This window comes from Chelonia mydas, chromosome 3 (assembly GCF_015237465.2).
Source record: "Chelonia mydas isolate rCheMyd1 chromosome 3, rCheMyd1.pri.v2, whole genome shotgun sequence".
NCBI lineage: Eukaryota > Metazoa > Chordata > Testudines > Cheloniidae > Chelonia > Chelonia mydas.
Window position 1 is genome coordinate 36,172,325 of NC_057851.1, and position 72,089 is coordinate 36,244,413.

At 41.3% G+C, this 72,089-nt stretch overlaps 1 long non-coding RNA gene across 1 annotated transcript; it reads right to left on the reverse strand.

The window, feature by feature from the left end:
• Positions 1-10,017: 10,017 nt before the first annotated feature.
• Positions 10,018-38,526, reverse strand: LOC122465323. Its single transcript, XR_006290072.1, has 3 exons — positions 38,369-38,526; positions 38,098-38,236; positions 10,018-10,607 (listed from the first exon to the last, which is right to left on the reverse strand). It is a non-coding gene; the product is annotated as an uncharacterized LOC122465323 (long non-coding RNA).
• Positions 38,527-72,089: the final 33,563 nt, after the last annotated feature.

Sequence of the window (72,089 nt, forward strand, 5' to 3'; positions counted from 1 at the left end):
TTGTCTAAAGGTCAGATGCAAAGTGAGAAGAACATTAGGAGAAATAAAGGAAACACTAATAAAATGATACATTAGGAAGAAAATTAGGCATAAAATGTGTAAGATAGACAGTCAGTTCAACAGTGCAGATAACTGCACCTCTGGACAAAATACCAGTGTCCAGATTATGCCAATATGAATGCCTGGATGCAGTCTCTTCGGTGGGCAGATTCCTCTATGCCTGCACTACCTCTCTTACCCCTTTTCAAGGTTGTGCATCATTCTGTGTGTTTTTGACCTCCAACAAGGAGGGAGCAGGAATAAGTGGACTGAGAGAGGGAGTATGTAGCCCTACATTGGGTGGGGCTCTCCCCACCAGCCCTGGAAAGAGCCTGGAAATGTAATAGAGCTTGTTGTTCTATCAGCTTCCATGGAACAATAGATGATTAGGGTTGGAAGAGAACTCAACAGGTCATCCAGTCCAACCCCCTGATCAAAGCAGGACCAACACCAACTAAATCATCCCAGCCAGGGCTTTGTCAAGCTGGGCCTTAGAAACTTCTAAGGATGGAGATTCCACTACCTCCCTAGGTAACCCATTCCAGTGCTTCACCATCCTCCTAGTGAAATAGTTTTTCCTAATATCCAACCTAGATCCCCCTCACTGCAACTTGAGACCATTGCTCCTTGTTCTGTCATCTGCCACCGCTGAGAACAGCCAAGCTTCATCCTCTTTGGAACCCCCCTTCAGGTAGTTGAAGGTTGCTATCAAATCCCCCCTCACTCTTTTCTGCAAACTAAATAAGCCCAGTTCCCTCAGCCTCTCCTCATAAGTCATGTGCCCCAGCCCCTTAATCATTTTTATTGCCCTCCACTGGACTCTCTCCAATTTGTCCACATCCTTTCTGTAGTGGGGGCCCCAAAACTGGATGCAGATATGGCCTCACCAATGCTGAACAGAGAGGTATAATCACTTCCCTCAATCTGCTGGCAATGCTCTTACTAATGCAGCCCAATATGCCATTAACCTTCTTGGCAACAAGGGCAATCATATCCAGCTTCTCAACCACTGTAATCCCCAGGTCCTTTTCTACAGAATTGCCACTTAGCCAGTCAGTCCCCAGCCTGTAGCAGGACATGGGATTCTTCCGTCCTAAGTGCAGGACTCTGCACTTGTCCTTGTTGAACCTTATCAGATTTCTTTTGGCCCAATCCTCCAATTTCTCTAGGTCACTATGGATGCTATCCCTACCCTCCAGAGCATCTACCTCTCCCACCAGCTTAGTGTCATCTGCAAAATTGCTAAGGGTGGAATCCATCCCATTGTCCAGATCATTAATGAAGATGATCAAAACTGGCCCCAGCACCGACCCCTGGGGCACTCCGTTTGATACCGGCTGCCAACTAGACATTGGGCCATTGATCACTACCCACTGAGCCCGATGATCTAGCCAGCTTTCTATCCACCTTATAGTCCATTCATCCAATCCACACTTCTTTAACTTGCTGGCAAGAATACTGTGGGAGACCATATCAAAAGTTTTGCTAAAGTCAAGGTATATCACATCCACTACTTTCGCCATATCCACAGAGCCAGTTATCTCATCATAGAAGGCAATGAGGTTGGTCAGGCATGACTAGCCCTTGGTGAATCCATGTTGACTTTTCCTGGTCACCTTCCTCTCCTCTAAGTGCTTCAAAATGGATTCCTTGAGGACCTGCTCCATGATTTTTCCAGAGACTAAGGTGAGGCTGGATGGTCTGTAGTTCTCCGGATTCTCCTTCTTCCCTTTTTTAAAGATGGGCACTATATTTGCCTTTTCCCAATCACCCAGGACCTCCCCCAATTGCCACGAGTTTTTAAAGATAATGGCCAATGGCTCTGCAATCACATCAGCCAACTCACTCAGAACCCTCGGATGCATTGCTTCTGGCCCCATTGACTTCTGCACGTCCGGCTTTTCTAAATAGTCCTTAACCTGTTCTTTCACCACTGAAGGCTGCTCATCTCCTCCCCATACTGTGCTGCCTAATACAGCAATCGGAGAACTGACCTTGTCTGTGAAGACCAAGGCAAAAAAAAAAAAAAAAAAAAAACACCGAGTACTTCAGCTTTTTCCACATCATCTGTCAGTAGGTTGACTCCCCCATTAACTAAGGGTCCCACACTTTACCTGACCTTCTTCTTGTTGCCAACATACCTGTAGAAACCCTTCTTTTTACCCTTCGCATCCCTTGCTAGCTGCAACTCCATTTGTGCTTTGGCCTTCCTGATTACACCCCTGCATGCTCGAGCAATAGTTTTATACTCCTCCTTAGCCACCTGTCTAAGTTTCCACTTCTTGTAAGCTTCCTTTTTGTGTTTAAGCTCACCAAAGATTTCTCTGTTAAGCCAAGCTGGTCGCCTGCCATATTTACTATTCTTTCTCCACATTGGGATGGTTTGCTCCTGCACCCTCAATAAAGCTTCTGTAAAATACAGCCAGCTCTCCTGGACTCCTTTTCCCCTCAGATTAGCCTCCCTCATATCAGTTCCCTGTGGGAGTCAAAGTCTGTTTTTCTGAAGTCCAGGGTCCGTCTTCTGGTGCTCTCCTTTCTTCCATTTGTCACGATCCTGAACTAGACCATCTCATGTAGTGCCCTCTCATAAATGGGAGCCTCCAAGGGGAGCTGTGGCTAGTTTAATCTAATATGGGCTAAGCATGCATCCCAACCATCCTGCGTTTTGCAGGATTGTCCCACATTGACCCCCAAAACCTCTTGTCTCAGTTAAAGGAGAAAAATTCCTGCATTCAGGGGTGCCTGGGGGGCAAAAGGAGCAGTTGCAACCTGGCACATTGGGTTGCAGGCCACTCAGGTTTGGCCCATCTGCCTTCCATAGATGGAGACAGAAGGGCAGATAGGCCAAGTTTGAGTGAGGTAGGTCACAATGCCATTTTGGCCCATCTTCCCCTCAGTCTACATCTATGGAGGGGCCAAACGTTAGCGGTGCTGCAGCCTCCTTTTGGTACTTGAAATGATGGGAGGTCTGAATAGATCTTTCATATGTTGTAGTTATTGAAATCTTTGTGTCTATAATCATGCAATGACTTAAGCAGATGCTTAACTCGATTCACATGAGCAGTTCCAATGAAGTCTGATTTCAATGGGACTACTTTTCTACTTAAAGTTAAACATACAGGACCAGGGTTCAATACATTAGCAGTTTGCTTCTCTGCTGCCTTGCACCTTGTGTAGTCATGCAAAATAGGTGTAGAAAGCTACCAAATCGGAAAGATAGGGCCTGAGTCTCATTTATACTGAGGTCACTTTACACCATACTAGTAGTACAAAGGGGCTAAGGTATGTTCACAGCTGAACACTTGAACCTTAAGCAACAACTCCCAAATAAGGGAGGAGTGAGTCCTAGCAACTCTTAGACCTCTAAAAATAAAACACAGATGTGACTGAAACAGCCCTGTTTCAAATAAATGAATATCAGAAATACAAGGAATCAAGACATTGAGACAAAGAGATAAAGGGGCCTGCTATAGTGGTGTAAAGTGAGAATCAGAGCCATGGTATTTTACACCCCCTTTGCGCAAATGTCTAATGTGATGTTGTTATCACTCAATTCAATTCACTCAGATTAAAATCCTGATGTTTCTACAAGTTTGGGTATTTGTAGCTCCTGAAGTAGGAGTATTGCATTTTCCTGGAGCTGGTCTCTAGTTGTGATGTAGTGAGCCAAAATATAGTAGTTGAACGTGGTGAAATTAATTGTTTAGTCAAAATTTAAGACTGGCACTTTCTCATTCCCTAAAGGCAAGATTGGCAGCTGCTTCTGTACCCACTTTTTTAACCATACTTGATTTGCCTTTTACTTTAACTATAGTCTCCTCCATACAGTTTCTTTGAACCATTACATTTCTTATAAATGTGACACATTTATGGAGTACAGTATGTATTTTTCTTATCTTATGGTTTATTTTATCCAGTCTTTCACCCTTTTACAACAGCAGTAAACCCCAGCAACCATTACTGCAGAACCTCAGTTTAAAACAATGGATTAAATGGCTGCATTGGTCAATAATGGAATTGATCCTGCCAAAAATTAAGCTTTCCTTGGACGTTCCATATCAGGTACACCCAAGACATCTACTTCTCCAGGTGCATGATGTTCAACCTTCCATGAACTGGACTGTTTGTTTTTCTTGTAGCATGCTAGGGTGCAGGGCTTTTCATAAAGAAATATAATGCAAGATTTCTTCTCTGAAAAGCTTTCAGTCAAAGGGACTGATCATGTGCCAAATAAAGTTAATGACAAAAATCTTATTGACCTAAATGATAGTGTGATCATGCCTTATATATAGACACAAAACAAGGACTGAAGACAACATCTGAGGGAGTGAGGGGAGAATGATAGCAAGGGATAGTACAGTTAGATTGCGGGGTTGCTTTAATTAATGATGCATGCTTCATAATGGTTCTATTTTGTCTTTCTGGATAGTTTATACATTAAAATTGTAGCTTATACTCAGATGGTGGGAGGAGAAAAGCAGAGTATGTGAGAGTAAAGAAAAAGGAAGGGAGGAAAGAAGAGAAGAGGAGGGTGAAGAGAATGGATCAAGAAGATGAGTATGGAGGTGGTAAAAGTGACGAGGAGAGTTCAGAGGAGAGTGGGCTAGCACCTTGGTGAGGCTGGGAAGAGTCACCATGGAGAAGGATCAAATAAAGTAAAGTAAGTTGAAAAGAGAATTTTCAGACAAAGTTCAGGATGAGAATGGTTCCCAGCTGATTAATTCAGGTAGCCTCAGGTCAGGAGGCTGCTGGGCTGCAAGGACTCACTTTCCTGGCTCCGGCTATTGCTGGCTGGGTGATGTTAGGTCTGATGAAGCTGTGCTACTGCAGGGAGCTCCATACTTCACACAATGTAATGTAGCATTTTCCATTGTCATAGTATTCTTGACAAAATAATTTTTCCATTGTATGAGAAATGGAGCCCCAAACTATCACCGACAGGAGTGATGTTTAGACATAGAATCAAAGGACTAGATGGGACCTCGAGAGGTCATTTAGTCCAGTCCTGTGCACTCATGGCAAGACTAAGTATTACCTAGACCATCCCTGACAGGTGTTTGTCTAACCTGCTCTTAAAAATCTCCAATAATGGAGATTCCACAACCTCCCTAGGCAATTTATTCCAGTGCTTAACTACCCTGACAGTTAGGAAGTTTTTCCTAATGTCCAACCTAAGCCACCCTTTCTGCGATTTAAGCCTACTGCTTCTTGTCCTATCCTCAGAGGTTAAGAAGAACAATTCTTCTCCCTCCTCCTTATAACAACCTTTTAACTTAATATAGTTAACTGTTAAGAAGACAGCTGGTCAGAAATTATTCAAAATATTTACAATTTAGATTATTTATCATACATATTTTTACAAAGTGTGTTTCTATTTCCCCACCAGCTCTAGGGAAGCATCAGAGAAATTAAAGATGGAAAAACAACTTGTTTCCCCATCTATCTCCCTAAAATGTAAGCTACACATGACTGACAACACAAGGCCCATGGAAATAATATTTTTTAAAGCAGATATTATATTTACCAGAATGAAGAATTTCATTGCTTCCAAGGAAATTACAATTTTAATGTAAACATCTGCAATACATATTAAACATACTTGGAAATGTTTGTTATCCAATGATCCTTCAGCATAATAAAACTTTTGCTCGTCTCTAAACACCCAGTATATTTTAAAATAAGTTTTATCTTTGGCTTCCTGTCCTTATTATATGAAGCCAGAAGAAAACAACAGCCATAGAACACATGAGTGACATGCATCTTAGAACGTTCCATTTCCATTTCGAAACCTGCATTCTAGTATCTTCTGACACAGCAGTTTTAATATATTTTTGCTCGAAAAACATCTGTTATATTTTTCTCAAGAAGTCTCAGAAAATTTCTGCTATATCTGAAAAGGTAATGGTTCATGTTAATTAGCAAATTGTCCCTATTACACTTACTGTTGTACTCAGAAGGGATAAATGTCAGCAGAGATGCTAGTTGCACATGGTAGTGATTTTGTTTATATTGTTCAGGTTGAGATCTGTTTGTAAATACAGCAGCTGTCATATCTGTCATAACATTGGCATGCCATAAGTGTTCATTCCCTGTTGGCTGCAGGCCCCTATAGCTCAACATGGCACAGACGATTCGGCATTTCTTAAACCCCTAAGTCAACTAACTACCTGTGAGGCAGCTGTAACAGACTGTAAAACAAAAAGGCATCTGTCTTAATGTAATACTCAGTAAAGAACCCCAACATTTACATATGAAACAATAGGCTAGACTGCACATAGACACTTCCGAGAGCAAATGGTGGTACAAAAACTGCATTGTGCCACATAGCCTTTGAAGGGCCCCATCTGAGGCTCAAGTCCTCCTCTTACTCTGGGGGCTAAGGTAAGCTACCACAGCTCTTCAGAGAAGGGTTTGAAACCTTGAAAAAGTCTAGCTCACTTTCCCCCTCACACCAGATGAGCGAGTGGGTATTCAGACCCAAGTCTCCACCCCACTCCCTATCCTTCTCTGCATCCTCCACATCCACTTGTCATAGAGGAGTGTACCTGGATTACAGGGCCAATGCTTCTCACTAACCCAAGACTTAGTTGGTCCAGCAGGGAAATGTGGGCTGGGAAACGTAATCCTCCCTACCCCTGTCTGGCCAGGTAAAACAAAAGCACAATCTAGCCTAGTAAAATGACATTAACACTGAAGCACTTAAGCCGGGAGAGCAGTTTTGAAAATGGTTTACAGTGTCTTCCCTGCAGGATCCCATAATTCAAGTGTCAGAACAATGTCACACTTCAGCAAGGCAGATGATTGTCTGTACATGTATGGGGATTTCCATGTGCACATCCAGTAGTTCATGCATAAAATGGATGTGTATTTGTGAACATGCAAATGCATACCTACAAGCTTATTGAAAAGCAGGACCTATATTTTTACCCCTTCTCTTTTCAAATGTATCCTTCAAATTGTCGGCCATTGGAATGAAGCATTTAATCTTAAGCGTGAAACAACAGTGAGATGGAGATGGGTACCTTTCCATTCATCTCAGTGGAATGTCAACTCTGAAAATTAATGCTGCCAATTTCAGTGCTGCTTGGGCCAAAGTAAGCTTATGGAGCTCAGTGGCCCTCTAGGCATGTTTAGCTGTGTACAGAGAAGTGATCCCTGAGAGGTCAGATCTTCTGTAAATCTGTTGGGCTCAGAGGAAATTGGAATCAGTTTGGTCAACGTTGATTGTAGTTATCATCAGCCCTTTATTCACTTTCACAGATGTTAACACACTAATCTCAAGTAGATAGCATTACAGAACTGCACTCTTGCTATTTATAGAAGTCAGAAATTCTCTGATTCTCCACCATTTTTAAGAGTTCTGTGACTTACTAGTTTGTCCCCATTCTGGGATCAAAGAAGTGCTGTTGCCCCCCATGCTTCCTGTGGGTGTGTTGGGGGACTTAATTGAACAATGTCTACAAAAATTATTTAAGATGAAAGGCACTATGGATGTGCAAAGTATTATTATTACTAGCTAAGCACAAGTCTTATCATGCCTTAGAGGAGATTTTTCTAGTCTTATCTGTTGTACCATGCCCTCCGATTCTGGTATAAGGAAGAAATGTATTAGAAATCACATAAAAGTGGCATTAATTAATTAAACCAGAATCCACTCAATATTTACAGCACTGAACACCCACTCAAGAGTATTGAACAATCTTGGAACAGTCCTAATTTAAATAATAACAATTGGCAGCACACCCTCCACCACTAATTGCAAATTTGATTGCCATAAAATTTTCATTGTTGTACATCATAAAAATAAGTATAAAATTTAATTACTAATGTTTTGTTGATAGATTCTTATTAACTACTGATAATTGAAACAAAGAAAAAGCATAAATTTTACTAAAGAAAGCAATAACACAAAATTTGGCTTCTGTCCCTTTTCATTTGAGAGAATTAGGTCTCTGGACATTTCAATTACAACTTGTATAGGCAAGACACTAAGTCATTTCTGTGTGTTGTAGTATGTCAACAAAAAGAGTGACACTTCCTTACGATTGGTTTTCATTTAAATTGCATTTTGAAGGTGTAACAACTGTGCAAAAGTACTGGCTATAAAACTATTATTATTGCTGAAAGAAAGTATACTTAAGTCAGGTACTCTAGTAGTATGTCAATTAAAAACAATAAAATCACTGCTACTGTAGTTTGGCATTGTAGGCTATGTGGCCATCCCTCCCTGTCACTCTCTGAGGGAGGCCATGCCCCTCCTCGGTGTTGCATACCTGTAAAGGTGAACTCAAAGGGAGGAATTAGCTGTACCTAGTGCTCCGGCCCTATGGCCAGGCAGAACACTACGTCAGTCTATGAGCCCCGAGCCCTCAGCCAGTGCTGGGCAACACACAGTTAGTAGGCTCTGGCCTGCAATCAGGGAAGAGTGGTAAGCAGTCTATGCGGTAAGGTAAGGATGAGCACCAACAAAATCTAAAGGCTCAGGAAAGGGTAAGCACCAGAACAGTCTAGGAGTTCAGGGAAAGGTATGTATCAGCAGAGTCTAGGGGACCAGGAAGGAGTGTGCACCAGCACTGTCTAGCATCCTAGCTCAGCAGCTGGCAGACTAACACAGGCCTCCTGGCCTAATATAGGGAGGATGCCACTCCAGGGGTGGGATGACAGGGGGCAGGGGGACATGGTCCAGGCCAGGGCCCTAACACTTGCATAGTGGTCTGCCACTGGGTTAGTGGGGATCTGCCCACAACACACTGACCTTGTATCAGGCCAATGCTGAACCAGACGGTCATCTAGTTCCCCATGGCTATTACCTACATCTCTGGGGTTTGGTACCTCAATACTGTGGGGGTCGTCTGTGGGGGAGCTCCAGCCAGGCCTCAGGTGGCAGCCCCATTAGCTCCTTGGAGTGTTGGTCAGCTGGCGGCCCAGGGAAATCTGGCCAGTCCTCAGCACTACAGAGTTCCTCTGCATGTTACAGAAGCTAGTGGAGTGCATCTGTCTGTCTTGGTGGCTCCAGCTGCAGGGCCCACCTTTTGTACTTCCACTTCCTCTCCGGCCCTTCTGCTTCTGGCAGGATGGACGTGGCTCTCCTGGTTCTGCCCACCGGGGGCATGCTATGGGCCCTCTCTGAGGGAGGCCACGCCTCTTTGCTACAGGCGTCAATGGCTGTTTTGTCTAAGTAGGGAGAGCCAGTTCTAGCCTTTAAATGATAACCCATTTCAAAATATAGCAAAATCTTTGATATATTCGGAGGAAGTTATGTATTCGTTTAAACTAAATCTAAACATTCAGGATTTTGATTTTTTTTAGGCAAGATGGATTACTTAGTTGACCAAATTAATCCTTAGTGTTACTCCATTATCCTAAAAATAGAAATATTTGTGCTTTACTTATACTTGTATTACTTAGAGTGTAAACTTCTCAGCACTTTTTGTTTGTACAGTGACTAGCACCATGGGGTCTTGGCCTATTGTTGAGCCCCTGGGCACTACTCCACTACAAATTAATGATAATAAAAATAAATAGTGTGTAAAATCCAACTGCCCCATTTTTACTGAAAAGCATTTAGCAGAAGCTATAACAGATTATTAATGAGCAGTTACTGTGCTGCAGTGTCTGTGCACTTCTCAGCCAGCACTCTGACAGCAATCCTCCCTGGGACATCCAAAATGGAGGGTGGGGAGGGAGAAAGTGATTTGGTGGGTTTTGAAAGGGTCCCGGTGAGGAAAGAACAGTTTTACGATATTTATGTTTGTGCACAGACCCAACACCACCCCTCCTTCCCCCATCTTTCCTTCTGCTTATGAGTGGGAGCCATGCAGAATGAGGGTGAGGGTGCTAAGTTGCTTGTGTGTGGGTACTCCTAGGGCCGGCCAGGGAAAGGGAACTGTTTGGTGGTGCAAGGAATATCATAGCACTCCATTTTCCGTGACCATTTCAAACGTTTATTACCATTCACAGTCCCTAGTGTCTGTCCTCTGCCCATGCTGAGCTACTCTTCAGAAACCAGGAAAAGTGGGGGTGGGTGAAGCATCCACTCCAGCAGTTCCACAAACACAGTGCTGTGTCTCATAGCAGTGGAAGGTGGAAGGATAAATGGCTTGGAGTGTTAATCCAAAAGTTCAGGGAAGTTGTGGTGTGATGCTGTTTCCCTGTCCCTTTTAATGTTGCTCACTGGATACAGGGGCTGGACTTGGTGCCTGTGCAGTGGGAGTTAGTGGGTTGGTGGATGTTTACTGTGGTTCTCTGTTCCTCTTCTATGGGAACTCCATCTGATAACTTAAAACAGTCAATTTCCTCTCAACTTGCCTCTCTGTTCTGTAAGCATAATTCAACAAAATTTTGGTGCAGCAGAAATTGAATCTGGTTCTTCGGGTTTAACAGCAGGGTAAAAGTATTTGATTCACCTTCATAGGCCACCAGATAACTCCACTTAGCAATATGTAGAGGGGTGACCATTACCAGAAACTTCTCTGGCACAGGTGGCTGGGTGTCCTCCACAGGCCTGGAAAACCATTTCTTTTTTCCAGTACCTTGATCACGTTTATGTTCCCCAAATGGTAGCCAGCCTTCAAAGAAGAAATAAGTAACCAGTAATGTAAACCCTGAAAGGGACCGAACGCCACCCCAAATGGCCCTTTGATGCACTGTAAACAGTGCAACCATTTTAACAGGTATCTTACCCATTTTTACAGTCAGCAGCTTTCTTGTGCTCTGCTGGCACCTGAAACCCCTCAGAGTGGACCCCCACCCAGCATGCTGGAGGGGAGCAATGAGCTTGATCCAGTCTCTGTAGATGAACCAGTGTTCATCCCCCAATCCCGACGCAGAAGATGTCCGTTTGCTCCCCACATATTATTTCACAGCTGTTCTTTCCTTGTCAGGGTGACGGGGAGGAGAAGGGCAAGGAGAGCTCAATGTATTTTAAAGAATCCTTATTGACATTACAGGGGCAAACCATCCCGATACGTAGAAAGAATAGTAAATATGGCAGGCGGCCAGCTTGGCTTAACAGTGAAATCCTTGCTGATCTTAAACACAAAAAAGAAGCTTACAAGAAGTGGAAGATTGGACAAATGACCAGGGATGAGTACAAAAATATTGCTCGGGCATGCAGGAGTGAAATCAGGAAGGCCAAATAACACCTGGAGTTGCAGCTACCAAGAGATGTTAAGAGTAACAAGACGGGTTTCTTCAAGTATGTTGGCAACAAGAAGGAAAGTGTGGGCCCCTTACTGAATGAGGGAGGCAACCTAGTGACAGAGGATGTGGAAAAAGCTAATGTACTCAATGTTTTTTTTGCCTCTGTCTTCACGAACAAGGTCAGCTCCCAGACTACTGCACTGGGCAGCACAGCATGGGGAGGAGGTGACCAGCCCTCTGTGGAGAAAGAAGTGGTTCGGGACTATTTAGAAAAGCTGGACATGCACAAGTCCATGGGGCCGGATGCGTTGCATCCGAGAGTGCTAAAGGAGTTGGTGGATGTGATTGCAGAGCCATTGGCCATTATCTTTGAAAACTCATGGCGATCCGGGGAAGTCCCGGACAATTGGAAAAAGGCTAATGTAGTGCCCATCTTTAAAAAAGGGAAGAAGGAGCATCCTGGGAACTACAGGCCAGTCAGCCTCACCTCAGTCCCCGGTAAAATCATGGAGCAGGTCCTCACGGAATCAATTCTGAAGCACTTGGAGGAGAGGAAAGTGATCAGGAACAGTCAGCATGGATTCACCAAGGGCAAGTCATGCCTAACTAATCTAATTGCCTTCTATGATGAGATACCTGGTTCTGTGGATGCAGGGAAAGCAGTGGACGTGTTGTTCCTTGACTTTAGCAAAGCTTTTGACACTGTCTCCCACAGTATTCTTGTCAGCAAGTTAAAGAAGTATGGGCTGGATGAATGCACTATAAGGTGGGTAGAAAATTGTCTAGATTGTCGGGCTCAACGGGTAGTGATCAATGGCTCCATGTCTAGTTGGCAGCCAGTATCAAGCGGAGTGCCCCAAGGGTTGGTCCTGGAGCCAGTTTTGTTCAATATCTTCATTAATGATCTGGAGGATGGTGTGGATCGCACCCTCAGCAAGTTTGCAGACGACACTAAACTGGGAGGAGTGGTAGATACGCTGGAGGGTAGGGATAGGATACAGAGGGACGTAGACAAATTGGAGGATTGGGCCAAAAGAAATCTGATGAGGTTCAACAAGGACAAGTGCAGAGTCCTGCACTTAGGATGGAAGAATCCAATGCACCACTACAGACTAGGGACCGAATGGCTAGGCAGCAGTTCTACAGAAAAGGACCTAGGGGTTACAGTGGACAAGAAGCTGGATATGAGTCAACAGTGTGCCCTTGTAGCCAAGATGGCCAATGGCATTTTGGGATGTATAAGTAGGGGCACTGCCAGCAGATCGAGGGACGTAATCGTTCCTCTCTATTCGACATTGGTGAGGCCTCATCTGGAGTACTGTGTCCAGTTTGGGGCCCCACGCTACAAGAAGGATGTGGAAAAATTGGAGAGAGTCCAGCGGAGGGCAACAAAGATTATTAGGGGACTGGAACACATGACTTATGAGGAGAGGCTGAGGGAACTGGGATTGTTTAGTCCACAGAAGAGAAGAATGAGGGGAGATTTGATAGCTGCTTTCAACTACCGGAAAGGTGGTTCCAAAGAGGATGGCTCTAGACTATTCTCAGTGGTAGCGGATGACAGGACAAGGAGTAATGGTCTCAAGTTGCAGTGGGGGAGATTTAGGTTGGATATTAGGAAAAACTTTCACTAGGAGGGTGGTGAAACACTGGAATGTGTTACCTAGGGAGGTGGTGGAATCTGCTTCCTTAGAAGTTTTTAAGGTCAGGCTTGACAAAGCCCTGGCTGGGATGATTTAACTGGGGATCGGTCCTGCTTTGAGCAGGGGGTTGGACTAGATGACCTCCTGAGATCCCTTCCAACCCTGATATTCTATGATTCTATGAGATATGCCCCACAGCACTCCCGATAAAGCACCTTGAAACATAGCTGTTAGCCTATAACAAAAACATTGCCCAATGATGGCATTACAGTGCATATACACTCGCTGCAGCACAAAACCATGGCCAAAGGACCCTCACCCAATTGTCTGCTTTCAACTGATACATTAAAGTTGGCTGCAGGGGATCAAAACACACTGAGATATATCACAACACATGTATGTGGCAGTTCTGTATTGAGCTTTCCTAGCAGCACCATAGCATCACAATAGTGTCCCTTGGCACAGGCCGAAGTCACCTTCTTACTCTATGTTGAGCTACAGCATGCAAGCAAAGAGCATCACAAATATCTCTTGCACACAGGGAACTAGGAGCAGTGAACACAGGGTGGGATCCTGCTGCTTATTCAGGCTATGGAAAGCAGATCTGTCCTGTGCCCACTTGCCCTGGAAGTATTCCCCTTTAGCTCACCTACACTGTGCAAGGCACAGCACACCACAATACCGCAAACCTCATTGGCTACATTGGCATCCAGATAAGTCTGTACTGCAGGCATCACCAATGATCTTTCAGATACCCAAAGGCACACTCCACCACCATTCTGCAGCTACTCAGGCTACACCTGAATTCCCTTTTTCTTGGGTTGGTGATGTCAGAGTACAACTTCATGAGCCGTGTTTGGAATGGGTATCTGAGGTCCCCCAAAATAAATGTCGGCCCAGAAACACCATACATAACATTGTTTCTGGGGAATAAAGTATCTTCTTCCCCCGTGCAGCACAACCCTGATCTCCTGGATTTTATCCTTCAAAACTGGGTTTTCCCCATAGTTGCAAGTTCATATCCATCTTAGACCCAGAAAAAAACCTGGGCAGATCAGCTGTTTCTTTATACAGCTCGCGCTTTTGATCTTCAACAGACAGAGACCCTCAACTCAGGGTGTAGCTTCCAGATTTTGCATAAATGGAGTTGGGGAATTTGCATTAACTTCTCCTTAGGGATTCCACAGGATATCCACTTAACGCTCATTGTCCCAAAGTTCATACTTGCCCGACCCATTTTCAATATAGTCTTTTGGACTCAGTTCTTATATTGGTCACATCTCCCCCCAGAGTGGTTACATACAATCCCAGCCCTTGATAATACTTAAACTTAAGAAATAAGTTTATTTCCAGGATACTGCTGGAAGTTACCATATCTGTCACAATACATTATATGTGTTGCACATATGTGGATGAATCCTATCATGATTTTCCTTCTGTGAGAAAAGTAATGAAGCTACCACAGTGCTAGTTATTTCTGAGTGAAAGGCGGATATGGAATAGGTGCAGACAAATGATACACAGTCAAGGAGGATATCACGGAAGGGCTCCTTAAGCTAGTAATATAACTCAGTGAAGTAGTCAATGAATATAACCTGTTAGTGCTTGCTCTTTTATATGGAAAGCACATACGGCTCTTTTACTGGACTCCATTGGACTTTGGCTCTTTAAAAAATGAGAGGGTCAGAAACAGTCAGAGTGAGCAAGATGAAGAATAGTAGCCTCAGTACCTCGGAACTAGCCCTTGGCTGACACACAAGTACAGAAGGCCACCTTGACAAGTACTAATCTCCTTGTTACAACTGCCTCTTGATTTCTTTCAAAGAGCCTTTTTCTCATTCATTGGATTGTACAACAGGTGTAGTGCCATTATAACAACATAAGAAGGTCAGTGACTACACGGCAATATTTTGCTTTATAACTTTAAAACAAAGATTGATTTCACTGCCAACCCCCCCCCCCAAAAAAAAAAAAAAAAAACTTCACAGGCCAACAACTTGTATCCAAAGATCCAAGCTATACAGACTTCTCATCGGATATAAATGTCTGAATAATGGCATGTATAATGAAAAAGCTGACAGACCCTTAACAATAGTAGTACAAATAGTGTAGTCTCAGTGATGTAATTTGTGTTTCTTCAAGACTTTCAGTGCTACTTTGCTAATGTCATATACAGCTGCAATATAATAAACATTATTCTTGTTTTTTGCCCAGAACATAACAAATATTTAACTTGTAACTTTGATAAAGGGTTATTTAAAAATCAAGAATTCAGAAAGAAAAGCTTCTGATACTGCTCATGTGTTCTAATTCATTTTGCCTGTAGCATACAAATTGAAGACTAGATCCCTTGCAGGTAATGTAGCTGCTTTGCACTGACAATGGGACTGCATAGATAAAACAGAAGGCATAGCTGTTTATGTAACATATACAAACATGGATCCAACTCCAAGGGTCTTCCATCTAAATGGAGACATAAATGGAAATAAATTAAAAACAAGAAACAAAGCCAGCACAACTGGGAAATAACAATTTGGCTGAAATTGACTTTCCACTGATGGCAACCACCCTGATATCAGACCAAAACCCACTGATCATTTAGAAAGAGCAATGCATATTAGCTGTGGGTACATTGTTGCTGTCCCTCAGTGCATATTCACTTCGGGGATGGCTGTAATGGCCCTAAATCTGTCACTTATCTTAAATGGCCCAAGTTTAGAAATTGATTGACTTGTGCGAGTGCTTATGGGTATGCAGGAGGGAAAAAAGAGCCTTCTCTAACTTGCAAGTCTACTGCCAGGGCCAAGGACAATTGCACTTCTATTTCCCCTGTGAGATACGTCTACACTGCAGCTGGAGATGTGAGCCCAGCTCAAGGAGACATACCTGCACTAGTTTTAGTCTTGCTTGCACAGGTCAAAAAGAGGAGTGAAGACACAGTGGCATGGGCTGCAGTGTGGGCTGTATAAGTCTGCCCCAAACTCTGGGTTCATGTTCATGTTACTAGCCCACAGCTGGGTTGCTAGATTATTAAAGATAGCACGGGTATGCCTCACTGAGCTGTAATCACACCTCTGATTGCAATGTAGACATATCCTGTGTTCACCTTCAAGTACAATCATCATCATGTGGCAAAACCAAAGGGACTTGGCCTACTTGTAGATCAAGCGCCACTGGTATTATCTCTGGAGGTGCAAATCACCCCACAAAGTGCAGGGCCAGTCAGTATCATATCATAACTGTCTACTGAATAAAACTGCAACAGCCACTTACCTTCGGAAGCTTATAATTTAAGGAGACAGTTAAGGATCATATCTGACTCCATTTGTATGGAGCCTAGCGTATGGGGCTCTTCTCCTGAAAAGGGGCATGAGGCAGTACCATAATACAAATAATAAACAATATGGAGGTATTGTGTCTTTCTAAAAAGCCACTAGGAATATGAATGGAAAAGTATAGTTTACAGGTACAAGCCATTGATTTTACTGGCCAAAACTCTAGAAATCACATTAAGAAGTAACTGTATATGGATTGCTAGAAGTTTGGAAGTGTGTGTTCTACAGATGCTAGAACAAATGAGTGCAGGTGCAACCTCTTCCACAGCACGTCAAGGAAAAAGTGACGAAAATATTTCAAGGTTTGTCTGTGAAGAAAAAAAAATGAATCAGCCTCAAATGTGCATGTGTGTGTCTATGACAGATTATCTGCGAAAAAGTGTAGGCAGTTTCAAACACTAATCCTACCTCTCAATGTCACACAGCAATAACAGAAGCTTATGTTCTGTCTGTGAAAAAAGTTACCCAAGGAAAAAAGCAACAACACCACCTCATTTATAGAAAAAAAATACATCTTTACTTCACTGACATTTGTTTATCTTTCTCTGTATAAAGCCAACTCTGGAGGCATTTTGCAAATATTCAGCAAGAGTTTTATGCAGGTGCCTAATCCCAAGCATTGAGTAGTCCCTTTGACTTCAGTAGGATTACTTATTTGCTTCCAGTTAGGCACACGCTTAAGTAATTTGCAGAACTGAGGCCACAGAGCACCATTGTCTGGGAACCCCACAATTGTAGCATCTCAGCAATGAGCTCTCCAAAATTGTGGATCATCTCTGCAGCTGGCACTGTGCAACTCGGAAAAATGAAAATCATGAATGAAAGCTGAACAGGTTTTTAATAAAATTGAACAAAATCCCTAAGGCAGATAACTGTGGAAAGTTTCATGAAACAAGGAGAGTTGAAGATATGATTCTGTTTCATCACAAAGGGCACCAGTAAAACTATGAGCCTTATGCTGGTGTGGCAAAGCATAATATATTAAAAAGAATTCTAATGTCTCTCTTTCCCTTTCATCTTTTTTCATGTTTTCAAAGGTAAGCAGTGTGGGAGATTAATATTAGAATGACAGACACACTGAGCTGGAAATTCATTGGGGGGTTTAAAAATACCAGGCTTCAGAATTTACTGGCGAGACGGAGTGCCAAGCAGGAGACATGGCACATTCAGTGAAGTATGGCAGAGTCTCTGCAGAGACACATCATTTTGGTTGAAATAACAGATATGATGGATAGAAATTAAGGACTGTCAATTAGTTTTATTTGTTGGTATTTCTAGTAACCTCTGGGGCACTTGGAGAAATTAAACCAGTAATAATAATTCTGCTGCAAGTAACAGCCTGGTAAAGAAGTCAGATTTAAGTAACTTTGGAAAGATGAAGGTAAATAGGATGATTCTGTAAGTGGTGCTGGTTTGGTTTCCTGTGCAGTTGTGAATCAGCCTTATCGGAAAGAGGCTATTTTAGAATTAGTCCTACAAAAAGAGCCACTTAATGAGGCAGGATAACTGGTGATGGCTAGAGGGATGTAATTCAGTAGTTTGGGCATCAGCCCTTCATTCCTCTAAGGCAGATAATCTGAGGCCCATGAAGCTGGCTGTATGGGAGATTTAAGGATGAAATCCTGTAGTCTAAGTTCTGGTGGGGCTCTGTATGAAAAATAAAAATCCCAAGGCATATTTTCTAAGAACATTATATATTATAAAGCATGCATGACAAGTGCATATGCTGTATTGATGCACACTTACAAGTGAGCCGTGGGAGGGAGCCTTTCTCCTGTGGAACTCAGGAACTCTAGAAGGGAAGTGGGGGGTGGGGGGGAGAGCGGGAAGGTTGAGGAAACTGGAGATTCTGTCCTACAGAAAGGGAGACAAGGTTTGTGAAAATAACTCACATGTTCTGTAGGAAGAGACAGAGGAACATCTCTCCTGAATAGCTCTAGTGCCCTGCAAGGGGGAAAATGAGTGATAGGGAAACCATTGGGGGGACAGAAAGAGTCGGGGTGAGAGCCAGAGTGGGGAGTTCTTTCCTGCAAGAACTCAGAATCTCTGTGAGGGGAGAGGAGGGAGAGTCTACCCATGCACACCCTGCAGGTCCCTTTGGGTCTCCTGGCATTGAGCAATTCTGAAAGATACATTCTTTAAACTTTTTTTTTAACTCAAGGAAATTCCTGGTGGGCTGTAGGGGGGACATTATCTTGGAGTCAGGTTTCAGAGTAGCAGCCATGTTAGTCTGAATCCGTAAAAAGATACAAAAAAACAAGAGTAATCACTTCCCTAGGAGTGTAACTTTCCCTGATCATTCTTGTTACAGTGTGTATGGTAACACCCATTGTTTCATGTTCTCTGTGTATATAAAATCTCCCCACTATATTTTCCACTGTATGCATCTGAAGAAGTGAGCTGTAGCTCACGAAAGCTTATGCTCTAATAAATTTGTTAGTCTCTAAGGTGCCATAAGTACACCTTTTCTATTAACTTGGAGAGTTAGAGTTCAAAGAAGCAATCATTTACATCAATCAAAAACTTGTTCAGATAACTACAAAGTTCTCTAAACAACAACAAAAAGGGTATCCAACAAATGCTAGAAAGTCTGGGCAGTCAAAGTTAAAGTTCCACATCCTAAAAAAAAATAAAAAGTGAATGCCTGGCAAAGCACAGTGAGAATCATTCAAACAATCTTCCGTGCCAACCAGAGACAGCTATAACCCTGAGACAGCTATACCCATCCTTCACAGACATTAATGGGTGCATCTTATCAGTGACCAGAAAAATGCCCAAATCCATTACTCTGAGCATACAGCAGTCGTAGCAACTATCTGCATTTGCTTCCCTACACAGTCCACAGAAAAAATTTCTTTCACATGCTGTAAATAGATAAATAGCATACTGAGGGCAACTCATTTCAAAGATTCCATATGTCAACAATTAAGCAACGGTCACTACCACAAGCAGTTAACTTATTCATTAGGAATGAATTGATGGACAAATTGAATGATTTCTATTTACAAAGAATTTGCAAACATACCGTTTCTTCTAATGTATTCATTACTCACAGTACAGAGTGACTAGTTTGTCAAAAAATTCCAGACTATGTGTTCTTCACAAATATTTACTTTGACTCACTGACTGCTCATGGGGTGTGATATGTCCCATCAATCAGACTGTTATTTTTACTCCCTGATAGGGTGACCAGATAGCAAATGTGAAAAATCGGGATGAGGTGGGGGAGTAACCAGTGCCTATATAAGAAAAAGCCCCAAATATCAGGATTTTCCCTATAAAATTGGGACATCTGGTCACCCTGTTCCCTGATTGGATGACAAACTTTTTTAAAAACAGGAGAATAATGAACAGCAAAAAGCAAAACACCACACAACTTGAATGAAGTCTGGACAGATCGTTATCCATGCTGAGATTTGTAATGCTACGGATTTATGAATGTTTTCATGAATGAACCAGCAGTAATCAAATAGTCACAAACAACAAATAATATGACCTAGCAGATAACAGTAGAGTGACTGTTAAGATATTTGTGAATCATTTTTGGATCCAGAGCAGTGACTCTATATATCAAACCCCTTAGGCCAAGATGACAATGTTATGGCAATTACATGGATTGATCAAAGCTTAGCTTGATAGCAAAATATTATAATTTGTATTAGAGGCATGTACATAGCAATATCCTTGTGGTTCATTTTTTCCAAAACTCCACATACAAACTATACAGCACAAAGTCTTCCCCAAATTTTAAAATATCTGTCGCTAGTGACTGTACTCTTCTTAAAGCCCTTATGGGGAAAAAGGTGACAGAAAGATAGGAAGTTAGTTGTGATATGTTGGCTGAACCATTGCAGTAGTTTTCAAAATGTGGGGTATCCCTGCTATAGAATGATGACTTCTGACAGCTATTATTGAAACTCTTGGATCCAAAAATATCACAGCTGCTGAAGATGGTATGAAAGGAATAAAGCAGGGGATATGGAAGGTGACTGGCTCCCCAGGGTACGTTTGCAAATTCAATTCAAGGTCTGTGTCTTGATATTCAAAGCCCTCCATGGAACAGACCCTAGCCACCTGAGAGTCACCTCTTCCTCCACCACACAGCTATATTCCACTGGAAAAAGTGAAGCCGTCAACACGATTTGCAGAAGACAAAACTTTCACAGGAGCTGGAACTCTTATGAAATCATGACAGATGCCACCTCTTTCACAGGACATTAAGTGCAACATTCATCATTTCACTTAGTTTTTCCTCATTTATTTCCTCAAATATAGATACACAAGTTACCTTGTCTCTGACACTCACATAAACAACTCCTCCTGTAAAATAATCAAGTTACTTCTCTTACAGCTGGAAGGAAGAAAAACAGGGACACTTACTGAGATTACTCTGTATAAACACCTCGGAAGCATTTAAATACTGTGATGAGAAAGATAAATAGGTGGTGGTGTTATGGATGCAGGTGAGGGGAAAGGGGCATGTGTAGTAGAACCCTAACTTTCCAGCATTTGTGGGGTTTTTGGTTAAAAATAAAATAAAAATGACAGTGAGTCTCCTGAGAGTATTTTTGTTGAAGAGATAGATGTGTTTTCAACCTTAATTTCCGGTTAGCAAAGCTTTTTGACCTTCCCGTCAAGTATAAAAGTACGGCTGTAAAAATATACAGTCTGCTAGGTGGGCATGGGAAAGCCTGCTTTGAAAGTGAGCAGACAAATAGGAAAAAGGAGAATTTGAGGCAGAAAGAAAAACTGAAAGCTGAAAATCACTCCTCAGTTCAGTTAATAGTAAATGTTTCTCCAAATATATTCACACTAGATGAAGATAAAAGAGAAAATTGTTCCATTAAAATTATAAAGTTGGAAAGGGGTAAAGCAAAGGCTAGGCTGATTTGTTGAACAATTGTTTTGCTTATCTTTTTACAGAGGGAGAACCGATCAAAGGCAGGGATCATATTTTTTGATATAACAGAGATCAGATGTGCGGATAATAGAAATACTGTCACAACTAAGATAGAACCAATAAAGTAACAATTGGAATGTGATCTATCTGAACATATATTGTATTACTTGTTTTTGTCTTGAAAGGCTACATTTCTGTAAAATGCAAATTTAAAAGAAATAAAGTAAAACAAGTAAAAAATTATGAACAGTACAAAGCTCAGCTCACACAATGTACTGTAATGAAGTTTAACAAAAATAAAAGATTGATCAAATAAAATGTGAATTTTGGTGTTCACTGAAGTCTGAATACGAAGTCTATGCATCAGAATCTGATCTGAAAAGCACACAAATCAAGAGATTTCAGTGGTGGGATGTGGGATTTTGAATTCTTTTGAAGAGCCCTCAGATTTATTTTGAGCCATTTGGTAGGATTAAATCTGTGCTTTATTTAATCTTAATCCATTATTTCAAGTTTTAGATCACGCAATCTCTATCAAATAGCAAGGCTATGTTTTTAACTTAGTAGTTAAAAACATAGCCTTGCTATTTGATAGAGATGCAAAAACCCAACAAACAATTCTGCCTTTTTGCTAATCAGATACATATTGCATCAGAGAGATGTGATTTTTATAACCTTAAAGGGCATATACATGTACAGCTATAGTAGATCATTCCTGTTTAGTTGTCCCAGTATCTTCTTTCACGGTCTCCTTTTTCCAGTTTCTCTTTCATTTTTCTCTATTAAAAAGTATGGAGACAAATATATTCCTTGATGGGGAATGTAACTCATGCTGGGTATGCTAAAGAAAAATCATTGCAAGGATACAAGTGAAAGATTCTTGCAGTTTCATCTTCATTTTCAGAAAACGAATACAGATAAAATAGAGACTCCCCCACCCCATCACTCCTCTCCCAGTACAATGAGACTTGTACTATGCTTGCTGGATTACACTTGGTTGCATTGCAGGAAGATGTCAATGACTTAATCATATAAAACATTAATTAATTTCATGAAATTTGTCAAAGATACTGATACTTTAAAAAAAATCCTGCATGTAACAGGTCAAATAATTTGTTGATATGGCCCTGATTCAGCAAGTCACTTAAGCATGTCCATGAATTTACTCACTTAAAGTTAGGCACATCCTTAAATATTTTGCTGAATCAGAGCCTAAGTAATTTTCTCACCTTTAGGCCAGCTGTAATTGTGACTTCTGCCTTTATAACTAGTCTTGAAAACTTATTTTGTTCTCTTATCAAAAAGCTTTTCTCTCATCAAATTGCCCCATCAAATATGGCTGGTAAGTAATTTAAACACTATAGCAAATACTAATATTACTACAAATAGATCAGTTTGGCCATTTATTTTTTACTGAAGCATGTCTGACACAATCCCCAGAGAAATGGTTACTTCTGTAGTACTGTATCGTCAGCTTCTTACACCTGCTGGAACAACATCTGACAAACAATACATCTTTATGTAAGGTGGCTTCAATATTATAATGAATTTGAGCAAGTGTTTTTATTTTACAACACTAATTAACTGTTAATTAAAAGAAAGAATCCTCTTTTTTTATCTGTGTAGTTTAATGGGGATGTAATGGGGTGGCACTCAACTCTCAAAAGTGCCTCCTTGTTTGGGTTTGTGTCTGAACCTCTTTCAGTCTGTGGTGACCCTTTCTGGCAGTTTCTCTGGAGGTTTCTAGTGACTCAGCCCTCTGGCCAAGTCACATACAGTCTGTATGGAACACAACTCAAACAGATCCATTCTGGGGGTATTAGTCCAATAAAAATCTTTAAATGCTCCTGGCCCTGGTAGGCATGCCCCCAGGGCTTCCTCCCTGGAGATTACTCACCCAGTCTGGTCTGGTCTGGCACCGGCTCTCCAGATGGGCCTCTTAACAGTTCAGATCTCCTTCTGGAGGTTTATCACTGTCCAATTGCAATCTTATAGGAGGAACCCAGGCCTGCCCACTATTCCAGGTCCCACCCCAGGAACCCTAAGAATAGCAGCCACATGCCATTATGTCCCTTTAACTAAACTGCTTTCAGTTCCCTGGACCACTTCCCCATGGCCCCAACCTTCAGCAACGCCTCACCCTTACCTCAGGCCTCTTCTATGTCCAGCAGTCGGCCAGGAGTTCTCTTGCTCTCTTTGTCCCTGCCAGCACTGAGCTATCCATGGTGCTGCAGTCCTTCAGCCCACTAGAAGCACCACTTCACACCTCAGGCTCGAAGCACCAACTGACTGTGGTCTGCACTGCAACTACTTTTATGCTATCCTCTGATTGGCTAGCCCCTTTCAACTTCCTCCTGATTGGCCATGTCCTACACAACCTCTCTATGCAGCTTGGAGGACTCCTCTACTACTCTTTTCCTGCGAGTATGGCAGGACCCTGAGGCCTCCAGCAGGGGACTTCTGCGCCTAGTCCACCCCATCATAGGGGACTGTATACCAAAAAGTTAAGTGTCTGTAAATTTCTGAATTTCTCCAATACTTAGATCAGGGTTTCTTAAATATTTCCTCAGGAGGGACCACATTTTAATACAAAAATTCCCCTCTCCCCCATGAACTATTTCCCTTCCTATTCACAACTGCAGTGACCAACTCCTTCCATGCATAATCACATAATTGCAGCAGTTGTTTCCACTGGAAAGTAAAAGTAGGAAAGTACTCCATATGCCTTAACTGCTTCTACTGTAATTTATTGGTTGGAAATAAGAATAAGAGACCAGTCTATTCCAACAGACCATAGACCATCAGCAAGTGTTCCAGGGACTACAAGTACGGACTGTTGCTTCAGAATTTCAGAATAATATCTTTGTTTCCATTTACCACAAAAGGTAACTGTTGTTTTTTGTCTTTTCACATTCATAGGCTCTTGCAATCTACAGAAAATTAATAAGAGTAAACTGTTGACACCTTAAAGATACTAGTTAGATTAAAAACAGAAAATTCATCTTTTTTTTTCCTCCGGGAAAAAATGGAGCAAATGTATTCCTGTTGAGCACAACTCAGAGGTTAGGCTGAGGAAAAAAGACATTCTCCAAGTCCAAGTAAACTCAAGAATTAATGCTCTCTGCTTCAGGCCACAGAGATTCCTCAGAATTATTCTACCTGGGCTGTGAGGGCAAGGTTTGCAGTTTACCTTGGAGGTGCCCTGAGGATCCAGTGTATCACAGAGCTTCCACAGTAGGCTAATTAATTTCTGCAAAAGGTACAGTGTCTCCCTAATTCTCCCTGGTTTCTGTGCTCTGGCATGGCAGCACTCCCCCGAAGAGCTGTGTTGCTTTTACTTCCCAATCAACATCTGAACCTAAACCTAAAGCACAGAGAGAGGATCTGCTTTATATTATAATGCAAAATCTCTGTGGATCTGATACAAAGGAGAGCGGCTCTATGGAGCTGTATATGCCTAGTCACAAACTCCTCCTAAAACTGCAGAACTGTGAACACACAAAGTTCATGTTCTGGTGGTGGTAATAAAGATACTATTGTTTAGATTCTCTCCCCAAACCAAGATATGAACCATTTTATGTCTCTAATGGAATATACCCCTGTGTTCACAGCCTATACACTATTGTAATGTTTTTTCAAGGTTTAACTTGTGAGGTATTTAAAAACTCATAATTTGCTGATCAATAGTATCATGGCAAAATGCAAGTAGCAGCCATTATATTGAAGAAATGGTCATCTACTGTAACTATGGTTCTTTCAGATGTGATGTAGATATGTATTCCACTTAGATGTGTGCACTTACAGTGTGCTGGAGCTGAAGACTTTTGTCTAGCAGTACCAGTAGAGGGGAGACATTCGTTCCTTGTGGCCATGGCCCCTCCGTTGGCTATATGAGGCAGCACTTCCTTGACCCTCCTCTGTTCCTTTGCACTGAAAGCCCCTGAGAGGAGACTTTGATACAGAGGGGACAGAGGGTGAGTTGTGGAGTACATGGCTGCATCACATATTGAAGAAGCACAGTTACCATAAGTAACCATTTTTTCACTCAGATGACTCGTGAGCAGTAACCCAATCTGGATGCAGGGCTCAGAGTCTACTGTAATAAGAATCACAGGACTGCCCTTCCAAGGCCTGCATCCACTCTGGGTGATGCAATAATAGCACTATCATCTGTAAACATATGTATGGAATACTACGTGGCCACCCTGCAAATGTACGGACATGTCACTGAGGAATGCTATCGATGTCGCTTGCCCCTTTGTGGAGTGCACCCATATCCACTGAAAAGCCGTAGCCAAAGCTATCTCATACACAGTCTTGATACAGGATGTTATCCATCTAGAGACGAACTGTGCAGAGGCTACTTGCCCCTTCATGCATTCCACACAGGGCACAAACAGGCAAGGCAAAGAATGAAACAGTTTAGTCCTGTCTAGATAAAAGGCTAGACATCACCTGAGATCCAGAACATGGAGGTGCTGTTCTGGGGAAAAGTGTGGCTTAGTGAAAAACAAAACAAGTAAAAACATCGCCTGACTCAGATGAAACTGCGAGACCTCCTTGGATTAAAAAAAAAAATCTTTGGGTGTGGTCAGAGTGTTACCATGTCCTCGGAGAGCCAAGTTTAAGGTGGCTCAGTCATTAGGGCCTGCAACTCACACACCCTTCTTGCCTAACTGATGGCTATCAGGAATACTTAGACATCAGTGCCTAATAATTTGCAATGTGAAACTGTAGGCTGGTGGAGGAGAAACTTTTTCTTCTAAGGAAGTCTAGTCTTTTGCCACCCTTGTTGAAGGTAGTAGACCTAAAATGGTATACTCTGTTATGTTTGAAGATAGCCTGAATTATGAGGGAGTTTGGGGTAGGGAACAAAATATTCCACCTCCTTAGATGGTACAAAGTACTTTTTTATCCTTTGTCTTAGGCATGGGAGTGCAGGTGGCTGGTGTCAGGAAGCAGGGTCTCCAGCAAAGCCAGTCTTTGGGTAACCCCACAAGCACAGCTGGCCTATAGTAGATTGCCTGATTGGTTGAAACAGTCAGCAGACCAGCTGTTAAGCCCTGCAGAAGCAGCAGGTTAGTGGCTGCTCAAAGCATTTGCCCACAGCTGCAATAGCTCCTGTGCCTGCTTGCTCCTGTCTTATCCCAGCTTTGCTTCAGACCCAGTTCTGCTCCTGCTGTGGACCCAGCCTTGCCCTACTCCAGGTAACCCAGTCCTGACCCTCAGCTCTGATTCCTAAAGTCTGACCTTTGGCTCTTGCATCTGGCCTCAGACTCTGGCTCTGATTCTGGACTCCAATTCCTTACTACCGACTCATGCTCTGATCATTAGGCCTGACTCTGGCTCTAACCACTTTGCATGACCACCCACATCCCAGTCACTGACACTTTGAACAGCCCCAACAAAAACAATAGGAGAACTAGAGCTGATATGGCAAGCATGGATTCTACAAAGGCCAATAGCTCTCTGACAGATATAGTGGGACCCCTACAGACCTTGTAAACCCAGGTTGCCACCCTGAAGGTGCAGAATATGGTCCTACAACCTCAAGCCATGCCACCTTCAGTTCTGATCCCTTCTACCAGTTAGCCAAAACTCCTCCTACATGACAAGTTCAATGGTGATTGCGATAAATTTCATGGCTCTTATTTCTGCTACACCTACAGTTGTACCCCACTGACCAAGAGTGAGTAGGATTGATTATCAGCTTGCTTACTGGGAGGCCATGTCTTGTGTCTCAATTTCTGGAAAAATTAAGCCCACTTCTTGGACCATTTGAGAACTTCAAGCTATGGCAGTGTTTGTCAATGATCCAAGTCATAAGCATACAGCTGAAGCCAGGCTTCAGGTACTGCAGCATAGACGTGACCAGTTGGTAAATATGAAGCAGATTCCAACCCTTGGTAGTAGACACTGAGTGGAACAAGTCTGCCCAGCATTATCATTTCCAGCTCAGCCTAAATGATATTAAAGATCAATGGCATAGGTGGAATCCCAGTTGACCTGTGCATCAAGGTCGAGCACTGCCTGACCAAACACTGGATCCCACCAGCCCTGCTGACTCTGGTACCCCTATCACAAGTCCCTTCTCTGTCACTGAACCCATGCAAATCGCTCAGGTCTGTCCCCACCTCTGACATGGAGAAGAATCAATGTCTGGCATTGGGCATATGCCTATACAATGGGGACCAAGAACATACTGAAGCAAGCTGCCCTGCCAGTATCCAGTGTGAACCCTTGAAATGCTAAGCCTCAGTGCCAGTCCGAGAGTCCAAACTGGGTGGAGTGCCCTTCCTCTTTCCCCAGCAGCCCATGCCAATTCTTGTCTGCGAGTAACCTGGTGACTGGCAATCAGCATCCAATACATCTCCAAATCCTTCTAGTCAAACCTAATGGAATTAGGTGCCTCAGGCAATTTCATGGACCTGGAGTTAACCCAAGCCCACAATATGTCCCCTGAGTTAGTGGAGTCCATGGACAGGTCACTCCTTTCATCAGGACCAGTCACCAACCAGATGGCTCCCTTAGAGGTAATGATCCTTTGAGGCCTGGGACCCCCTCAAGTTTGGGCCAATTCATGCACTACATTCGTCAGTTATCCTTGGCATTTCCTGGCTCATCACCATGAGCTGCGCATCCGCTGGCAGTCAAGCATGGTACACTTTGAGTCTCCCTCTTGCTGACAATCCTGTTTTCCTGAGAGCCAACCCAGGACCCGCAACACTTTGCAGTGTATTTGGTCCTCCAAAGAATTCAGAGACGGTAAGGGAGGATCCAAAGGTCACCATGGCCACCCACACAATGGCTCCAGGGATTCCTGTTAGATATCAACACTATGCCAACATGTCTGACAAAAAATAAAGCCAACACCTACCATCCCATTGCAGCTACAAACGCCCCATTGACCCCTAGCTGGGAGCGGAGCTTCCCTTCCAATGCATTTGCTCCCTCTCCCAATCCAAACTACAGGCACTCTGGAACTATCTTGAGGAAAACCTGCAGAAGAGATTCATTCCTCCCTCCAAATCCCCAGTGGGAGCCCTGATCTTCTTCATGGTGAATAATGACAATTCCCTTTGTCCTTGTGTGAACTATCAAGCTCTGAACAAGATTACCGTCTGAAACAAGTACCTTATTGCTTATTTATGAGTTGTTCAAAAGATTGAGCGTTGCCAAGATCTTCACAAAGTTGGGCCTCCACAGAGCTTATAACCTGGTGAGGATCTGAGAAGGACAAGGATATCAGGTTTGGCCACTGAGTATTTGGTCATGCTGTTTGGGTTCTGCAACTCCATGGTGACCTTGCAGTATTTCATAAAACAACATCCTTAGAGACATGCTGGTCCAATTTGTTATCATTTACCTGGACAATATCCTCATTTTCTCCAAAAGTCAGGACCTCCACAGTCATCACACATGCACTGTCTTGGAGAGACTCTGTCAAAACCATGTCTATGCAAAACTTGAGAAATGCAAGTTCGATAACACAGTGAAATTCTTGGGATAGATTATCTCACCTGAGGGACTCACCATGGACCTGCATAAGAAGGCGGCAGTATCTGACTGAACCATGCCAAAGGATGTCTGCAGGGTGCAGTAATTCCTGGGGTTTGCCAATTTCTACAGGCAATTTATTAGAGAATTCGTTAGCCTGGTTGCACCCATTTAAACATTCCTGCCAAACGGGGCCCAGTTTGCCTGGTCTATGGAGTCTCCGTCAGCCTTTGATAGACTGTCACCTTAACACCCATCCTGATTCACTCAGATCCCACTAAACCATTTGTGATTGAAGCCGACACATCAAACTTTGCCATAGGTGCAGCATTATTTCAACATGCAGGCCCCCACAATCTACTCTAACCCTATGTCTTCCACTCTGAGAAGCTAACCCTGGCAGAAAAATATATTCAGTATTTGGGACAAGGAGCTACTGCCTGTCAAGGTGGCTTCTGAAAAGTGGCATCACCTCTGAGAAGGAGCCCAATCCCAGTCCAAGTTCTGATAGACCATAAGAACCTGGAGTAACTACAGACTGCTAGATGCTTTAAACACCACATACACTGGTCCTTCTTCTCTCATTTGACTATGTTGTGACCTATTGCCCAGGGATGAGAAACAGGAAGGCAGATGTCCTATCTCACATAAATGAATCTCTCAAACCTGGCAAAGAAGCCTCTTCCCCCATGCTCAAGGTGTCCAACTTTGTCAACATGATTGACAGCAGTTTGACATCCTCCATCCACCCTCTGATGAATTGTTTGTAATCCAGATCAATCCACCAGACGCTGAATGATGTGGGTACCTGACTTGACACCGAGTTCTGACGGCAGAATGACCTCTTCTATTGGAAGGATTGTATTTATGTTTGAGAGGGATACCTTACGCTTCCAGTATTGAAACTACGCCACAATTTGCTGCCATGGACCATTTTGGCCAATACAAGGCTTGGAGTCTGGTCTGAAGGAATTTCTGGTTGTGAAGCCTACAAGCTTGTATCAAGAATTATATAAGGTCCTGCAACCTCTGTACCCAGATCAAGAACTCTGTTAAAACTCCTAGGTCTCCTCCAGTGTCTGCCCGTGCCTCTGCAGCCTTGGTTTACCATATCAGTGGATTTCATTGTAGAACTGCCATGTTTCCAGGGACACACAGTAATTCTGGTTGTTGTCAACCTCCTAACAAAGATGACACACTTCATCCCATGCTGTACTGTTCCTACCAGTGAGAGACAGCTCAGCTCTTCCTAAAAATGTCTCCTGTTACCCTGACAGGCATTGTATTGGACTGGGGTCCCCAGTTCATCTCCCGATTCTGGCAGGAATTCCTTTTACTCCTTGGCATCAATCCCCTCACTTCATCTGCCTATCACCCACAGACTAATAGGCAAATGGAGAGACTCAATCAAATCTTGGAGTGGTATCTTTGCTGCTTTTGAGCTGCCAGCAGGATGACTGGCCTCCCCTGCTTTGCTATGCTGAATTAATGTATAATAATGCAATCCACACCTTGACCAAATGTAGCTCTTTCTTTGAGACTGATGGCTTTCATCCCCACTGCCACCCAAACCTACCCGCGAGTTCCCTTGGCTCCAGCATCTGGTCTCTGACTCTGGGTCTGACCCTTGTCTCCGATTCCTAACTTCTGACTTCAGCTCTGCCCTTTGGCTGTGGCATTTGGCCTCTCACTCCAGCTCTGATCATGGGCTACCGACTCCTGCTCTAACCAGTGAGCATAATTACCCATGTCCCAGTCATTGATGCCAGGGTATGTGAGAGTGTCTTGGCTGGTTGCATCATGGCTTTATTGATGAGAAATGCCACCCTGTTATGGCCTACAGTCTGGAGGATGTCCAACAATGTGTGAGTGGGTCCTGAATTTTCTCAAAGAGAATTGAGCCTCTGCTCAATCCTCCTCAGGAAGTCTGTAAATTATTTGTATTATTTCGGTGGCAATGATGGGGCCAGAGAAGAGGATGAGAGTGCCGCAGGAGGACTGAGTGCGGTTGTCTGCTCAGATTGATTTTCCTCCTCATAACACTGCTGAGGTCCTGAGGCTCTTCTCAATGAGATGACCTCTGTCTGAACTCCCACTCAGATTGTTTGAAGTAATGATCCCAAGAAACTCAACTGAGCCAATGTTTGGGGTCATAAGGGTAAGGAAACTGTGTCCATGCAGAAGGGACCCATTGGTCCTGAACCTGTTAGTATGTTTTGCAGATTCCAAAGGTGCCCAGAAAACCACTGTCAAGGCTAATATTATGCCTTGGAACGTGCAGAGGGGCCACTGTCTCCAGCCTTGAGCTCACTGGAGCAGTAGGAATCCTCAGATTCCATTAGTGAAGCTGTTGGTACTGTATGTCTTCTAATACCTTGGAGGGTAGACGTGAGCAGCAAATGGTGCACTGACGGTGTGGGTGTCTCCCTACAGACTACTGGCTCTGAGAGGATCAGTGACTCTGGGTCAGAATACACAGACCTCTCATCAGGGATAGCATACTCAGGTGTAACAGATGGGAAGAGGGATGGGTTTCTTGGTGCACTGGAAGATGCTGACTTAGGTTGGACAGTGAGCATCAGTAGTGTCGAGTCTCTCTTTTGCTGTGGTATGATACCATTGGTGCAGTCACCAATCACTTCTTTGCTAGTTCAGGGGTTGGTCTTGCCTTTTCTGCAGTTTTGGGGTGCTTCTGGCCCATGGTACTGGAGATATGCATTCATGCTCCCCATGAGCTCCATATCCATACCAGGTGCAGAGTCTCACTAGATTTCAAGGTGTAGAGGAAGCACTCCTCTTCATATAGACTGTAGGAGGGGACTTCTACTTCTTATGAGGATGTTTGCCCTTACCTTCCTCCTGTCTTTGCCTGTTAGAGTTCTTAGGCCTGATATCTGATGGTTTGGAACTAGAGAGTATCAAGGCAAGTGGGGTTGGGGCACTACTAGGCACCTCTAGCTGATGTACATGGGGGAGCAAGGTCAGATGACCCAGGGCTGGGACAGACTGGGGCCTCATCAACCACTCCATCTGGTGTCTTTGGGGCCACAATTAATGAGATTGCCTGGTTTGGGGTGGAAAAGAATGACAGATATTGCACTTGGAGGGGATGTGTGACTCCCCAAGGCAATATAAGCAAGAGTTGTGTAAGTCACTCACCAGCAAGACCTAGGGGTAGGCCACACAGGATTTGAAGCTGGGAATCTTGGGTATACTAAGTACTCCATTCAGTTTAGAACATATTAGTAACCATTGGTTTTTGCTCGATTTCCCAACAGTTACTGCACTGTGGTATATGAAATAGGTCTAGGGATAACATGAGATAAATGACATCAGCATTAAATTGGGAAACCACCACAATTAGGGTTCATAAACCAAACCAAGAGCAAAGACCCACCCCAGCAAATTGGGCTGTGTCCTTTCCCTTCAGTTATTGAGTCCAGCAACCCAAAAATCACCCAAAGTCCCAAAAGTCCAACAACCCAAAAGTCTCTGAACCTGGTCAGTGCAGCCCCCAAGTTCAAAAATTTATCTGCAGAGTTTTACCTCCCAGCCTGGGTGGAAATGGGGGGGGGGGTTATTAAGGGGCACCTTATGTGGTCTGAGGCCAACTGCCCCACCTCTCCGTGGGGTTCTGTTGCAGCCTTCACCGTGAGCCACTCCACTCCGCCAGCCATCCTGCAAGCCGCTCCAGCGGTCCCGCAAACTGCTCTGCTCCGCCAGCCACTCAGCAATATATCTTCAGGGCCCCCCCACTACTTATCACAGCACTCAGTGATTTCAGCTTTTAGTAGGGGAGCCTCAGTGTTGCTGGACCATTGGCCCAAAGTGAATTCAGCTCAGCAGCCTGTAACTAAACTGCTAATGGAATCAAAATTAGCTCTGATATTCCACAGTGGACAGAGGAGGTGCAATTGGTGTTTCAGGCCCTCAAAAGAGGCCCACACCACCAGGTACAAATGCCTGTCCCCAACCTCTCTCCCTTCACTGGGTTTTGGAACCCATGTCCCTTGTCTAGCGAGTGCTACTTCGTTGATGGCCAGTCCCTCCGTCATAAAACAGTTCCACTGTCCTTGATTCACATAATCAGGGTAACAACACTTTATTCTTCCTGCCCCAATAACAGAGAAACTGGGGATCCCACAGCAGCCAAAGTGACTATTCGGGTTGTTGTGGGCTCATGCTAGGCGGGGCGAGTGTGCCTATGCAAACAAGATCAGCGCCTGAAGTTCTTTTCCACAACTTGCCACAATTCACCACCAGATGTCAGAGTAGAGCTCATCCTGACTCTGCTTACATCTAGATCCAAAGATTTTTTCATATTTTTTTACTGTTTTAAACTGTCTTTTCTCTAAGTTTTGAGCATCTTCCAAGTTGTCCTTTCATGTATAGATGAGAAGATTTATCAGAATATCGCCGCGAGAATGGAAAATGGCTCATCAAGAGTGGAAATTTGGAAGATTGCTTTGTAAAATAGGTTTTTTAAAGATATGAACCATGAGCCTTCGCCTATAGCTTGGGAGAGGAGAATCATGTCTAAGTAACTAATGTAAAATGTTTTGGGACAGCATTAATGATGATAATTCCCACCCCGTCACTGAATATGATTTCTCAGTTACCAGAATTGCTATATCTAGTTAATGATGTGCTCTAATAAAATGGCTGTAATCTTGTCATTGCTAGATAATTCACTTTTGTTATCATGTACAAAGAGGAAGGTCATACAAGCCTAATGGAAAAAAGATTATTTATATTTATGCATTTTAAGTGAAGGAGATTCCTAAAGGGCTTTCAAGAACCATAGTTGTAAATCCCACTTTCAGAGGAAGATAGTTACTAATGTCCTTTGATAAAGTGCACAAACTATTCCTGCTTCTTTCATAAAATGCATGTTCATACATGAAATACTCTAGCTACTGGTACACAGTTATGTTTTCAAATGGTTAACCCAATAGATTTCCATCAATCACATCACAGGCCTTGATAAAATTCTGAATAATCTATGCCTGAATTTGATAACAAATTAACCTGGAAATGGACACTATTCAGTTCTACTTATGTTCTTTTCAGTGGGAAAATGAATTTTAAGAAGAAAGACGGATCACAAAATGGGGTTAGAGCAAAGTTAATACCCTCACACCGAAAAGTCTACCTGTCTTTAATAACCAAATGTTATGGTGTATCTGTAGAGAATAAATCACACAGCTGTATGGCACTGGACAATAATCTTTCCTGACAGTGCAACAAATAAAGGAAGCTTTTTTATTTCTAACTTTCAAAACTAAGTATGATGTTACACTCCCAGAAATATCTTCCCAACTTCCAGAAGTAGGGAAATTGCAAGGTTTTTGTAAATTCAAAGTATTTTGTAATCTTGTCACAAGAGACAGCTTCTACTAATATACAGGTCACCTCTGACAGAAAGATTAGTTTGTATGAAGGGTGAGGAACATTTATAGAAACATATAAACAGTCTGTATTTAGCAAGGCTAGCATAGTGTGATCGGGATTTTCAAGAGCCTTAGAGCTTTTTTTGCCAAATCCCATTGAAATACAATGGTATTTTTCCTCCAGTGATATTATGAAGGTAAAGGTCAATGAAAAAGTAGCTTCCAAAAGATATCTGTTTGTGTTTATTGTGATGGCGCATATGATACTGGTTTGTTTCCCTTTTTTTAAACCATCCTCTTCTCATTGAAAAAGGAACTGCAGACATGAAAGTTAAAAGCATTGGTAATGTGCGGATTTTTTTTTCTGAAGGTAGAATTAAAAAAACTAATTACAAAACCTTAACTTTAAAAAAAAGAGAGTTTCAGGGCTACATTGAGAGCTAAACACTTCTCTTCCAATACAGCTAATGAGAAGAAATGTTCACAGTATAACCAACATAAGCAACAACCAGAGCATAAAACTATCTGTACAGTACAGACTCCTCCCCCATCCACTTCCTTGATGATTGCAATTGTCCACGTTTTATGTAAAACAAATATGGATACTAAATATAGCCTATTTAGGGGCTGTTCTACCACATAAATCCTAGGGTGTTTGAACACCTGAAAAGCCACTGCACAAACAGTATAGGGTGAGGTCTTAGTGAAGATCTTTTCCCCTTCCCCCTTCACCAAGGCTTCACATTTTAACAACTTCCCTATAACTGAAGAACGGTGAATAGGGCTCTTTCTTTAGCAAGATCAGTGCACTTCTAGATTAATCAGAATATTTTTGCAGAGAAACTTTCATTATTAATAATTATTTGTAATGCAGTAGTGTCTAGATCCTCAATCACATGCCAGGGCTCCCCTTTACTAGGTGCTGTGCAAACAAACTTAACAAAAAGACAAGATGTTTACAATCCAGCTGTAAAACAACAGATAGATACAACAGGCAGGGGCACCACAAGATAAAAAGGACATCTCCAGGCCCTTCCTCCCACCAGGGCTTAGTATAGGGTGACCAGATGTCCCTATTTTATAGGGACAGTCCCGATATTTAGGGATTTTTCTTCTATAGGCACCTATTACTCCCCACCCCCATCCCAATTTTTCACACTTGCTGTCTGGTCACCGTAGCTTAGTGTGCTGCCTCTTTTGTACAGACGAGATTCTGAATAATTCTACTCTATTTCTATTTAAAAATGAAAAAAAAATATTATACTAGGCTTGACCCTTTTAACATAATGAACTACAACCATCATCTTAGCCAGACATTCCTCTGTTAGCACTGGGACTGGTAACACAACTGAAATTGTACTGCTCTAGTTTTCAGAATTTCAATTCTGTTAACACTGTTCAACAGCATAACTTGTAATGTCTTGTGAAATGTGAAGCTGGTGGCAAAAAGGAAAGAAACTCAAAGTATATGCTGCTTAAATTCACTGTGTCACTTAACATGTCTGTCTAGTTCAACTGCCTATAGAATACCTGAGAAATGAAGATCAGGTTAAATAGATATGACATTCTTGATACATGAGCTTCTCTTACTGCATAACATTAAATATTTTATAACTGAAAGGCATTTTCTGTCTGAGAGGCAGAGAATTTTCCACATCATACTAGCACAGTGTATAGCACACATTAGGGGGAAGGGGAAGCAGGGAAGACTTGAGAGGAAATATCAGTTGGATAGTATAGCCACTCATAGCACTTTAAGTCCTCTGAATTCTTATCTATCCATGTACTTATATGGTCCTCATCACCAGATCTTCTATTTCTGATCTTAAAATCAAGAGGGAAGTAAGGAACACTTGGTGATAATTGAGGAGATATTTTCTTGCCTTCGTTAATCAAACTTCTAGTAATAGGGATATTGGCTGCTTGTCAGGACTCCAGCTATGGAGGCACAGGTAGATGCCAGGGTCCGGGTTAGAGGAGACTTGAGAACATGGCCTGAGTTCATTTTAGAGGGCCAAGGCTAGAAGCAGCAGTCAATACCAGTGCAGTGCTACAGGATCAGGTCAGTGAGATCGATAAGCCCTGCCAGGTCAGAGCCAAAGGAGCCAGCTAAAGTAGGGTTAGTGGAGCCATGGTAGGGCAAGGTGTCAGGAGTGGAGCAGGGGACCAGGAACCATGACCAGGAGTCAGGCCAGTTATCAGATGGGACTAAGAGTCTGCAGCAAGATCTATTTGGAGCAGCAAGCCGGGGACCTGCCTAGTTACATAGACAGCCTCAAGGTATTTCCCCTATGCCTTAAATAACATGCCTGGGCCAATCAGGGAACACATTAGGCTCTAACAGACATGACCTCCACTGGTGGGACATCCAGTGGTGCACAAACCCATAGGGTTCACTGCTATTTCCCAGTTTACCAGAACTGTTGGAAGGTGGCTGTCAGATGGTGTTGTGGACACGTCAGCCACGCAGGAACCAGCAGACCTGTGTGCCAGACTCATGGATCCCCTTACTAATGGTATAAGAGTCTTCTCTTGAAAAGTGGATGCAGCTGCATTGCATTTTTGAGGGCTAGAATGTGGAGTTACCATAGCTCTAAGTAAGGAGTAGCACATAGGGGAGCTACTCAAGGAGTAGATCAGATCTGGATATGGGGAACTATATCCTGGAATGCAGAAACTCTGAAAATGACTTTGGTCCTATGACAGATAACCAATGAACATTAGCTTCAAGTGTGATGCTACAGCTAAAACAGCTAATGTGATCCTTGGATGTACAAGCAGGGTAATAGCAAGTAGGGAGGATGTTGAAAAACTGGAAAAGGGTTCAAAAGAGTTCTACAAAAATGATTCAAGGTCTGGAAAACATGCCTTATGGTGAGAGACTTAAGAAATCTAATCTATTTAGTTCAACCAAGAAAAGGTTAGGAGGTGACTTGACCACAGCTTATAAATATTTACATAGTGAAGAGATTTCTGATAGTAAATGGATCTTTAATCTAACAGACAAAGGCATAATGAGATCCAGTAGTTGAAAACTAAAGCTAGACAAATTCATATGAGAAATAAATCACAGATTTTTAACCGTGAGGGTAATTAACCACTGGAATAACTTACTTAGGGATCAGAGTAGCAGCCGTGTTAGTCTGTATTCACAAAAAGAAAAGGAGTACTTGTGGCACCTTAGAGACTAACCAATTTATTTGAGCATAAGCTTTCATGAGCTACAGCTCACTTCATCGGATGGATCCTCCATCACGAGCATTCTTTAAATCAAGATTGGATATCTTTCTAAAAAGGTATGCCCTAGCTCCAATTGAAGTTATGAGTTTAAAGCAGGAATTACTAGGCAATGTTCTATGGGCTGTATAATGAAGTTGGTCAGACTAAGTGATCACAGTAACCCCTTCTAACCTTAAAAGTTATGAATCTATGATTCTATGAAATTATGACAGTCACAATTCAGCCACTACTTTCCCCTCCCTCCATGGGGTGCAAAAGTAATGGCAACCCTATCCTTGGTATAGTGTCCACTGCTGTGCTGGCTGGCACTGAGGGTGCATCCAAGGCTTCCTCTGTAGAGGAAGTGGGTTAGTGGCCTTTCAGCCTTCCCTGTTTCTGTGTATTCTCACGCTCTCTTGTTTTGTGCTGCTAGTTACCTTTCTCACTGCTCCTTGACTTGCTGTTCTATTGGAAGCTCACTCTCTGCTTCAAAATCTCTCTTTCTGGAATGCAGACCCCTCTTTATTTTCACTTCTTCTTACAAATTCCCATTTCTACTGTGTTTTCGTGGCGTAACAGCTCGCTTATGAATGCCAATGCCACTGCAGCCTGGAAAGGCAGTAGGTTAGTGGCTAAGAGCTGCACTACTATTTAATTTTCCAGTCATCAGCATTATGTTAAGATGCAATAAATACTGCAGTTTTCAAAATAAATAAATAAATAAAGCACATAGAGAACTAAGATCAATTTGGATAGCATATCAAAATAAGTCTTTTTGAAGAATCTGTTTGTGTGACTGTAGTGAACTTCCAAGTAAAGTAGTAAAGTACTTCCAGGAAAGTAACTACAATTTGTTAAACAATATGTTTTCATATTGAAAGCCATTCTAACTGAAGTCTGTAATAACCCTTTGTAAAATGATTGGGGCCTACCTTATATCACAATCCTCCTCCCAGGCCAGGCTTTGCTCTGGCTGTGTCAGCTCACTCCCTTGGTTAATTCTGTCTGCGCTCTCTCAGGGAATTCAGGGAAGCAGTTTCGAGCAGGGTTGGCTGTTTTATTTTAAGCCTTCTTAACAAACAAAAATAATAAATAATAAACATACAAACTCCTCCCCCAAGGTCTGTGCAAGCTGAGTAGTACCTTCCCCAAGTATGTCCCTTACACCACTGACTTCAGTAACCAAAATTTCCTGAATCTTACCTCAAAGCCTCAGCAATTAAAGATTGCACACAATGTGCTTTTTGTCTGTTTGGTTCCTGGAACAATTCCTCTCTGCAGTAGCTCCCACATCAGTCTATTGGGAGCATAGACCCTGGTCCCTCAGCTTTCTGGAAAGTGTTGCAGTCCCCACCTCCATTTCTGGCTGCCCTCTTTCATAAGGGTCAGTTAAAAAATTTCCAGCTCTTTCTCAGGAGCAGTGGGCGGGGCTAGTGAGCCAGCCAGCCTGCTGCAGCCCTCCAACCCCAAAGGAATGTTATCCCTTATATCCTCACACTCCTGCTTTGAGCATCACACATATCTTGACAAATTCAGTGTTCTCAGTGATTGATAGTGTATCAGTTAAGTGGGCACAGTAAATTTTGGAAACCAAAAGTACTTTTTTATTATTATTGTGACAGTAAATTTCACCTTGTAACACTTTAGAAAAACTCCCATACTGTTCAGAGCCACAAATACCTCTGTAGAGAAAAATCAAAACAAAACTCCAACAACTAAGGACTTTTTCCTCCACTCTGGGAGTTTTTATTTCTAATGCTGTGAGTGGCATATGTGGAACAATTATCATCAATTAGTTAAAGCCAAAGGGAAATAAAAAGCACTGTGCAGGGACTTAAAAAATCTACTGCAGTAGAAATAAAATCTATTAATCAACTTAGCATCTAAATACCATGTAAGCAAGAATTATAAAGTTCATCTTATTGACATAAATCTTTAAGATTCAAAACATACTGCCAAAAATGCCTTTACCATTTGATTAGCATTTGTTATGAGTATAGATAACTTGTTATGTAACGTACATACACTGAGCAATAATGTCAAGCAATAATGTCAGACAGCGTGAACAAATTACTCAGCCATTGAATGTATGGTCTACTAGGATTCTAAATGAGTTGCTAACATTTTGCTAGGGTCAATGAAAAAAAGTCAATATATAGAAACAACTTAATTAGTGGCATTGATGAAGATGTCAATGAGATCAGTGGGTATATAATATATTATGGACACAATGCATATCATCATGTTAGCAATGCCTTGAACTGCTTTTAGTGGGCTTACTCTGTGTATCCCTCATTCCATTATGTTGTAATTATTTAAAGATTGAGAGAATACAAGGTTTACTTGAAGCTTGTGTTCTGTAAGGATATTTACAAATTCTAACTGTAAAATCACAGGACCAAATTTTCAAATGAGTGCACGTACTGCACAGACATGCAAATCTTCCAAAGTGTGCATACACACTGAAGTTGTGTGTGCACATAGCTACACATCTACAGTGAGGATTTTGCACATATTGGGACATTACATGACCCAATCACATACATGCGTTTGTGAAGAACCATTTTGTTAAGGATTTACAGTATAAGTAAGTACAAGAACCATATTTTTATTATATTCATGTACAGTGCCTAGCCCAAAGGAGCCCTGATCCCTAGTGAGACTTCTAGTCATTATTACAGTACAATGTATACTACTACTACTAATAATAATTAATGTGGGCTGTAGTTATCAGACACAGGGAGGCCAATCCTGATGTCCTCCTTTAGTCCTAGTGAAGTAAATGGAAGAATTGATCACTGTGTAAATATATGTACATATGGAAAGAATAGCTGATAGTAGTGGCTTTTCAGTCTTTCAGACAAAGGCATAACAAGATCCAGTGTCTGAAAGTTAAAGTTACACAAATTCAACCTTGAAATAAGATGTAGTTTCCTAACAGAGTGATTAATCACTGGAACAGCTTGCTTGGGATGGTGGTGGACGCATCCCTGAGTGGGGTCTTTATAATATGATTAGAGGGCTTTCTAAAAGACATTTTTAATCCAGGTTCTGGAGAAAATTCTGGACTGTGTTGTACAGGAGACCAAACTAGATGATCATAGTGGTGTCTTCTGGCCTTAGAATCAATACATCTATGATTTTTTTTTTAATTGAGTAAATACTTCATGTCTGGGTCTATGGAAAATGTGAATGTGAGGAGTGGGCATTTTTTAAAAAAAATCATATCTTTACACAACTTTCCAAACTCTCACTGGCATTAAATGGGTAAAAATAAATTTGTGTTTCAAATAGATTTTTTACAATGAGTTATTGACAAAGGATTGATTGTGTGTTTGGTTTTGCCTCTCAAAATATATGTCAGTGGTGTACAAACATTGCAAATATTTTGTATAAAATTAATAACAAATTAATTGCATTTTTGTTCTGTGACATATCGCAAACTAAAAATGCTGTGTATCATCTTTTTGCCAAATTTATCCCAGGGCAGGCAAATTGTCAGGTAGCATGATCCACTAACATTAATACTTCTTTGTGCAGGGGTTCCATGCAAAATGACTGAAGTGGAGGTCAGAATCTGGCCCTGAATTTGCCTGGTTATGTTTTTAGTAACCAGCTTTATTAACCAATCTGTAGCTGCTGCATTATGGAAAATATTCTAGATTTGTATGTGTTTCTTTTCCCCATTTGAAAAGAATTTCTAAGGGACATGAATGAAAATAAGATTTTGGTTGATTAGGATTTGATCAGCTCCTGTGTGCATGCTGAATGCTTTCCCCATATTTCCCCCTCTTCCATGCTCCTGGTGAATGACCAGCAGGCATTCAGTTGTGTTAATTTTTGGTCTTTAGCAATCCCAATGGAATATTACTTTGTAAAATTATTTTATGCTCTACATTGTATAGGAGTCTCCTGATAATATGCTTTTTATTTCAGTGTGACAAATTAATTTTAAAAAGTAGAATTAAGCTTTTCCACAATAAGAATTTTAATTTAGTTAATTAGTGAAAGCCTGATCTGCATACAATATCCTTACCCTGACTAAGTTCAAAAGCTGGCAATGCACCACTGACTTATTTACGACAGGTCCGATCCTGGGAGGTCCTGAGCATGCTCAATTGCCAACTGAAGTAAGTGAAAGCTGAAGGCGGTCAGCACCACACCTAATCAGTCCCAGCTTCCCAGCTTTATCATCTATTGTTGTTCATGGCCAAATCAATAAAGGGATGTAAAACAAACTGATAAACTTTGGTTGTTCTCTTTTGCTTCTTTAGAAATAAATCCAAAGAGATGAGCCTTTTCATTTCCAATTTATTATACCACGGGGCTATGCTTGCTTGTGTCTTCATTTTAGATGCTTGCTATTTGTACCAGAGTAGACCAAAGTCACAGCTGGAGTTATTGTCTATTGCTCCAGTTCTGACCCCTAATCCTGCTTTCTCACTACTAGCTAACGTGAGATTGATAGTTTTGCTTCACTACAGATATAAGACCAAACTGTGTCTCATAAGGGCATAAATGCATCATGGCATGGAGGAGGTACCCCATCAAAACAATGGCTGTAATCCAGGAATTTATTCTAGGAATGAACTTGTATGTGTGTCACTCTGAAGCCTAAAATGTCTGTTGAGTCGGTGTGAAGTGATGGAAGCAGCTACACATGAAGGCTCTTTTTGTTCAGAACATCACCAGATACAATCATCACTGGGTTTTGTGGCCTGTTACAATTTTTAAATTCTTAGCCATTTTGACTTTACACATTTCACCTGTGCGGTACAGCTACTATACGGCATGTGAAAAGCCCTTGACCATTATGATATCAAAGATAACGCAATCAATCACCACCCTTACTCAACATCTAATTTGCATGCAACAATTTCCTTGGTTGCATGAAGGAGGTTACACAGATAATGGATTACTTAGCCCAACTGTCACATCCGTGCACTCAACTGCCACCCACACAAATCAACAGAAATCTCCCAGCACACCCCCAACTCAAACCGACAAAACCACCCACATAACACAACTGCCATACACAATAACCCCAAACACACATAGCCCTTCACTGCAGCACACATTCATGCATCACCCGTATAAATCCACAGAACTGTTCCAGCACAATACAATCCACACACAAACCAACACAACCAGCACACACAAACCAACACAATCCACACACATACACAACACCTCACCACAGCACAAAATCCTCATTCACCACGGGCATAACATTTCTCCCAACAACCTGTCCCCCCGCAAAGATACAAATCAACAGAGTCACCCACACACAATGCAACCAACATACACAATAGGAACATAAGAGCGGCCATACTGGGTCAGACCAAAGGTCCATCTAGCCCAGTATCCTGTGTTCCGGTACCCCAGAGGGAATGAACAGAACAGGTAATCATCAAGTCATCCAACCCCTGTCACCCAAACCCAGCTTCTGCAAAACAGAGGCTAAGGACAAGATCGCCGCCCATCATGACCTATCCTCCATAAATGTATCTAGTTCTTTTTTGAACCCTGTTATACTCTTGGCCTTCACAACATCCTCTGGCAAAGAGTTCCACAGGTTGACTGTGCATTGTGTGAAGAAATACTTCCTTTTGTTTGTTTTAAATCTGCTGCCTATTAATTGCATACGGTGACTCCTAGTTCTTGTCTTCTGAGAAGAAGTAAATAACACTTCCTTATTTACTTATTCCACACCAGTCATGATTTTATAGCCTTCTATCATATCCCCCCTTAGTTGTCTCTTTTCCAAGCTAAAAAGTCCCAGTCTTATTAATCTATCCTCATTCGGAAGCCATTCCATACCCCTAATCATTTTTGTTGCCCTTTTCTGAACCTTTTTCAGTTCCAATATATCTTTTTTGAGATGAGGCAACCACATATGCACTCAGTAATCAAGATGTGGGTGTACCATGGATTTATAACCCCAAGCACACATAGCCCCTCATGGCAGTACAAACATTTGATTCATCACCCACACAAATCTCCTGGTACAATCCCCCCTAAACACAAATCAACATAACTACCCCACACAACAACATAACCAGCATGGGATTTGTAGTCTATCATCCAATTTGTAATTTCGCAGCCATTTTAAGCTTTTTCACTCACAAATTACACTTTTCAGCTAAAACAACGGGGGGTCCTTGTGGCACCTTAGAGACTAACAAATTTATTTGGGCATAAGCTTTTGTGGGATATAACCCACTTCATCAGATGCATGGAGTGAAAAATACAGTAGGCAGGTATAAATATACAGCACATGAAAAGATGGGAGTTGCCTTACCAAGTTGTGGCGGTCAGTGCTAACAATGCCCATTCAGTCAGTGTTGGCCATTCCCAACAGTTGACAAGAAGGTATGAGTATCAACAAAGGGGAAATTACTTTTTGTATTGACCCAGCCACTCCCAGTCTTCATTCAGGCCTAATTTGATCGTGTTAAGTTTGCAAATTAATTCCAGTTCTGCAGTTCCAGCTGCTGGTCTCTCTATAATGCCTTGAAAAGTCCCAGAAAGGCTGTGGTGACAAGGATCCTGTAGAAAATATGTAAGAGCTGCTCTCACCAGCACAAACATTCTGATATCACTTAGTAAATGGAGGAAAGGGATACGGCCACAGTGCCTGCTGAGACTCCTTCCTTCTAAGGCAATAACTTCTGTTGGCAGTGCTAGCCACCTCTTCCCCTAAACAGACAACTGTATGGGAGCTGTGAGGGAGGAAGAGGCTCCCTGCGTCCTCTTCACATACTGCCTCCTGCTCACCTACAAGACTATAGTTATAATGTACCCTTAATATTGTTCAGTGCCTCATGACCAGAAGGAGAAAGTGCTCTTTCTTGACTCAGTTATGTTTGTTGGAAGTCTCATTTTTTAAACAGGCAGGATTTTTTTCTCTATTGCATAGAAACAGAGTGACCCTGTCTTTTTAATAACAGTCCCCTCCCCTCAATAGCACTGCTGCCCCTCAGATGTTGTCTGAGAGGCATCCCTTATTCTAAGTAATAACTTCATGAAAGTCATTTGCTAGGCTTGTCATTTTGAATTATTGCAGAGGACAAGAGAGGAAGATCATAATTAGCAATAATACATAAAATTCTACTGTATATATATTTGGCTCACACATTGTCAAAAACTACCTATTTACTGTTCCAGGATTATAGGTGTCATAAATATAAAGGGAAGGGTAAACCCCTTTAAAATCCCTCCTGGCCAGAGGAAAAATCCTTTCACCTGTAAAGGGTTAAGAAGCTAAAGGTAACCTCGCTGGCACCTGACCAAAATGACCAATGAGGAGACAAGATACTTTCAAAAGCTGGGAGGAGGGAGAGAAACAAGGGGTCTGTGTGTCTGTCGGTATGCTGCTTTGCCGGGGATAGAACAGGAATGGAGTCTTAGAACTTCTAGTAAGTAATCTAGCTAGGTATGTGTTAGATTATGATTTCTTTAAATGGCTGAGAAAAGAATTGTGCTGAATAGAATGACTATTTCTGTCTGTGTGTCTTTTTTGTAACTTAAGGTTTTGCCTAGAGGGATTCTCTATGTTTTGACTCTAATTACCCTGTAAGATACCTACCATCCTGGTTTTACAGGGGTGATTCCTTTACTCCTATTTACTTCTATTTCTATTAAAAGTCTTCTTGTAAGAAAACTGAATACTTTTTCATTGTTCTCAGATCCAAGGGTTTGGGTCTGTGGTCACCTATGCAAATTGGTGAGGATTTTTACCAAACCTTTCCCAGGAAGTGGGGTGCAAGGGTTGGGAGGATTCTGGGGGGAAAGACGTGTCCAAACTACGTTTCCCAGTAAACCCAGTTAGTGTTTGGTGGTGGCAGTGGTTATTCCAAGGACAAAAGATAAAATTAATTTGTACCTTGGGGAAGTTTTAACCTAAGCTGGTAAAAGTAAGCTTAGGAGGTTTTCATGCAGGTCCCCACATCTGTACCCTAGAGTTCAGAGTGGGGGAGGAACCTTGACAATAGGTAAAAAGAATATTTGTCCCTCCCCTTCCTACTCAGAATGACAGACCTGTCAGAGGAATATTCTGAAACCTAACAATACAGCAATGTTAGTCACATAGAGCCTTAAATACCTCACACACACACACCCTCATTCAGTAATACAGAGAAAAACAGTTCATGAGCATTCAAGGCAGAGTAACACCTACAAAAATATCATTTTCAATATATGCACACTGAAATTTGCATGTGATATGGCAAGCACAATTTCCCTCCTCCATGTTATCACTCCAGTTGAAGTCTGCGTGTTGGTTAACGATGAAATAAAGTGCTCTCTTTTTCATTCTTATCATTATTTATTCCTGTTTTACCATAGGAGATGGATTTTACTTCCATACCTGTGAGATAGATCTGAATACCTGCTTTCTGATTCTGACCTGGAATTTATCAGTTTTGATTATGGATATCCATATTATAAAACTGTGTATAGGATATATCCTTCTCCTGCCCAAATTCATTCTTAAAATCCTGCCCGCTTTGCTGATATCTTGATAGGAATGTGAGTTTTGTGCATGTCTGTGGGGGCTGTTACAGCTTGGTGAATAGGGAAAGAGTTTTTCTTTAATATGTTTATTAAATCTGATCGGTGATTCAGTCTGAGTATGCTTATACCTCATTAGTTTGCATTTCTTCAAAAATGTGTGTGCCTTTTTTTTTAATGGATATTTGGGAAGAGCTTTTATTCATGCAAATAATAGCATTCATATATGGATGAGACTATTCATGTGCAAATAAGTTCATTTGTTCTGGACATGCTCTCTTGGCCACTACTATATATACTGGCTTTGTGGTTTTGTAAATGGAGTTGTTGGGAGGCAGGGAGACACTAAGAGATTGTTTTCAAAATCACTGGCTTTGTATGAGTGGCAGTGAAGAGAAGAGAAGGCAGAGGCAGCAGAGAAGAAGTTAAAACATAAAAAAGTTCCTTGTCTAGAGACATCTGCACATTTTCTAACCTCAGGACATGGAATAAGATTCCTATACTGAGAATGGTTGATCAGCACTTGGGGGCTATTGCTGTATGAGCAGGATTTTACCCAATAACTGCACTTGGTAGATACTTCATACCTCTGTATTTTGTGTATATTAAATAAAGGAGTTTCACAACCAAGCCCAATCCATCCAAAACGCTGTTACTGATGCAGTAATCCAACGAGAAGGAAAAAGATAGGTGACCACAACCTTCAGCAGTAGCACTGCCATTCCTCCCAGTTTCCCCTAGACCAAGCTATGCTAAACACTTTGCCAGCCATCTGCAAAGTCCTTTTGTGGATTATTAATCAATACATTAAGCAATATAAGTTGTACTACAGAATTTTGAGTATCTAAATATGGTTGTAAGCTGTTAGTTAAAGAATTCCACCTAATGAACAAGTTAATGAAAATAGTGATTGCTCGGAACAGAAATGAACTGAATCACCTACCAATCTAGGCCTGGTACTAACAATCAACAGAGAGTGCAGGATGGAAAGGATCAAATGTGCCCTGGAAGAGAAAAACAAACATTATAACAGTATCTGGTCTCCATTACTTTGTTTTGTGTTTTAGTAGTCAGGGTTGTTGACTAGGTCGTGTAGTCTGAGCAGAATACTGTGGATTGCAACTCTACTGGTTTTCTCCCTCTTTTAGCTCAGTTTCAAGTTCTATGATACCTTCTGAGTTCAGGGACTACTCCATCCTAGTGCTCCCATAAACACTATCTATTAAAAAGAGACATGGAGGGGGGCAGAGCCGGCAGGATTTTGGCAAACATAGCCCATAATGCAGGAAAGGTCAGGGTGCACCTTTCAGGAGTGATGCAGTGAGCACACTTTTTTAGTGTTCCTCCACTGAGCCTCCCAAAGCTCCTCCTGTGTAAAGGCACAGTCTGGATCTCCATATCCTGTACTCCATCTCTCTGTTATGTACAGATATAAAAACATATAGGCTGTAATAAGACAAAATTAAAACCCCAATAAGAGATATTGAATGAAGATGAAGACTGAAGATTTATCTTAGATCAAATTCCGTTTGGCTCATACATGAGTAGGTCCAACTAGTGAGACTGTTTTCATGGGCAAGACTAACGGGATTTGGGCCCTCATTGAAGTTCACCCCATAGCATTCTGTGCCAGGTCTCAGGACTTCCTGTTGTGGGAAGCAAATAACCTCACTGTACCACATCCATGACTACTACTAAGATCCTGCAGATGTCTCCACGCTGCCGAGGTACAGACCATTTCCAGCATAGCATTAATTCGTGAAACATGCATTTCTTGGAAACTATTCTCTCTCTATACAAATAGGCCTGAAAAGAGGGCCCACTAAAGCCTCAGCTGGAGCGGGGGTGGGGGATGGGGAGAACATTTTGTAAACTGATTGCTTATTGCAACAAAAATAAGTCTACTCACAGGACTGGGAATTTGCTGCTTTATTTAACTACATCACAACAGAGTGGGGGAAAACTTCTACTGACTAAACCAGGAACTAAGGGAAGGATGACACATAGTTCAATTTTATAATACCCTGAGTAATCAAGTTAACCCTATCATGACAACTTTACTACAAAGCACAAGCTGAGCAACTGTGCAGGAGCCCTCCGCTCTCCCTTCATATTATTTGTTAGGCACTTACAGTGTGCTCCGCCACACTTCAAAGGTATAAATAGGGGATATGGTAACTGTTCTACCCCATAGGCTGCCTGTAGGCTCAACAGAGGATTCTGTCCTACCCATCTGTGATGTTTAATTAAAATATAACCATGCAAATCATTATTGCTAACACTGTTATATAATTGCAACGAATCTGATACAAAATATAACTCATGACCAGAAAGGGTTAAGCAGTGTGCAGGCTGAATGATCCAGAGCCCACCTTTAAAGTCATGTTAAAAGGGTATGTGAATGGTAATTAGGGCAGTTCATGGTAAATAGGTTAGAACTTTGAAATGCAAGCCTATATTGTTAGAAGTTAGAAGTGATATTAATTGTCTGCATCTCAGCTACTAGCCACATAAACAGACAGTGACTGTCTGTCACTATAGTTATGGATTCAGAGATGAAAAGGGAATATTAACATTTAGATGAATCTTAGGTGAAGTAATGTCATTGTCTGTATGTCTCTTTGAAGTTTGCGATAAACGGCCTAATGAATAAATTGTCCTGTGTTAATTTGTGTAACTAATTACTGGTGGTGTTTAGAAAACAGAAGGTTACATCAAAAGCCTATTATTTACCCAGCACTGTATGGTCAAGTGGATGCTAGAACACTGTATAAAAAGACCCTTGGGTCCTGATCCTGTTTATCGCAGATCTGCTTGAGTTTCATGCAGGGGAAGCCTAAGCCACAAGGACAGAGATTCCAGTTCTGACTGGACCGCCCTGAAATAATATTGGACATTGGACTGTAACCCATGAGCTAAATTCTAAGGGAACTCTTTGTGACTATAAAGCTCACCATCTCTGCTATGTATCTGAACCTCAAGAATTGAACTCATGTCTGTATGTATATTGATCTTTTAACCATACTCTCTCTCTTTTCTTTTTAAATAAATTTTAGTTGAGTTAATAAAAATTGGTTGCATGTGTGTATTTAGGTAATATCTGGGAGGTAATTGTCTGCTCCTTTGGGATTGGTAGAACCTTTTCTTTTATACGATGAAATATGATTTTTAGAAATCTTCATCTTATATCTGGATGGAGGCCTGAGGCTGGGTTACTTCAAGGGAATTGTTTTGTTTGGACTTCTGAGTAATCAGTAAGGTATAACAGAAGCTGTTTAGTGCTGGCTTGGTAAATTTAAGTCTTGAATTATCCTCCAGTTTTGGGGATTGTCTGCCCCATTCTTTGCAGTTCACCTTAATTGAGTGACCTCGGCGGGCTCTCCATAGGACCCCGGTCACACCATCCCTTGAAAAAATTGCTGCACAAAGTTTTCCTTTTAGAAAACCTAATTAGCTGGGCTGAAAGCTTGAAGAACCCATTACATGTGCTTTACGCAGGGCTTGTGCCGTGGTGTATTTCATTAAAACAAAACAGTCATCTTTTTCTTCATTTTGCTCATGTTGTATGATTATAGAAGTTTAGCGGATGGGTGTGAGGGAAGTGAGATAAAAAGAGGTGAAGAATGATTTTTTGCCTTTCTGTTTTTTAAATTCTGGAACATTTACACAGACAACTAGAATTTTAAGAAAAAGCTTTGTAGCTTTTATGAAAGTTCAGACTGAATTCTCTCTCTCTGGTAATAACAGATACTCCAAGTTTTATTTCTAAGATGTTTTGTCCATCTCTAAAGTGCCCACCTCCACCAAACTCAGAGGAAAAGAGTTAAAAATAATTGATTACATTTTACCTCAGCAGGATATCTGCAATCTGTTTAGGTTTTGAGATGTATTGTTTATAGACAAATGGCTGCATATGGTATGAAATTACTGAAAAACACTTGGGACAGTACAGCAGTCTTCTGGTTAATTTATTTGAAGTTACAGATCTGCAACATTTGAGTATAAACAAGAATAATTCTAGAGCCGGATGTAGGCACAGCTTTAGTGCATGCTAATGGTTTCATTCACCTGTTTTTTTTGTTTTTGTGGTTTTCCTATTTAACTATGCAACAAAAGCATTTCCATAAGAGTAAAGTTCATGGCATGAAACAAGAGTTGCTGAAAAAGAAAATGACAAAGTATAGGCATAGCCAAAAGATAGATTTAAGGTTTTTTGTGCAATTATGACCTCACTGCAATAATCACACAGAGCAAAGTGCCCCCCTTGTAGACTTAGAACCAATGTTGAAGTTTTTAGGCCACAGTCCAGCAAGACGCTTAAGCATGTGCATAACTTTAATCCCTTTAGAAGTCCCATGGACTTCAGTGGAATTACTCAAGTATTAAAGCTATGCACTGGCTAATGTGCTTTGCTACACCGAGGTCTTAAACAACTATTTATCACTTTTAATAATATAAAAATAAATCTTACTAAAACTGTTAAGTAAGGAATTGAGGTTTTTCTGTGTAGTTTATTATTGGGCTAGTAACACTAATTTATCTTCTGTCATCTTCCCTCAAAATGTTATTATTCATGCCAATACACTTTTTCATGGATGGTTAAATAGAAGAAGATGCTGAGGGAATTGTGTGCTTGTCTGCCAGTGAGACAAAATGATGAATAAGGCACTAGAAGTTTGTCAAAAATGTATCTGGTATTTTACCTCTTTTACCTGAATATCTAAAAGAGAGTGTTGTCTTCAACCTTTATTTACATGAGTGGTCCCATTGACACAACACCAAATATCTTGGGATCTACACTGAATGAAATCAAATGGTATATACTACTGGATATGCAGATTCTTGGTTGTGTACTTAGCCTTCAGTAAGCGCGACTAGGAAATGCTTGGTGAGAAAGGTTTGTAGGATTGGGTTCCTAGACTCAGCCTCACACAGAAAATTCATTTTCATTGCCAATAAAGAGGAAATACTGGGCCAAATTTTTCAAAATGTGGACTTCCTCTCTATGATGATAGATTTATAACATCTGCATATGCAGGTGGTAGAATTTAAACATCTAAAACTAATTAACAGTGCTGCTAAGATGTTAGTGTTTGGAAAGGACACACCAAGGTGTTTTCATGTGAAAAGTTGAGTATATAACAAGCTGAAGCTGGGTTCAAGACTATTTGAAAAGTTAGCCCTGTGTGTGTGTGAGTGTGTGTTTGTGTGGGGCAGGAGGTTTAGAGAGAGAGAGAGAGAGACTATATAATGGTGTGATATAACATTTTATCAGTATGAGTTTGGCGTGGCTATATTACCCAAGAATGGCAGATGCAATGTTTTGAAATTCAGGTCCTATAACTGTAAAATATTATTACACATTCTCATTATTTTATTATGTGATTTTGTTTGCTCAGTGGGTATGTACACTAATTATTTAGGCATAATTTATGCAGCCCATTACTGATTTTTCTCTCTTAGAAAGTAAGCTGCCTTTCTCTCAATTGTGTTATGATATGCAGCATGCCAATACATAATAACTTACAGTACCATGCCAAAGACATATCAGTACTATAAAAGCATGTACTCTGTGCAATCAGGTGAATGTGCAGAATGTTCCTGATTTAAATTAATGAGCCCTTTGCCTATAGACCTCATGGAGTTTTCCTGAACTGGCTGCTGATGAAAGCTTCTCTGGCTGAATGAGGAAAGAAAAGAGAAATGCTGTATTATTTTTTGCTTTTATATTTTGCATGAGCTGGTTGGTATATACTATCCTTAATAGAACAAATGGAATTATCCAGTATAGGTAGAAGTTACAAAAGAGTCTCCATGGTTTAGATTATGTCACTTAGATCACAATTGGCAGGCTAAAAGAGAATACATTTTTAAAAGAACAATCAGTGCCTTTGATAAGGACTGGGCTGCTGGAATATTTTTCACTGTATGCCACATGCTGTAGTGCTAAATTGCTGATCTGATACAGTGACAGACAATTGTACAACGAGTTATAAACATTTTAAAATTACATTATTAAAAATGGGTAGTTTGAGACATAAGCCCACAAAAATCAAAGAAATCCTGATTTAAGGTTGCCAATTCAGCACTAATGCACTCCAATTACTAACATCCACATCTAAAGGCTGAACCACCTGACATATTTAGTAAATAGCTGAAATAACTTTAATGTTTGGGATAGAAAACTCATTTTGCAAACTTTAGACCCCTCTTAAAAGTTATGGGCTCTAGATAAAGGACCTACTCCTGCAAACACTCAGTTATGAACATACTGTTGATTAATTCAACAATACCTGGTATTAAATATTTGCAGAATTAAGCCCTGGTAGATGAACTTGAAGTCTTTGAATTCCATTTGGTCCTAATAAAGTATAAGCTCTAGGCTGCTGAATATTTATTTTCTTCCCTAGTTTTTCTTGATACAGAACAAGAATTACGTTAAAATATAAATAATTATTATTTGTGTAGTTCGTGTTTGTTTAACTAGAAATTGTTTAAAAAATAAAGTTCCCTTTGAAAAACAAATAATTTTATATTATGAGATTAAAAATTTAGTGAAACTCAGGAAGACTTTAAAAATCCCAGAACCTTTCAAAAGTTTTAGACATTTCACTAAACCTGAATCAGGTTTTCCTGTCCCTAGTTAAAGTATTTTTTTCTTGCCAATCTGCCATTCAAGATGTCTTAACAATGATGTATTAAAATTGTATCCAGGCCGATACGCTGTTTTAGTTTCAGTAAGCCTCTATCCTCACTGTTAGTGTTATGATAAACAGAATGCAATACACTAAGCCTGAAAAAATGGAAATTAATGATCCCTTAACTACACCAGAGAAAACTGAAGAGTCAGCTGGTATAAAATGTGAAGTCAAAGTGCCATACATGAGTTTGAGTCTCATGTTTGTTGAATTCCCCTCTGATAAGATATTTAAGTCAAAGGGGTTGCAGAAACAGTGAAAACAAGATTTTAAGAAACTTGCAGGACCCAAAATATAGAATAAACATATTTTGTTCTATTCAGAATTATGTTTGACCCCAGAGTATGAGAGAGTTGGCTATGGAAAATCTGAATAGTAGAAAACAATAAGTAATAACTGATTAACATGACACTAACATGTTAAATTTGACTCAAAGGTGAGAGATGAAAATGGACCATTGAGCCTATGATAGTCTTTTACCACGCTAATACTGAAGTAGGCATGAAAATATAGAAGGAAATCAGGCAAGAGGTGCCTGTGGAAGACACAAGATTTATAGTAGAGTCCCTGTATCACCACACCAGCTCTGGAACTGTCTCTTTCCTCCCCTAGCAGTGCAGATCCTTGGACCTGTGTTTACTTGGATTGTGTTACTGGGAGGACAATGGGCATGTCCTACTCTACTCACTGTGCTTTCAACCTGGCCATTTCCCTGCCCAAATCTTCCCTGCCTCCTGTGAACCATGGAGCCATTGCAAGACGTATGAAAGCAGAAAATGCAACTAAGGAGGCAGCTGATGCACCTCTATTCCTGCACAATAGAATGGACTCTGCATGTAGTGTCTCTGTGTGTGTGTCTGTGGATTCCTGGGATATTTGGAGAGGACTAAATATCTTGCTCAGGAAATTTCTCCCTTGCCCCTTACTCAAATAAAATTAAACTGCTTACTAGCTTAGATGGCAGATCAGAGACTATCTTTACAAATTAGCAATTCATGTTGTAGTTAGACTAATGGTGAAGGAATCTCAAAAATATGACAGATTAACAAGGCTTAATTCCATGGGACTTAATTATAGGTATTTTTATATTGCTCATCTCTGTAGTATCTGAGCACTTGACTGTCTTTGGACAAAGTAATTATCAGCGATTTCTCCAATGAGATGTAGGTTGCTAACAAAATTTCTCTTTCAACCAATTAAAAATAAAATAGATATTATTTGAACTGAAAACATTAAGGGAAATAGATGGTCAGTTGCTTATGTTTGTTACAGCTCTCTTGAGCATGAATATGTGGGAAAGGGAGGAATCAACCTTAGAAGCCGAGGTAAGAAAGGAAATCTAGCAAATTTATTTGGCAGCAGCATTATTTGATTCCACACTCTGTAGGACTGAGTGCTCCTAAAGAAATATCTCGTTTCTCTCATATAAAAAGAAGGAGGAGGGAAGGCAGAGGGGACTGAGAGGAATTTTCCTCTACAAAGCAATCTCTTGCTGAAATATAATTTGGAACAGATAATGCCAATGGAATTATATGTCCTTAAAGCGTCTTGTTGACTCTTCTTGTAATATCTGGTGGTCTTTATTTTTATTTTTCTTAATTGAGGGATATTTTATGTCCTTAAGACTTAGTCCCAGCACAGATGGGCAGTGCAGAAGCATCCTTCAGTGGCAGCTAAAAACAGAAATTGTGTTTCAGGTTAGCATCAGTGGTGGAACAATCCATAATCAGTTTTTGTGTTCTCTGGGCACAAGTAATGTCACTAGTCCTCCCTTTTAGGGATGTAAATGGGTGGGAAGATGGTCTAGTGGCTAGAGCACTGGACAATGAGTCAGGAGGTCCTGGTACAATTCCTAGCTGTATCACTACCCTACTACGTGACCCTGGACAAACCACTTCATCCCTCCATGCCTCTGTTTCTAACCCCCACCTTTTTATGTCTTATATATTTAGACTGTATGTTCTTCATATCAGGGACCGTCACTATACTTACAAAGTGCCTAGCACAATGGGGCCATGATGTCAGGTGGGGTTTCTAGGCATAGGAACTACAGTAATATAAATAAACAAAAATCTGAGTTCAATTCCTGACTCAGCTGTAGATTTCCTGTGTGACCAATGGCAGGTCTAACCTGTGCCTTAGTTCTTCATCCATAAAGTGGAAATAATGCTTCACTACTTCACATGAGTGTTATAAGGGTGAAATTCATTAAATAATTATGAGGTACTCCAGTCCTGCGAATGACAAGGGCTATATATATAAACATATCTACCTAATACTTACAAATATGTATTTACACACACATATATAATACTAATAACTGCAAACCCATGCTCTTACAGAGGTGTAATTCTTAAAGTTAAAATGCCTTAATAATTGGATGGAAATAGACCATGAATCTCAGTGGTGATTCAACCTGGTGATACTAAACAAAAAGAGCCCTCAGCCAGGCTTGTAGTTTGTTTCCATTGGTTCACACTGACTCAACAGACATTCTTGGGTTAGAAGTGATAGATAGAGTGACAACCCTGGAATCTTATTATATACAGGGCCGGCCCACAACATTTTGGCACCTGAGGCATGGAGCTCAAATACCGCCCCCATGCCCCTTCACTTGGGCCAAAACTTTGAAAGGCCTCAATTCTGCCTTCTTCCTGTTCTACTCCTCTCATGGTACTGCTCTGCTACCTACCCCAATAAAGGAGAACTAACAACTTAAAATGCCTTGTTCAAACATTTTAAGTAACACTTAACTTTCAAATGCCTGAACAGCAAATGTAACTTTTCTTGTCTGCATAGTAAACACTGGCATTTTTATCTGTTTGAATAATCAAAGTGGTGCTTTCTGTGCCTTCTTGGTTGCAAATATTTGAACTACTTCCTGCTGAAGGTCCACAGTCTGGGCCAGCTCATGCTCTGTTGCGATGGTTGCAAGGCCAACCAGTCTCTCATGTGTCATTATGGAGCGTAGATGTGTTTTTATTAACTTCAGCTTAGAGAAGCTGTGTTCTCCACTGGCAACTGTTACAGGAAGTGTTAGAAGTATGCGCAGAGCAACAAAAGCATTTGGAAAGAGGGTGGTCATCTTATTTGTGCACATATATTCCAGAACAGCCTTTGGAGTTGATCCTGCTGAAATGTATCTTGAAAGGGTTTTCAGTTCATCACCTAATTCACTCGCATCAATATCATGCATGTCATCATGTGTCAACACTGTCTCTCGTGCCCTGCATTGCTGGTGAAGGTCTTCTTCAGGTATAGTGAAGAGTTTTGGAATATCCTACAACATCCCAAATATACTGCTGTGTTCCTTGAGCTGCATGAAACACTCTTCCGTTGACTGATTGCACAGTCTAGCACCTGGTTAAAGAATTCAACTTTGAATTGTTGTTTGGGGTCTCTTATGGGATTATCCCATGCCTCGTAATCAAAATGTCTTCTTCTTTGGTGACTCTTGTATTCTTGAATGGGTGGGAAAATAGCTTCAGTGTGAAGGTCCTCTGCCAACTTCTGTGCACTCTTCAGAACATTTTGAAATCCCTCATCTGACCGGTAAGACTGTAGCTATGACTTTGCTTTGTCCAATTGTTCCATTGCTCCAGATATACCAAGGTCAACACCTTGGAGTCTCTTGCTTACAACATTTATTTCAAACAGTATGTCATGCCACAACACTAAGCCACACAGAAATTTGAAGTTATGTATGTTTCTGGTGATTTCATTTCCCTCTGCCACTGTTCTCCCACAAACAGTTCCTGTCATAGCATTATCCTCTATAAGGTCAACTATGGCATCATCTATCTTCCCAGTTTGGTGTTTGATGGGCTTTATCGCCTCCACTCGACTTTCCCATCATGTGGCACTCAGTGGTTTCAGTGTCAGAGGGATGTTCCCAGATGTTGCTTCAAATTTTGCCATCGATGAGCTGATGCAGAGAAAAATAGATAGATGCTTTGAATTGCATTAAAAAATTCAGCAGCCTCAATACAAGCTGATGCTGCATCACTGACCACCAAGTTCAATGAATGAGAACTGCATGGGACAAAAAAATCTCAAGGGTTTAACTCTTGGATCCATGTCTGCACTTCTCTGTTCTTTCCTTTCATGTTGGCACCATTGTCATAGCCCTGACCTCTCATGTCAGCTATCACAATTCCCGTATCTTCCAGCTTTTTAAGAAGCACATTTGTCATACCAGCTCCTGTAGTATCATCAATGTCAATAAATTCTAGAAAATGCTCTATGACAGTCACCATTGCAGGGACATTTTCACTAAATTCTGTTGTTGTTACAAAACGCACCATTAAAGTCATTTGTTCCGTATGGCTGATATCAGGTGTCCAGTCCAGAATAACAGAGTAATATCTTGCTGACTTCAGATCTGCCACAATCTTCTGTTTGTTGCCAGTAACTGTATGATCTCATTTTGAATTGTTTTTCCAAGGTAGTGGTGTGTGTATATTTCTTGGGTGGTGACTCTTCTTAGATGCTCCTGGAGTACAAACTCAGCCATCAGCTCCACAATTTTAAGGAAGTTTCCATTGTTTGGCACATACAGCTGATCTGAAGTGCCATGCAGTGCTAGGTTTTGGGTAGCAAGCATTCTCACAATGGCAATGAGCCTTTTCAGAACATTTTGCAAGTAAAGAGACTCTGATGCAATCTTCTCTTGATGCTGATCATTTATGGTGGCCTTTAACCTTAGTCTCATCTCAAGCTCTTTCCACCTATGGAATGCTCTCTGGTGATTTGCTGCCTTCTCATGGCATGCCAGATTTCTAGCCAGATTTTTCCAGTCCTTTGTTCCTGTAGAACCCAATGTGGTTGGAACATTAGACTGGAAGAGTTTGCAACAAAAATAGTATGCAGCATTCTGAGGTTTTTGAGGCCTCTCCACTTTGTCACCATTGGGGATTTCATGCCAGTAATGTGTTGGATGGAAACTTCCATTTTCATTGTCTTTGGGGAACATGACGTTTTTCACTTGCTGTGGCCCATGCAGTACAAGGAAGTCCCTTATGCTTCCGCTCAAGTGGGTCCACTGTCCTGGATCATCTAGACTTAAGGAACTAATCTCAGCAGCAGCTGTTTCTTGCGCCTCCACCACATTCTTCTCTGATCTACACTTTTCTTCAGGAATGTGTATGGTTACATCTATTTGAGGTGGAGATATGGATGCTGCAGTAGCTGCCAGGTCACCTGCACTCGGACTAACTGGAAGATCAGGCATCTCCTCACCACTCACATCCTCACTGGGGCCGGAAGGCTCACCATGAACATTTGTGTCTATGTATCTCAGGAGAGCTCCTTCCTGCTTAGATAGAAAAGCTTTCTTTCCTTTGCTTTCTTTCTTTTTCCGAAAGCTGCCCCAGAGGAGTGTTTTCTTCTTTCACTCATGACTGCTGTTCTGTTCCAGCTATAGTGGCTCTCAACATGCAACTGAAGGGGACAAATAAGCAGGCTGGTAGCAGGGCCTGAGTGAGGGAAGATATCAGCATCTTAAGGGCCTAACTGGCTCCTACTACTTCAGTTGGCTGTCTGTTCTCCTCAAGTGGAGAACAGCTCCTCAGTGAAGCAGCAGGAAACAGGAAGCTCCCTGAGAAGCTGGTGTTAATCAGTCCAGGGTCCTGGGGATGCTAGAGAAGTACATAAGAGGCTCCCCCTCCTCTCTCTCCCTGAAGCTCCTGCTGCTTTCTTTATTCCCTCTCACTTTTTCTCCTGCCTGCCTGTTATGTCTCTTTTACCCTCCTTCCTCCAGCACAGCACTCCACCATTTCTGTGCATCCAGAGCAGAGAGAATACATATGCACCAGCAGCAGACACAATTTTCTACACTCTGGGTCCTAGTCGCACCCTCCCTCACCCCAGTCTGGCACCTGAGGCGGCCACCTCAGTTCGCCTCATGGTAAGGCCAGCCCTGATTATATAGACTAGTTGCTAGAAGCCCGTGCTGTCGTATGGGTGTCATATATAACGTTACATGAGTAAAAAAGGCAGAGAATAGTTGAGAATTTAAAAGCTTGACTGCAACAGGCTGCAAATCCCAGGGATGATTGAATTTAAAAATAATGTAGTATAGTCCAGTCTAGATTACAGTTTATAGTTGTTTCCATCCGTTCACATTGACTCAACAGATGTTCTAGGCTTCAGAGTGATGTTTGGGGTTATTGTGTGTGATAGTTGTTTTTGATGGATGGCTGTGTTGATTTGTGTGTGTGTTGTGTTGTGCTCAGATAGTTGTGTGTCCATGGGTGGTGAAAGAGAGATGTGTGCTGTGGAGAGGGGCTATGTATGACTGGAATTATTGTGTATGTTGTTGCGTGGGTGGGTGGGTGTGTATCTAGAGGTTGTGCTGACAGATTTGTGTGGATTTGTATGAGTAGTGAATGAGGGGTGTGTGCGGCAGTGATTGTATGTGTTTGGAGTTATTTTATATGAAATGACTGTATTGTTGTGTCAGTGGTTTTGAAGAACTGTGGCACTTTGGAGTATGGGTGTGACACCTGGGCCAAATAATCCACCAGCTATTCCATCTCCCTCATACAAGTAATGAAACTGTTGCATGAGCATAAGCTGTAGAGTAAGGGTGGTGCCTGAGTTATCTTTGATATCACAATGGTCTAAGACTCTTAGTATGGCATAGATACATGCCTTGTTGTTGCACAGGTGTAATTTGTAAAGCCAAAAATGGCTGAGATCTTAAAAACTGGATGTTAAAGACCATGAATCTGAGTGACTGATTGAACCTGTTGATATTCTGAACAACAAGAGCTCTCAGCCATGCTTGTAGCTGTTTCCATCACTTAACATTGACACGTCAGATATTCTAGGCTTCATGGTGACAATCCTGGAATTGTATTATGTAGAATATACACACACATATGCACCTTATCGATAGCAGGAGAGGTTTCTTGCACCCTCCTCTTAACACACACTTGTACCACCTACATAAGTTAGTGATAATTTAGTCCAATGTGGGTTTTGTGGAGGGGGAGTGGGACTGGTATTCACATCTTTAGTATCAACTGTGCTATACTGACAAATCAATTTTAGAAGGCAGAAAACAAATACAACTTTGAAAGTAATAATATTCCCATTTGTGGAAAATTATATGGCATCATAATATGTACTATGGCAAGCTTTTCTGCATATCCCACTCCATAAAATCACTCTGACTGCCCTGTTCTGTGCACTCTCCATGAAGCTCTGGTATTGGCTGCTGTCAAAGACAGGATACGGGACTCCCTGTACCACTGGTCTAACCCAGCATGGTAGTTCTTAAACTGCCTCACATACAAAAGGAAAATTGTAGGAAGATTTTTATAGCATGCATATGCCTAACTGCTCTGGCCATTTCTCTACAGTAACATTAGATTTTTGCAAACTGGACAGTAAATAATAATGCTTTGCACCTACCATTCAGGGTCTTGAGGGTTTTGAACTTCACCCTACACCTTTGAAGCAGGTATTTTTATATTCTTTTTTCTGATAGTTAAAATTGAGGCCCAGGGTTTTCAAAGGTAGCCTTTAATTTTGGGGGACCAGCTTGAGAAATTTTAAAGCTGTTTCAAAGCTGGCTAACCAAAAATTAAGTCACATAAAATCAGACCACACCAAGGAAAATTTTGGCCTAACTTACTGGTCAAAAGGGAGTTTTATAGACTAGAAATAGAACCCAGGTCTCTTAATTCCCAGTTCTGCACTTTAGCCACAAGTCTTTCCAATTTGATGGATGATTCCAAAGCTCATTATCTAAAAGAAAGTTAATTTTGGAGGGTTGCTTCACAAAAATTAACTACTTTAGTTAGAGCTAGTTGAAAGTTTTCTGGTGAAACTTTTTTTCCCCAAAATGTTTCTCACATTGCACCCCTCTGCCCACCCAGAAAGAATCTGCTTTCCTCAAAATATTTACTTATTTATTTTTGTCAGAAAAATGAAAAACAAAACAATTTCAAGTTTTCAGTTTTTCAATGAACAGTCGAAATTTTCAGAAGAAAATTTGGATTAAAATATTTTCCCCCTCAGACTTTTCCTGGAGTGGAGGGACATCTCTTTTTACAACCAGCTGTATCTATAACACTAGTGTATTGCTATTGAAAGACAATCCAGAATAATATTATAGCCTCGGAGGAATAAGAACATATGCACATTTTCATCCTTATAAAAGCAAAGCTGCTTACTGCAGAATTTCCTGACATTATCACCCATCAGCTTTAGCAAAAGAATACAAAGCGTACAGAACAGGCTCTGGAAAAAATAAGTTAGAGACTCTAGCAAGTTTGGGGAAGGAGTACATTCCAGTGTCTTCATTTACCCTGCTTCATATTGAATAGGAATTAGGAATCTGCTTACAGCACCAGATAAATGGTAGCCTGTATCTAAGACTGCTAAAGGATACCTATATGTTTCAGAGGAAAGTGAAAATGTACTTGCCCACTTGATTTATAATAACAATTGTATTCATGCTTCCCTCTCCCACTGCCAAGACCCTCACTAATGCCTCAAAACAATTTAATAAAACCTAACCCCTGATCTCTATACTCCAAACTTTGGATTATGAACTTCCCTTTATCTCCAAACACAGATACAGATCTGAATTTCAGAGCTGGCCAACTATTATATAATGGAGCACTCTGAAGTCACAGAATCTAACACCCCTGAGCTTTGGCCTCATTAATTTTTCCTTTATCTTTCCTTATTGTATATCTTTGTGTTGTATCTTTTATGTTTCTCTCCAAACTAAATAATGTTAAATGTTTTAGCTTTTCAAATTCCATCCCTCTCCATGGCTTTTACCATAATAGATAATGCCTCTCATAAATGGGCAATGAATTTAGCCAGAAGAGTCACTAAATAAAAAAGAATTATTAGTGATCATATTAGAGCCAGAGGCCCTTCTAAAAGGATACAAAGAAAATGTTTCTTGTGGTGGGGTGAAATCAAGCAGAGGTTTCAGGGCACAGCCGCAATTACCTTTCACCAAGGAGAAAGATACTTGTATGAGTCATTGAGCATGTACCCAGTGTAGCTCTATTACAAGGAATAAGAACTTCATTATTGCTATCTCTATAATTTGAAGAGACAAATATGTCTTTGAAATGATGCTTTCCAAAATGAACCCATAGGTCATTATGGCTTAAGAATCTCTGCCGCTATTTCTGCCAATCAGTGTCAACAGACTGTTAAATATAATTGCCTTGTTATTTTATGTGTTGACATTTATTATTTCCCAGCTGATAAAACAGGCTCCTTTCTTTCAGAGATTTATGGTCTCCTAGCAGTTTTACATCAACATAATATTAAGGCAAGATGATGAATGCTCCTCTTTTCCTCTACAAGTGTAGTGCTACATTTTTTGATAGCACATTTATAGTACTCCTACGAATAAACTCCTTCATTCAAGAAGTTTGCAGCTCTGGATATATGAAATGTTTTCAATGACAACTCAATGCATTTGTTTGCCCCCAATGCACCATCTGCACTCAACATTACAACTTGTATTAAGACAAAGGCATTCCTCCTTCTCCTTTCTCCATTATAGGCCTGATCCTGCAACAGTAATATGCAAAACTCCTCATGTCACCCCTGTTGTAGGCCTTTTGCATAAAACACCTTGTCAGTGAGATGACGACTCAAAAGGACAATGTTTATTCCACGTGCTGCAGCTGTTGCTTCCCCACATCCCCTCTACTATAAACCTCCTGGCTCCTCTGACTCATGAAGCAGAAGAAGAAGTAGATAGAGTGAAATGTCCCAGGACTTCACCTCACCTCATCTGGACACTGGATTAAACAAAACAGGTGCATAATGGTGTAGGCACAATGGGAGTACTGAATCCCCAAGAAAGAGTTTAGTAAATTGCAAAGAGGCCACTGGATGTCTACGCAGAAATTATTTCATTTATGTGGTGAGGCAGCATGGTCAAGGAAGAAGGTGCTGGACTGGGATTTAGGTTCCTGCTGAGTAATCTTGGGAAGGCGCACTTCGCCACTCTATGCCTGCATTTCCCCTCCCACCATTTAGCTCTGTGTCTATTTAGACTGTAAGTTCTCCAGGGGAAGGACTACCTCTTATTATGTGTTTGTACAGTGGTAAGCAAAATGGGGCCTAATACAAATATATTTAATAACAATGAGGATGCAGGCGTGAAATGCGTCAAAGGTATTTTTGAGAATCTCCCTTTGTATGACTGCTTTTGGTGAGAGACCAAGTTTTCCTTTTAAACACAAGCTAACAATTAAACATAATGCACATGCTATGTGGGCTCCCCAAGGGCTTAGCTTCCTGCTGAGCATCAGTATTGCTAACTCCAAGCACTCAAAAATCATAAGTTAGGCCCCCAAATCATGAGATTTTAATAAATCATACCTTTAGGACTTTTGGGTTTTTGGCCTTCTGGTTGCTGAGCCTTTAGGGTAAACATTTTCAGGTGTTTCCCCACAACCATGAGGGCAAGAAAACCCTTTATTTAATTAAAGGTTCTCATGTAAACACTTATCTCCAGGACCTGGGGCTTTATGGAAAGCACCATATAATGTGAGACTCACATTAAAATTGCAAGAGGTGGCAATCAGTTTGGGCTCAATCCTGCTCCCAGTGAAGTCAGCATGAGCAAGAGCAGTCACTGTGTCACCAGCAGGGAGCACCTGAAGATGTCTATGGTTGCTGCTTCCAAACACAACCGTAGCTGCCATAAGAATGTACTTTGCAGGGTAGGGGTTCCCAAGAATCTCTGCACAAAAAGAAAGTGTCAGACATTGCTAAGTGCAAGCAAAGGGGTGTGGGGGAGGTGACAGAAGAAGCATAATAAGAGAACCATAGTAGAAGATTGTTGCTCCTCTAGGATGGGTTGCAGGAAGCATGGTCCTGGGCATGCATCACAAAGCATGCCTATACTGCAACCAAAGGTGTGACTGTAGCATGTGTAGACATACCTGAGCTAGCTATGATCTAGCTAGGTCAAACAATAATAGCAGTGATGCCACAGGAGCTTGAGTGGCAGCATGGGCTAGCTACTCAAGAATAATTGAACCTGCCAGGGTTCCAGGCAGAATAGTTGAACCTGCCAGGGTTCCAGGCAGGGTTGTACAACTCATGGTCCCATGGCTTCATTGCTATTGTTATTTGAGCCAGCTAGATCAAACCACATGCTGCAGTCACACCTTTGATTGCAGTGTAGACGTACTCACAGAGGAAGTGCTTTTGGAGGAGGCTCAGGTCTGCCTGCAGAGAGTGAACTTGTAGCTTCTCCCACTTCCATAATAACTCTCCTGCTGTCCTTCCCACTGCTTCAGCAGCCATAGTTATGTTCAGGTAGTCTCTGCTGCTTCCTCCAACCTGCATCAGACCCTAGCTCTGCTATGCAACTTCATGGAAAAAGCTGGGCTTCTTCCTAACAAAAAGAAAGGTCCTACAGGGACCCCCAAATTAACAACATTACACTTCATTTTTTAAAATAGACCAGAAAAGGTCTATTCCTCACCATAATCCTCGTTCATACAAAACGAAGTAAATGATTCTGGTCATCCATTACAAGTGGGTACCGCTGATGGGGGTCAGCAAGGAAGGATGTTATATACTCATACTTAACCATGGATACATAAAATCTGCCACGTTAACATCCATTCTCACTCCCCAGCTGCATGATGGTCCTCTTGTTTGCCTGTGTAAAGGAACTCACAGAGGTTTAAAGATATGCCTAATTTTAGATCAGGCACAGGGTGACAAACCCACTCCAGTGAAACAGCTGGAATTCTAATTAGGAAGGACATCACCACTTCCCCATCCTTTTTAAAACCATTTTCCTGGTCACAAGTCAGAAACCTAATACCCAAAGTCTGGGCCAAATCTTCATCTGGGGTGAATCAGCCTTGCTCCAAATCAAAGGGCCCTGTCCTGAGTGGTGACAATCACCCACAACTCCCATTAAAATCATGGATGCTCAGCACCCAGTAAGAGCATGCCCTAAATCTGTCTAGCGTCATCATTACACCATTGTTTCATCCTGAATGTGCTACCCAATGATCAGTGACGATCTGGAATCCTGAATAAGCAAGAGGCATGAGACATTTTTTCCAGGGGCAGTCATGGATTCTCCCCTTAGTCTCAAGTTTAGACTGATAAATGCGATTAAAACATAATGGAGAGAGCATTTAAACCTGTCTTTCTTAAAACAATACTAAGCTGGAAAGCACCACGCTTTGATTGCATTCACTATGTTGTATTCCATTCCAGTAGATATAAGAGGATATGTTATCTCAAGTCCCATAAAAAAGAATTACAATTTTCACAATACTTTAAACAAAGTTAGCCAAGACTAGTTGCACTGATTTATTTGCCCTGATGATAAGTATTGCGTAGGCAAATGTAAAATACTTAAACCAATTTATATACATTAAGTGGAAATACAAAAACTGCATGAAATTAACCTCCTGACTCACCCAGAGAGTAAAAGATTATTTGCAGCAGCCATTTATAAATTGCTTAAGGCCCTTAAAATATGTTTACTATTTCACATTTTGTATTGACAAACTAGTCTGTCAGACATGATCGGTGAGGTGACAAAAAGTAATCTAGTTTTATTCCATTGTCTGCCCTCCCTCCAGCTAGGAGTTGCTGAAAGAAGAGGTTTCTAATGAGGGCTAGGCAACTTCTCCTTTCTTTATTGCCACATACTTTATTATTCCCTATTACAACGTCTCTCTCATAATTCTTCCCTTCTCCTCTCTCCACTTTGATCAAATTTTTAGCCACTGAGTTGTTCTTTAAACTGAGCCAATTAGCATATAAAGGGTAACTTTTTCATTTAAGGGAATTTTAAACAATACAGATGCTGTGAACATACATAAGAACTGCCATACTGGGTCAGACCAAAGGTCCATACAGCCCAGTATCCTGTCTACCGACAACGGCCAATGCCAGGTGCCCCAGAGGGTGTGAACCTAACAGGTAATGATCAAGTGATCTCTCTCCTGCCATCCATCTCCACCCTCTGACAAACAGAGGCTAGGGACACCATTCCTTACCCATCTTGGCTAATAGCCATTAATGGACTTAACCTCCATGCATTTATCCAGTTTCTCTTTTAAACCCTGTTATAGTCCTAGCCTTCACATCCTCCTCAGGCAAGGAGTCCCACAGGTTGACTGTGCGCTGAGTGAAGAAGAACTTCCTTTTATTTGTTTTAAATCTGCTACCCATTAATTTTATTTGGTGGCCGCTAGTTCTTATATCATGGGAACAAGTAAATAACTTTTCCTTATTCACTTTCTCCACACCACTCATGACTTTATATACCTCTATCATATCCCCCCTTAGTCTCCTCTTTTCCAAGCTGAAAAGTCCTAGCCTCTTTAATCTCTCCTCATATGGGACCTGTTCCAAACCCCTAATCATTTTAGTTACCCTTTTCTGAATCTTTTCTAATGCCGGAATTTCTTTTTTGAGATGAGAAAACCACATCTGTATGCAGTATTCTATCCCTCTTTTAATGATTCCTAACATCCCATTTGCTTTTTTGACTGCCGCTGCACACTGCGTGGACATCTTCAGAGAACTATCCACGATGACGCCAAGATCTTTCTCCTGATTAGTTGTAGCTAAATTAGCCCTCATCATATTGTATGTATAGTTGGGGTTATTTTTTCCAATGTGCATTATTTTACATTTATCCACATTAAATTTCATTTGCCATTTTGTTGCCCAATCACTTAGTTTTGTGAGATCTTTTTGAAGTTCTTCACAGTCTGTTTTGTTCTTAACTATCTTGAGCAGTTTAATATCTAATCTGCAAACTTTGCCACCTCACTGTTTACCCCTTTCTCCAGATCATTTATGAATAAGTTGAATAGGATTGGTTCTCTGACTGACCCTTGGGGAACACCACTAGTTACCCCTCTCTATTCTGAAAATATACCATTTATTCCTATCCTTTTTTCCCTGTCTTTTAACCAGTTCTCAATCCATGAAAGGCTATTCCCTCTTATCCCATGACAACTTAATTTACATAAGAGCCTTTGGTGAGGGAACTTGTCAAAGGCTTTCTGGGAATCTAAGTGCACTGTGTCCACTGGATCCCCCTTGTCCACATGTTTGTTGACCCCCTCAGAGAACTCTAATAGATTAGTAAGACATGATCTCCCTTTACAGAAACCATGTTGACTTTTTCCCAACAATTTATGTTCTTCTGTGTGTTGGACAATTTTATTCTTTACTGTTGTTTCAACTAATTTTCCCAGTACTGATGTTAGACTTAACGGTCTGTAATTGCCAGGATCTAGAGCCCTTCTTAATATTGGCGTTACATTAGCTATCTTCCAGTCATTGGGTACAGTAGCTGATTTAAAGGACTGGTTACAAACCATAGTTAATAGTTCCGCAATTTCACATTTGCGTTCTTTCAGAACTCTTGGGTGACTCCATCTGGTCCCGGTGACTTGTTACTGTTAAGTTTCTCAATTAATTCCAAAACCTCCTCTAGTGTCACTTCAATCTGTGACAATTCCTTAGATTTGTCACCTACAAAAGACGGCTCAGGTTTGGGAATCTCCCTAATATCCTCAGCTGTGAAGACTGAAGCAAAGAATTCATTTAGTTTCTCTGCGATGACTTTATTTTTGTTAAGTGCTCCTTTTGTATCTCGATCGTCCAGGGGCCCCACTGGCTGTTCAGCAGGCTTCCTGCTTCTGATATACTTAAAAAACATTTATTTAAGTATTTATTACTGTGACATTGCACTCTATATGGTTTTATAAAAAATGCTAATGAGTGTGAATATAATGTAACTGGAATATGCTCCATGAAAAAGGTCTCTTGTAAGGTATCATTACAAAGCTTATGCTCTACTGAGTGTGGTCATCCTATTTGTATAAATGTATCACTCTTGTATCTGAAACTAGAAATATGAAATATGGCTCTGAGGTCCTATTGTAGTTATGCAAAGTGTGGGCCATTAATGGTGGTTTGGAATCTTGATGGCTCCCATTAACCAAGACAATTACCTGTAGACGGCTCTGTTTTACTTGTAAGTCTTCCTGTATACCAGTGGGCTGGCAAGTGGGTAATGAAGTCTTACAGTGACATGTGATCATGTCACTTGAACTGGAATCCATCTTTAACCTGGTGCTTTTCCATTGAGAAGAGGGGTGGGAACCCAGAGGGAAAAAGGATTCCCGCCTTATGCAAAAGATATATAAGTGGGTGGAACAGAGCAAAGGGGGAGGGGAGGCATCATGAGAAATCCCCTAGCTACCACCTGAGCTGGAACAAGGTCTGTACCAGGGAAAAGGATTGTGCCAAGACTAGGAAGGTGTCCACTCTGTGAAAGAAATTTATCGAAACATCTCTGAGGGTGAGATTTTATCTGTATTCAGTTTTGATTACTATACTAGACATAGACTTGAGTGTTTTATTTTATTTTGCTTGGTAATTCACTTTGCTCTGTCTGTTACTACTTGGAATCACTTAAATCCTACTTTCTGTATTTAATAAAATAACTTTTTACTTATTAATTAACCTAGAGTATGTATTAGTACCTGGGTGGGGAGGGGGGAGAGAAACAGCTGTGCATATCTCTCTATCAGTTTTATAGAGGGCGAACAATTTATGAGTTTACCCTGTATAAGCTTTATACAGGGTGTAACGATGCTGGTTCTGGTGGGACCCACTGAGAGTGCCAATTCAGGACAAATTGCTTAAAGCAGGGCAGTTACAGCCCACGGCTGGGTTTTTTCCACCTCTAAGGCAAACCAAACCAGCCAGCCAGAGAAGACTTTGGTTTTACCCCACTGGCTAACCACAAGTCACACAAGCAATTCCCTTAGACACTCCAGTTTCCCAGTATCACCACCAGTGCCACTTGTTATGGGGACAGATAGTTATGAAAACCAATACCCCAGTAAAAGAAAAAAAGGTTCTCTCGATCCCAAAGGACCAAGCCTCAGACCCAGGTCAATATACAAATCAGATCTTACCCACAAATCACGCTGTTGCCAATCCTTTAGAATCTAAAATATAAATGTTTATTCATAAAAGGAAAAAAAATATAGATGAGAGCTAGAATTGGTTAAATGGAATCAATTACATACAGTAATGGCAAAGTTCTTGGTTCAGGCTTGTAATAGTGATAGAATAAACTGCAGGTTCAAATCAAGTCTCTGGAGTACATCCACAGCTGGGATGGGTCTTTCAGTCCTTGGTTCAAAGCTTCAGTGTAGCAAAGTTCCTCCAGAGGTAAGAAGCAAGATGGAGGAGCTGCAGCAGCTTTTTATATTCTCTTGCCATGTGGTCTTTCTTTCTTTGTTTCAAAGACAAGCTGTCCATCACATCACCTGGAAAAACCTCAGAGTTCTGTCCATAGGCATGTCCCTGCATACCCTGCTGAGTCACAAGGCATGTCTGCCTTCTCTCAGTGGGTCAGTTGTATAGCTGTTGGTCCTCAATGGGCCATCAAGCCAGGCTAGGCAGAGCTGACACCAACTTGTCTGGGGTGTCACCCAGAAGCATAGCACAAGTTTGAAATACAGACAGGATAGAGCCAATACTTATAACTTTAAATACAAAAATGATACATGCATACTGATCACATAATCAAAACCAGCAAACCATAACCTTGTTTTAGACACCTTATCTGACTCCCTTTATACAAGATTTGTTGCCACTACCAGACCTTGGTTGCAACCATGCTCTATATGGTCCCAGTTCAAGTCAATAACGTGACATAGGGTAAAACGGATTTATTTGGGGTTTGGACCCCATTGGGAGTTGGACATCTGAGTGTTAAATTCAGGCACACTTCTGTAAGCTGCTCTCAGTTAAGCTTGCAGTTTGTGGGATGTGGTTCAGACCTGGGTCTGTGTTTGTGACTGGCAAGTATGTCTGGCACAGCCAGGCAGGGTTCTGGAGTCCCAAGCTGGCAAGGAAGGCAGGGGCAGAAGTAGTCTTGGCACATCAGGTGGCAGCCCCATGGGGGTTTCTGTGATCCAGCCCGTCACAATTACCTTTTGACGTTTTGGCTAGCTGTTCTTCAAACTCCTTTTTGGCTTTTCTTATTACATTTTTACATTTAATTTGGATGTGTTTATGCTCCTTTCTATTTACCTCACTAGGATTTGACTTCCACTTTTTAAAAGGTGCCTTTTTATCTCTCATGGCTTCTTTTACATGGTTGTTAAGCCATGGTGGCTCTTTTTTAGTTCTTTTACTGTGTTTTTTTAATTTGGGGTATACATTTAAGTTGAGCCTCTACTGTGGTGTCTTTGACAAGTGTCTATGCAGCTTGCAGGGATTTCACTCTAGTCACTGTACCTTTTAATTTCTCTTTATCTAACCTCCTCATTTTTGCATAGTTCCCCTTTCTGAAATTAAATGCCACAGTGTTGGGCTGTTGAGGTGTTCTTCCCACCACAGGAATGTTAAATGTTATTATATTATGGTCACTATTTCCAAGCGGTCCTGTTATAGTTACCTCTTGGACCAGATCCTGTGCTCCACTCAGGACTAGATCGAGCGTTGTCTCTCCCCTTGTGGGTTCCTGTACCAGCTGCTGCAAGAAGCAGTCATTTAAAGTATTGAGAAATTTTGTCTCTGAGGTGACATATACCCAATCAATATGGGGATAATTGAAATCCCTCACTATCATTGAGTTTTTTATTTTGATAGCCTCTCTAATCTCCCTTAGCATTTCATCGTCACTATCACTGTGTTGGTCAGGTGGTCGATAATAGAACCCTACTGTTATACTCTTATTAGAGCATGGAATTACTATCCATAGAGATTCTATGGAACCTGTGGATTCATTTAAGATTTGTATTTCATTTGATTCTACATTTTCTTTCACATATAGTGCCACTCCCCGGCATTACCTGTTTTGTCTTTCCGATATATTTTGTACCCTAGAATGATTATGCCTCATCCACGCACTGAGACTCTGAAACTCTGCCTGACTACCTGGCCCTGGGCGTGGAATTGGAAGCATTTCTGAGAATGCCACCATAGAGGTCCTGGATTTCAGTCTCTTTCCTAGCAGCCTAAATTTGGCCCCGAGGACATCTCTCCTACTCTTCCCTATGTCTTTGGTACCTACATGTACCATGACCATCGGCTCCTCCCCAGCACTACACATAAGTCTATCTAAATGCCTCGAGAAATCTGCAACCTTTGCACCAGGCAGTGCCCACTGGAAATGAACTTGCACCAGGCAGTGCCCACTGGAAATGAACTTGCTTTCATGGTTTCTTTGTATCAGGACGCCAGCAAAGTGAGTGATCATCAACAGTGGTTTCGGTATGAAGGAGGGGTGTTTTTGTGAACCTACTTGAACAATTGTCACAGTTTGTTTCAAAGGTTCATTTTTCACTCTGTTAGATTTTAATGAGTACTTGATTAAAAAAACCACAACATGCTGCTCTTTTTAGATTCACTATATGTTCTATTGTGGTGGGCTGTGATTTTATTTTTTCCATCTGAGATAATAAGTGTTATATTTCTGGAGTCAGCAGATAGACAGACAGACGCAGAGGGAGCTGATGGGAACACTGCTATCTGCTGTGCTCCGTGGCTTCAAAACTGAAACTAACACAAAAATGAGGCTTTGCAAGGGTGGGAGAGACAGCACAGAGGCCCAGGAACATTTAAAGGGACAAGAATTACATTCCATCACACTTCTTTAAAAAACTTTCCAAACACATATACATTATCATTTGCATGGCTAACATGAAACACAATATAATCTAACTAAAAGTTGTGGGTGGACTACCGCAGACTGGTAAATTACAAGGGATTATTCTGCCTGGAATAGCAATTTGCTAACTACAAAATTTATAAGGCCAGGGGCACAACTAGTTTTCACACTCTCTTGGGAGAATGTGGTGCTGATGTTGTGGCAGTGTCTTGAATAACAGGAACAGTCAGTGGTAAGGAATCAACTGAATCTGGTGTGAAAGTTTCTTCCACCAGATCATCAAAATTAGGAGTTACAATGGACGGAGGTTTGACTACAGGAACAGGAAGTCCTACTGGAACATTCCTGGACTTCAGTAGTAGTTGAGGCTACAACTGGTTCTTATGGTATTTCCATAAAATACCACTGAATAGTTTCACCATGAATGAAACAGGTCCCATGTATTTTACAAACTCTCCAGGTACCCATTTAATTCCAGAACCACAGTTAGAAGTCCACACTAGTCACCGACTTGAAAAAAATGATGATGATTTTCATGTCATTGATCAATTTGCATAGCTCGGGATTTGGCTACATGTGAGGCAATATCAGGATGTAGCATGTCCCAATACGTGTGCAAAGATCATTTTTAAAAAAGAGTTGCAAGTGACTCATGGATAGTAGCATGTGTTGTGTTCCTGTGAGCAAACAAGAAATTGTCCATTTTTTGCTAATGACTCAGAATAGACTTATTAGCTTTTAAGGCATGTTTAAGTAAAAGCATCCTGCTAGTCCGTTTGTAGTAGGATGGTGAGGAGCTGAGTGTATGTTCTGAATCCCATTTATACCTAGGAACCTTTGAAAGTCTTCAGAACAGAATTGAGGTCCATTGTCCCTCACCATTGTAACGGAAACCAAACTGGCTAAACAAGGTACGAAGCCGTCCAATGGTCTTAGTAGCTGAAGCAGAAGTCGTTCTGAATTTCTGGTTATTTTGAATAGGCGCTGTCTACAACCCAAAACATATAATCTTCTAAAGTTCAGTGAATTCCACATG